The sequence below is a fragment of the Gossypium hirsutum genome, chromosome A12 (genome assembly GCF_007990345.1).
Source record: "Gossypium hirsutum isolate 1008001.06 chromosome A12, Gossypium_hirsutum_v2.1, whole genome shotgun sequence".
Classification (NCBI taxonomy): domain Eukaryota; kingdom Viridiplantae; phylum Streptophyta; class Magnoliopsida; order Malvales; family Malvaceae; genus Gossypium; species Gossypium hirsutum.
In genome coordinates, this window is record NC_053435.1 from 9,127,446 (window position 1) to 9,182,496 (window position 55,051).

Below are 55,051 nucleotides of genomic sequence, written 5' to 3' on the forward strand. Positions count from 1 at the left end.
TCTCAGATTCAAATCTTTTTGAGTCATCAAATATTTGAGGCTTTTGTGATCTAAATATATATGACACCTCTCCAAACAAGTAGTGTCGCCATATTTTCAAAGCAAATACGATGGCGGCTAATTCAAGATCATGGGTCGGATAGTTTTTCTCATGTGGCTTTAATTGCCTCGAAGCGTAAGCTGCAACTCGACCTTCTTGCATCAATACACAACCCAGCCCATGTAAGGACGCATCACTGTAAATGAAAAACTCTTTACCGGATTCGGGCTGCACTAACACTGGAGCTTCAGTCAAATAGGTTTTCAGTTGGTCGAAACTTTTACTTAACATCTTTCTGAAGTAGCTTCGTCATTGGTGTGGCTATCATTGAGAAACCCTTTACAAATCGTCTGTAATAACTGGCAAGTCCCAAAAAGCTCCGAACTTCAATAACATTTCTAGGAGGCTTCCAATCAAGTATGGCTGATATTTTACTCGGATCAACACGAATACCCGATGCGGATACCACATGCCCCAAAAAGCTAACTTCTCTCAACCAGAACTCACATTTACTGAACTTAGCATATAACTGCTTGTCCCGTAAAATCCGCAACACTAATCTCAGGTGCTCGGCATGTTCGGTTTCATCTCGCGAATAGATCAAAATGTCGTCTATAAACACAACTACAAACCGGTCCAAATACTGTCTGAAGATCCAATTCATCAAGTCCATAAATACCGTAGGGGCATTAGTGAGCCCAAACGGCATCGCTAAGAACTCATAGTGACCGTATCTTGTTCTGAAAGCAGTTTTAGGCACATCTAAGTCTCAAACTCTAAACTGATAATAACCCGATCTCAAATCTATCTTTGAAAACACTAAGGCTCCCTTCAGTTGATCAAACAAATCATTAATACGCGGTAACGGATATTTGTTCTTTATTGTCACTTTATTTAATTGACGATAGTCGATGCACATTCTCATAGTTCCATCTTTCTTTTTCATAAACAATACTGGTGCACCCCAAGGTGAGAAACTCAGTCGAGCGAAACCTCTATCCATCAACTCTTACAACTGAGCTTTCAATTCCTTCAATTCGGTTGGTGCCATACGATACGGAGCTATCGAAATTGGTGTAGTCCCAGGTACAAGTTCAATGCCAAACTCTACCTCTCGAACAGGTGGTAATTCCAGTAACTCTTCAGGAAAAACATCTGAATACTCACAAACCACTGTCACTAATTCAAGTTTCTTTTTTGACTCTTTATTATCAAATACATACGCAAGACATGCTTCACACCCTTTTTTTACATATTTCTGAGCCAACATCGAGGATATTACTACTGGTAACCCGTTCAAATAAGTAGACTCAACTCAGATTATCTCATCATTAGCACATCTCAAATCAATAGTCTTTCTTTTGCAATTCACAACTGCATCATGTACGGTCAACCAATCCATACCGAGAATAACATCAAATTCATCAAACGGTAAAAGCATCAAATCGACCGAAAAACAGGATCCTCGGATTATCAGGGGACATTTCCTGTACACTTTGTCGACTAGCACATTCGACCCAAGGGATTCGACACTCGAATCATGAACTCAGTAGACTCAACAGGTAGAGTCTTATTGGATGCTAAAGTCTAACATACATATGAATGAGTAGAACCAGGGTCAATCAATGCAATCACATCAGTATCAAAGAGAGTGAAAGTACCGGTAATAACATCAGGCGAAGAAGCATCCTCTCGTGCGCGTATAGCATAAGCTCTAGCAGTAGCACAAGCCTCGGATCTGGTCGTAGCATCTCTAGACCCTCTCTGACCGCCACTAGCATTCCCCGTATTCCTAGGTGGTCTACCTTGAGTTGTAGCAGTACTCGATTTCCCACTCTGAATCATATTTTGCTCTGACAATCTTGGGCAGTCTTTGATGAAGTGGTCAGATGATCCGCATCTATAACAGGAGTGATCATGAAATCTACAACTCCCCGAATGCCATTTCCCAAAAAACTTGCACTCGGTCCTATCATTTCCAACACTGGCAACTGAAGTGGCTCGCGTACTCATAGGAGGTCGATCACGGTCTCGTCTGGAAAAGCCCGAAGTGTTCTTAGATCGGCCCGAATCATCTCGAAATTTCTTCGATGATTGCTGAAAAGGCTTTCCCGAAGATCTTTTATGAAACTCTCCATCTCCAACATCAGCTTTCCTTTTCTCTTTACTAAGCTCCTCAGCTTTGCAAGCTCGCTCAACAAGTACTACAAACTTTCTGATTTCAAGAATGCCAACAAACATTTTAATATCTTCATTTAGCCCGTCCTCGAAGCGTTTACACATAATAGCCTCAAACGATACACATTCTCGAGCATATCTGCTAAGTTTGATGAACTTCTGTTCATAATCAGTAACTGACATGGAACCCTGTTTAAGTTCAAGAAATTCTTTCCGTTTCTGATCGATGAACCTCTGACTGATATACTTTTTCCGAAATTCAGTTTGGAAGAATTCCTACGTCACCCGCTCTCTAGGTACAACAGAAAACAATGTATTCCACCAATAATAGGCTGAATCACGTAGCAAAGATATAACACATTTCAAGCATTCATCGGGTGTGCAAGATAGTTTATCAAGTACTCGAATAGTGTTGTCCAACCAAAATGTAGCTTGCTCGACATCATCACTATATGTAGCTTTAAATTCAGTACCCGTGCTTTCGAATTCTGTCAATCGGGGGCTTATTCAACCTCATCTGATCAATTACCGGAGGTATCGTGGGTGCAGGGGGTGTATTTGTCGGAAGTGGGGGTTGTGGAGCAGCTGCATTAGTTCGAATGTATTGGTTAAACCAATCATTCATCACATTATAAAAGGCTTGTCTAGCCTCGTCATTTTGATTGCTCGCAATAGGTTGTGAGTCCATCGGCGTTGTCCCATGTGCGGGAGCATGCGCTACACTCTCTACATCATCAGCTACCGTTAGATCGAGATCGGGATCCATTACTATACGAAAACACATTTTTATCTGTTAGAATTCATCACGCTATCGTATTAACACTATATGGCATGTATAGCTAGACTCATATACGCTACGTTAGTCTTACAATCGACTAAACCGTGGCTCTGATACCAATAAAATGTAAGACCCTTAACCCAAATCTGATCGCAGGATTAAAGCTAAGAGGTATTACCGAACTAAATATTTAATTATCTCATTCACATTGTAAATAAACATAAACAGAGATCGGGCTAAAATACCTACTGATATTTAAGTTATACGCCATTTTCGTATGGCCAAAATATTTACAATTTCAAAACATCGTTATCATCAGTATAACCTATACATGTCATATCGAGTCCAAAATATAACTGTACCAAAAGATCGATAGTGTGATGAACTGTTGACGATCCCCGAGTCGGTGGCCAAAATCAACAATCTATAAAACAGAGAAATAAAGAACAGAGTAAGCTTTCAAAACTTAGTAAGTTTTAAGCATCACAAACAATTAAAGACTTATCGATAATCGAAACATCCATTTAAACAGACTTATTCTCAATTCAAATTGCTTTATGGCCGAATACACATAAACATATACATAAATTTCTCAGTACATATTTTTCTTCTACTTAAAGTTCATACGATGCTTTTAAATCAAATAATCTCATATATTAACAACATTTGATCGAATAGGTCATTGTTTTACTCGTAGATATAATAATCATTCACACTTAAGTATCATTCTTTAATACTAATAATTCACAAAATCATTGACTGAATGTACATGAATACATAAAGCAATTTTAACATATAATTCATATACAAATATACCATGACAGATTAAATCATTCTCATATTTGCAAATATAACCATCAATATATATATATATATTCTTCTTTGATGCTAATGATTCACTTCGAAATCAATTTACCGATGAGTAAGTAATACATACCTGAACATCTTAAATGTATAGTACTTACTCGACGATGATTTACTGCAAACATTCACTATCGCAATCTTATTTAACTTACTGGCATTAAGCCTGTCAGGTTTTAGAACTTGAAACCAATTACCAGCACAAGCCTACGGGAATTTAAACCCGGTATAATACCAGCTCGAAGCCTGCGGGACTTTAGCCCGAACATATTTCTAGCACGTAGCCTGCGGACCTTAAGTCCGATTATAATTCCAGCACATAGCCTGCGGACCTTAAGTCCGGATATAATTCCAGCACATAGCCTGCGGACCCTAAGTCCGAATATAATTCCAGCACATAGCCTACGGACCCTAAGTCCGGATGAACATCACTGAATGTCATGCATACTTACTCGCAAGAAAATTCAATTCACATAACATCTCATAATCATAGTTCATTTATTCCATCCGGATAATAGCATAACATGGGCACCATTCATATAACTTTTGGCTCAATAACATACATAAGAATATATGTCCATTTTACTTTCCAAGCTTAACTTCTAATGTCTATTCGGCTTTAGGCCTTAAACATAAATTATTTGTCACTCAACTATATTCAAATAGAATCAATAGATCGCAGTACAGTTATCATACACATATTAAGACATTATCAATTACGTACTAAATGTACCTATTCAAAACTTACCTCGGATATACTTGAACGGTTGCGGAAAGGCTACTCAATTACTTTCTCCTTTCCCCTATCCAACTTCGACCCACTTTGCTCTTGAGCTTAATTCAAAAAAAATTTAAACTAATCATTATTCGACTATTCAAGCATTATTTCAAAATATATTATATATACATATTCGACTTTCACATATATAGATCATAGTAAACAAAATAAAATACATTATAGGTCATCTTTAACCTTTCTATTTTCATAAATTTGAACCATTCCTTGGCCAAACATTTCATTCGGCATTAAGATACAAACAAGTTAACATTTTCTTTATACACACCCTCAAGACCACATGCATAATTCATTTATTTTAAAGTACATATCATACAACCACTTAACTAAAGTTTCATTCATTCACAACATATAAACCCTATTAAGCTCATACCCTGTACATATCAAACCGAATTCAAGTGGAGAAATTATCACAACTAAGACACATTCCAAAAACCAACTTAACCATTTAGCCACATTATGGGGTAGTTACACTCACAATTGTAACCACCTTGCACACATTCGAGACACATAGTAATATACAAATTTGAACAAATAGAAAGGTCAAGTGCGCATGTCTTAATATAAATACCATAATTCATACTAACTTAGTGACATACATAAAAATCCATATAACCGAATGTACATGTATTTATGACAAATGTATATATTATGACTGCATTCTTAATATAAGCTTAATATAAACTTTACTATTTATATTCGGCCAACTCAATATATATATGCATACATGATATACACTTACTCATATACCAAAGACATACTTAACCTTAATGAAACAAAACACATTGCTTAGTCAATTAAAACTAATCACAAACCACATACAACATTTGTCACTTAATAAACATATTTATTTAATCAATACACTTCCATTCATTATCATTTATCACTTTATATAATATTATCAAAATGGATTAATTATACTTTAATATACTATCATAGCCGAACATAATAATTTTACCTATGCATAAACATTACTCACATTCTAGCATTTTAATATAAAACATTTGTTCAAGTCATTAATCAAGTCCAAGTTCGGCTATTACACATATAAGTACTAGCAATTTAAATTTTTACTAGTTCAAACTTCTCTCATCAACAATTATTCATCAAAACATAGAGACAATAATCTAACCCCTTCATTATCTACCATAGCCGAATCCTTAATTCATCACCCAAATTCAAAATTTTGTCATGGGCTAAGTAAGGAACTTGATAATTAACTTAAAATAAGCTAAAATTTCAAAATCTAACATAATTTACTAACCTTGTCTCAAGCTTAAGATGACCGAATGGTTTGCTCCTTTTTCTTTCTTTAAAATCGGCTAAGAAGAACAAAGATGAACACTTTGTTTTCTTCACCCCCTCTTTTTTTTTTTCTATTTTTAATTATCATTATTATAAAATAGAAAGCCATTTAGTTGCCATTATACTAATAGTTAAAACATATATTTTATATTAAATAACAACATGGCCGGCCACTATCTTAAAATGGATAATTTGACATGCAAGTCCATTCTTTTTATATCATGCACTAATAGACCATTATAATTTAACCTATCACATTTTCAACATGTCTCACATAAGTCCTATAATAAAAATTTCACATACAAATGATAAAATCACAACATGAAACTTTCACACATACACTTACACATATAATAAGCCTAGAATATAACGGTTAATTATTTTTGTGACTCGGTTTTGTGGTCCCGAAACCACTTTCCGACTAGGGTCAAATTAGGGCTGTCACACTCTATAAGTCTATGTGGTGTGTTGGAGATCCATGTATCCGATGAGTGATAATAGAGCTCATTTTTATATTTCATAGCTTAAATGCCAAATTATCTTAAATTATGAATTTATATGTATTGTGATATGTGTTTATATGACATGTGACCATTGCACAATTTATTTATAAACATGTTTTTGAGTTTCGTGATATATGCTTGAATGTTATGTAATTATATGAGTATTGTATATATGCTTGAATGTTATGCAACTATATGAGTATTGTGATATATGCTTGAATTTTATGCGACTATATGAGTATTGTGATATATGTTTGAATGTTATGGGACTACATGAGTATTGTGATATATGCTTAAATGTTATGTAATTATATGAGTATTGTAATATATGCTTAAATGTTATGTGATTATATGTCTAATGAGATATATGCTTAAAAGTGAGTATGATTACCATGTAAATGAACTAGTAAATAATACACGAGTAAGTATAATATGACACTAGAATTGGAACTGTTGAAGTTGTGCTATATGGTTGTTTTGTTAATGCTTGATGAATTGTTTGCATGGTAGTTGTTCTAGGCATTCATTGAACTTGTTAAGCTCACCGACTCCCTTCTTAACCATTGCATATTAGTAGTGGGCTGGTGTAAGTGATGTGATTCCGAGAGGTGATCCAAACGAGTCCATTTTCGTGATTTTGTAAGTGTTGTAAAGCCCAAATTTTGCCCAGGCCCATACAAGAATAAAATAAAATAAAAAATAAAATTAAGGTCCAATGTCCCTTATACAAATATCAGGGCCCAAACCCAAATTAAAGTCTAAACTAACCCAATGGATTAAAACCAAATTAAACCCAACATCAGACCCAAACAAATAACCCAAATTCATCTAACCCTAACCCAAAATTCCAACCCAAAACCTAAAAACATTTCAGCAAGCCCTAGCTAGACCAGCGCCGCACGTCAGCCCGAGGCGCTGCACGTCGCGCCCCCCTCCACGTCATGCGTTGCTCCACCTTGCCACGTCCGCACCACGTCAGTGCCCATGTCCACAACGCCACCCACAACCTACAATAGTTGAAAAACAGTTGTAATTTAGGCTATATAAAGCCATCCTCAATAGTGTAAAAAGGAGTTTTTTTTTTATACTAATATATCAATAGAAAATAGTGGTTTCAGTCACAAATCAAGAATCAAAATAGCAGAATAGAATCGAACAGAAAAAGGGAAACGTAGGTTATGGTTTTTTTTTGTTTTTATTTTTTTTATTTCTATTTATTCATTTTTCTTTATTTTTCCTTAAAAAATTATATATATACAAATACATAAAAAAAACTGTACATTTTGGGCGCCGACCGCTGTGCACAGCAGTGGACAGCGGCAAACGGCGTTGGAGGACGGCCAGATTCTGGAAAAGGGGGAGAGGATTTTTTTGTGAAAAAAGAAGTCTTTTAATTTTTTTATTTTTTGTTGAAATGAAAAAATGAGATTTTTTTCAAAAAAAAATTGGTTTATATATACCCTCAAAATGACATCGTTTTAGGACTAGCCTTAAATGCCCAAAACGACGTCGTTTTACCTCAGACATGTGCACTGACCCGACCCGCTCTAGGGATCCGCGTGTTTTTTTGGTTTTTGGGATATTTACGCGCGCAGTCCTTCCGCTTTTTTATTAATTTGCAATTAAATTCCTTTTGTTTTCAATTTTCCCCAGAAATTTATTTCGGATTTCAATTTGGTCCTCTCTAATGCTGTGCGTTTTGGAGGAGAAGGGGTTATTGCCCTTTTGGTCCCTCCTTGTTATTCGCGCATGCAAATTGGTCCTTTCGCCTTATTTTTACTTCGAATTAGCCCCAAAACTTCCGTTTTAAGTTCAATTTAGTTCTTTTTCGTTATTTTTGCTATTCTATTTTTTAAACTAATTAATTTTAATATTATTATTGTTGTTATTAGTAATATTATTAATATTATTTTTATTTTTATTAGTACTATTTTCTATTTTCTATATTTTTATTATTAGTATTATTTCATTATTATTAAATTATTGAAATCTTTCAAAAAAATGAGATCTTAAAAAAAATTTTGGTTTATATAGGCCCTCAAAACGACGTTGTTTTGGGACTGGCCTTAAACGCCCAAAACTACGTCGTTTAGATCCGCGTGTTTTTTATTTTTGGGATATTTACGCGCGCAGTCCTTTCATTTTTTTATTAATTTGCAATTAAATTCCTTTTGTTTTTAATTTTGGCCCAAAAATTTATTTCAGATTTCAATTTGGTCCTTTCTGATGCTATGCGTTTTGGAGGAGAAGGAATTATTGCCCTTTTGGTCCCTCATTGTTATTCGCGCATGCAAATTGGTCCTTTCACCTTATTTTTACTTCGGATTAGCCCAAAAACTTCCGTTTTAAGTTCAATTTAGTCCTCTTTCGTTATTTTTGCTATTCTTTTTTTTAAAATTAATTAATTTTAATATTATTATTGTTATTATTAGTAATATTATTTTTATAATTTTTATTTTTATTAGTACTATTTTCTATTTTTACTGTTGTTATTAATAGCATATTATTATTCATATATTATTATTTTCTATTTTTTTATTATCATTATTGTTAACATATTATTATTATTATTATTATTATTATTATTATTATTATTATTATCTTCTATATTTTTATTATTAGTATTATTTCATTATTATTATATGTTACTATTACATTCATTATTTTTATTTTTTATTAATATTATTATTACTATTATTATTATTTTTATTTTTATTTTTTATACTATAATTATATTTTCTTTTATGTTTATCATTATTCTTATTATTATTTCTTTATATTATTGTCATTATTAGCTTATCATTATTATTATAATTATTATAATACTTTCCTTTTTACTTACTTATTTTTTTATTATCATATTAATTATTTTTGCAATATTATTGCTATTTTATTCTTTTTATATATTTATTTACCCAAAAAATTCCGTATATATATATATAAATTTTTTTATAATAAGTTTTTTATTTCATGTATATTATTTATTTAGATAGAATTATATTATTTTGTATATTATGTATTTTGAATTTCTTCTTACCTAACATTTATTTCAAAATCCATACATGTATTACTATTTAATATATTTTTTATTTTTATTTCTATTTCTTAATTTTTATCCATTTTAAACTATCACACATATTACTGGCATTTAAAATTTTTTTACATGTAATTCCTTTTTTTTCATATTATTCATTCTTTATTTATTTCAAAACTTGTTACATTTTATTAATTTGCTTGGTACTTCTTTTAAAAATTGTCTTTTAATTTATTGGCGTTCGAGTATTAATGTTAGTATTTGTATAGTGTATGATGTATTGTCATTGTATATACCCTAATTTGTTCCATTGTATTTTTATATCATTGTTATTCATTTGTATAGTATTATTGCTATGTATTATTGTTCCATGCTCGTTATTATGCTCTTGTTTCTTGTTATTGCATCGTGATTGAAATTCCAACTTTGGTTTGACATCCATCGTTTTATTTGCTCCAAACAAACCGAATAAATAATTGCTTTTATTTGAAATTTTCTCAAAACAAGGCAATATTTTGGGTTTAGAAATCTGAAAAATTGTGCCCTAACATGCTGGGTTTCGATTTTTCGTTTGACCAAATAACTAAATATCTTTTAATTGCATGTTATGGAAATCATGAGAAGATCTCGATTTTTAAGGGGCTTAAAATGTCGTATCCTAACATACTAGATATAGTATTTTATTCCTTCGGAACGAGTGAATATTAAATTCCAACTCGAGTTATTCAAATACTCTTTAAAAGGGAGTGTATTTTAAACTTTTCAAATTTTCGACATTAGGACATTAGTTAATCAATCTGGTGCCAATTTTGGACGTTACGAGAGTGCTAATCTTTCCTCGTACGTAATCGACTTTCGAACCCATTTTCTTAAATATCGTAGGCCAAATTTTTTTTTTAAAAAAACAAAATATTTTATAAAGTGATACGATCACACCTAAACCAAAAGGATTGATGATGATTCCATTTTCTTTTTAAAGTCGATCCCGTTTTTTTTAAATTAAAAATGATTTCGACAGGTGTTATTGTAATTGATTACGTTTTGAAAATAAGACAATGTAATAGACTTTTTACTGATATTTGCCATGATATTTTAAATGTTTCCATAACTTATTTGTTCTTAGAATTTTAAGATTTGAATCGTGATAGACTGATTATTATTCTCGATGTTTGAAACTGTTATCATAGTCGTTTTAATGCTTATTTGACGATGATGTGATAGCATAATGAATTGGTACAAGATGATGATATCATAGCCGTTTTGACCCTTTTTTCTTTTTATATACAATTCAATTTCAAACTCACAGAATCACATACACACACTGTACTACCACACAAGGAAACCTATGAATCAAACAACGTATCGAGCATTGATAAACCCACTTCAGCCAATGAGCATCCTACTTTGGGTTCAATTCTTACCTATTTAATCTAATTGATAATTTGAAAAATAATATCAAAACAGAATTAATATATCCACCAATATGACACATATTTGTGCTCATTTCAACTCATCAATTTTTTTAATTGTGGCCAGATGAAAGGGAAGAAAAGCATGATTGGAGGGGGAAAAGTGGATAAATTGAGTACATATGTAATTAAATTTAACATAAAATGTTAAAGTAAATCAACTGCTAGTTGCAAACAGAAGAAACGAGAGCAATGTACAAGGACAAAGCAAACAAGACAACGCACAATGTTGGCAGTTAAAGGTGTATGTTCAGCATAACAATAACTAGTTAACTTTTTAACTTCTGTTGTTTTGAAGTCTCCATATTTTGTTTATTCAACCTTAGACACACAACAGAAAAAGAGTTTGATAAGTTCTAAGTTTAACATACCAAACATAAAACGAAGTAGATTAGCAGTACTTAATAACAAAACGGCAATGCTGAAAGATAACACGCGCTTAATTGTCACACGCTTCTATTTCTTAACATTTGGGGCAGCTGCACCGAGGAAGCTTATCATAGTCATTCAGATGTCAGCTTTGCTTTCCTCCCTCTCTCTTCCTACTATTTCACTGCATGAACAAAGGGCAGAAATCTCAAACACAATGAATCTCCTGATACTAGTAGAAATGCAGTTCACTGCTCTTGCGCATATGGATCATTAACTTATATCTAAAGGGTGTTGAGTCACAAAGGGTATAATTAATTTTTGAAACAATCGTTTCAAAGGGAGTTCAAGACTTCAAGAGGGTGTCCTCAAATATATAGATATGCATGTATGTATATATTATTACCGTCTCTTTGCTCCTCTTCTAGAGGCAGTTACTTACAGAAACTGCAGTTTAATTTATACATAGCCAAGAATATATGCAACGAAGGTCAAACACTTAAACCATAACTGCAGAATCATTTGACAAAGGATTTTCTATTGGGAAATGATTGGCATCAATTATTCGCACAGGATGATGATTCAAGGCATGAGATCAAATTTTCCAAGAGATTAGGACTGAAATGATTCAAGGACAGGTTCCTGGTATTATCTATGCCATTGCTTCAACAGTTCAGGTAAGCACCAAGGAGCAAAGTAGCCGGAGTAAACTATAACATGGAAAAAAGTATTCCTCCTCCTCAACAAAAATGAACCCATTCCTTCCAATATCAGGTACAGGGGTTTTATAATTCCAGAAGAGTTAAAACTGTCTATTTACAAATTAATTAATGAATGAATGAATGAAAACATGTAGCACTTTTTTAGACTGGCTGTGAGTTAAAAAGCTCCATCAGTTCCAATATATCAAATGATAATCCCATTCATTTGGTCCCTGTAAAGTGCGGTTGGGAGCTCCTTATCATGCTTACAAGGCTTTTGTGTCTTTCTTAATACAATTTAACAAATTACCCATAAAAACATATACAGATTCAATGTCAGATTTTTAATGAATTAGTAAGTAAGATACCAACCGGAGCATTTCAGTGAGAGTGGCAGCGGTATTCAACTCGCCGGCTTCCCTTGCTTTCAGTATGCGGAACATAAGAGCAAGTTTAACCTGTCAACAACCCATCACATGGTTAAAGCTGCCCTAAGATCTAAGGAAGAGCCTTGCTAATGAAATCCTTCCCACAATTTGTAATATACTAAAGAAAAAGGAGCAAGTTTAACCTGAGTTCTGGCACTTTGCTGGATTATGAGCCTAGTTTCCCTCTTCAATTCCTCGCACTCGGATTCAATGATTCCGAATTTTTCTTTAACTTGCCTTTGCCCTTCCCTGATATTCTTTTGTTCCTCGCTTATTTCTTCCATTTCAGATTTCAATCTTGTGAAGCGTTCCGCCATGTTCTTCATCCCTTTCCTCCCCTGATCCCCATATCAATTGTAAATTAGCAAGATCTGGCAACGAAAATTTGCAAAAAGAGCAACCGAAAAAAATTATAATTACATGCTTGGCTTTGGATTTGAGACGCCTCTTGCTTAGCGCAGAAGCCTGAAGACGGCTACGTAAAGAGAATGGAGCCATAGTTTCAGAGGCAAAAGTTTTTCCTCCTGAAAACCTTAAAATTAATATATGCAAACATTTCCTCCTCTACCATATAAATCGCGCGAATCCTCAAGAAAAAAAATAAAAACCTTAAAAACTGTCGATAGCCGCAGAATATCGGTCGATAACAGCAGGCAATCGCGCGTTTTACTATTATTTGGTAGAAAAAAGGCAAGTGGCCCCACATTCTAAGGTAAGCTCGCTCGATCGCTCTTTAGTCGCGCGATTGGTGAAATTAAAGATTTTTTATATGTGCCACCCAATTTTCTTTCTTTTTGGGAAATTAAACTATGTCTTTACATTAAAAAGTAGTTATATTTTTAATGTAATAGTATGATAAAAAATCTACTTATTACTTAAAAAATAATTAATATTATTTTAGATTTTGAATTTAAAATTAGAAAGATAGGTAATTACTATTTTGGTCTTCAAACTTTATAAATCAAAAGTCATTCTAGTCCTCATTTATTTTTATTTTTTTTATATTGTTTGTCAAATCATCTACAAAATAAATAAAAAAATTAATGTCCATTAACTTTACTAATGTAGCATCTATATGTACATTATGTCATTAATTAATTAATTTTTAAAAATATAGAAAAAAATATTTTTTTATATTTTATAATTTTTAATAACGTTAGTAATTTATTTAATAATTTTTAAATTTTTAAATATTAAAAAATTAATTGTTGACTATCACGTCAATAAAGTTAACAAATATTAATTTTTCAATCCATTTTATGGGTAATTTGACAAACAATATAAGTTTAATAATTAAATGAGATGAAAATTTAAAAAAAAAAAGCTAAAATGACCTATATATATATAAAGTTGAAGAGTCAAATGAATGATTATGTCTAAAAAATAAAAATTTTCAAAATAAGAAAAAAATTCTAAAAACAAGTCATTTAAATAGCTAAAAATTAGTTTATTACTAATTTATTTATTAAAACATGGTAAAAAAATAATATTCCTACCCAATATAGCATTAAGATATGTGGATACCGGATATTGACAAAGAAGAGTTTGAGAGAAAAAGGTAATGGTCATTAGAGAATCACTTCACCTATAATAGACAAAAGTTGAAAGTTCAACTACACAATTGTACAATACTTTTACAGCGTTATTGCAAAGCTTGTATTACAGAATATTGGTATCATCAATGAAAAAAGATTCCTCAATTTCAACCTTTAATTCCAACTTTCACGTACGGTTGGGATTAATTGATAACCCAAACACAAAAACCCCCCACAGAATGATATTTTGTAAGTCTTTTAGATTACAACATCGAAACGCTACATTATAAGAGTAGTTAAATTAAAATATATTTATTATATTTTATTTAGTTATTAGTGTAATAATATAATAAAAAAGCTCATTTATTACTTATGTGCTAATAGTTAGATATAAAATAAAAAATAATTTTATAATTTTGAATTTAAAATAGGTATAATGACTTGTTTAACCTTCAAACTTTATAAAAAAAATTTATTTTAGCCCTCATTTAATTTTTTTTCCCTCTTTTTAGCCCTTGAGGTTACATTATTGATCAAATCACCTACAAAATGGATAAAAAAGTTAATGTCAATTAACTTTGCTAAGGCAACATTCATATTTATACCACGTCATCAATTAATTAATTTTTTAAAATTTAGAAAAATATTTTTTTATATTTTTATAGTTTTTATACTTTTTAATAACATTAATAATTTATTTTATAATTTTTAAATTTTTAAATTTTTTGAATTTTTAAAATATTAAAAAATTAATTGTTGACTCCATATAGCAGCCCACATGTATACAACGTCAACAAAGTTAACAAATGTTAACTTTTCAATCCATTTTACAGGTGATTTAACAAACTGTACAAGTTTAATAGCTAAATGAGGCAAAAATTTAAAGAAAAGGCTAAAATAAATTTTTTTATATATAAAATTGAAGGGTCAAATAATTCATTATGCCTAAGAAATAAAAGTTTTTCAAAATAAAAAAAATCCTTTTTTCTAAAAACAAGTCATTTGAGTAGCTAAAAATTAATTTATTACTAACTCATTTATTAAAACATGGTGAAAAATAATACTCCTACCAAATGTAGCATTAAGATATGTTGATATAGGGAATTGACCAGGAAGAGTTGGAGAGGAAAAGGTGGAGGTTATTGAAGGATCAATTCACCTATGACAAGTAGGGAATTGAAAGTCCAACTACATGGTTGTGCTGTAATTTTATGGCATTATTGCAAAGCTCGTATTAAAGAATGTCGAAATCATCAATGAGAATGCATTCTTCAATTTCAGCCTTCAATTTCAACTTTAACGTACAGTCGAGATTAATTGATAACTCGAATACGAAAACCTCGACATGATATCCTGTAAGTTTTTTTTTTTTATCCAAGTAATTTCTCCTTTGTACTCGAATGAATAGACTCGCGCTATCGCACAATATCAGTCGAAAATTGCATGCAATTGTGCATTTTATTATTATTAGGTAGGAAAATGGAAATTGGCCCCACATGCTAAAGTAAGCATGCTTGCTCTTCTGTCGTGTGATTAGTGAATTAAAATTTGGAGGATCACCCGATATACATTAATTAAAAAAAGAGTAAATTACACCAACAGTCACCCAATTTTAAGGTAGCTAACAAAATAGTCACTCAGGTTTCAATTCAATCACTCAACTTTCAAAAAATAATAAAACAGTCACCACTAACCATTTTCCGTTACATCTGTAACGGAGCTATTCTTTTCTATTATTCACTTAGCAGAAATGTCATTTTCAATCCTCTCCGATCCCTCTCCCTCTTCCCCACCATCCCTCCCCCTATCACAAGCACCTTTATTTTTTTGCAGACCTCCCCACCATTGCCCTCTCCCCCTCTTGTCTCTATTCCTTCTTCACCATCATTTTTCTCACCCTCAGCAAAGCTGCCATGTCCAAAGGAATGAGCCACTTTGTCCTTATCGCCAACTCAAATGCTCTAGCTTCTCTCATTCTTCTTCCAACAGCTTTTCTCTTAACAAGGTTCTCATCTATCTATCAATTAAATCCATGGATGAGTAATTAATGGTATTTATTTCTGTTTTTGGACCTTTTTATATGCAAGAAAAAACGGCCACCAATAACTTTATCTTTTTTGTGCAAAATTTTCTGCTTAAACATTGCTGGGTATGTAATTAAATCTAAACAGAGTTCAATAATTTATTTATTGGTGAAAAAATTAGGTTATAAAACTAGGTTTTTTGCAAGATCACTTTGATGCAGAACTGTGTAATCATTGGTGTAAGATACAGCTCTCCAACCCTTACTTCTGCTCTTGCCAACCTAATCCTAGCTTTCACTTTCTTGCTTATTGTTATCTTTAGGTTCGTCTCTATTGCTATGCCATTTGTTTTTGTAGTATAAGGTATAATTAGTTGTCTTTGGTCTTTGCTGCTATGCCAGTACTTTCTTCACCAATTCAACTGCATTTACACCCATTTCCTTCACCATGTTAACAACATCTAACAATTGGCTTATAGGTGGCCTCTTCATTGCTACATCCTCTTTTTCACTTTTAGCAAAAATCGTTGGTTAGGTAATTTAATATGTTATTTCATAATCCACGATGCTTTGGTTACTTCAAATTGATACTTTCCCTACTAAATGTGAAGGCTACAGTTTTGAAAGGGTATCCATCAGAGATAACGTTGGTTCCCTTCTATTGCCTTTTTGGGTCCATTAAATCTGCATTGGTTACTTTGATTTTGAAAGAGACCCAAAAGCTTGGATGTTGAGTCTTGATATCGAGCTCATTTTTGTGGTCTACTCAGTAAGCAAACTATAACTCCCCATGTTAGCTTTGTCATTTTGGCAAATCGAAGCTTTGTAATCGAGACCAATTTCATTTCAGGCTTTATTTGGAAATATGGTAACATTCAGCGTGCAAGCATGGTACATATGGCGTAAAGGTCCCATCTTTGTGGCCACACTATTGCTTCCTTCTTGGGGTTCATTTTCCTTGGGGATGATGGTGAAGAAGGAATAGGGGGAAGAGAGGGAGAGGGCAAGGTAGGGAGGTCTACAAAAAAGTAAAGGGGTCTGTGATAGGGGAAGGGGGAGGGGGATGGGAAAGGGATGGAAAATGGCATTTTTGTTAAGTGAATAACGGAAGAGGATAGCTCCATTACAGACGTAACAAAAAATGGTTAGTGGTGACTGTTTTGTTATTTTTTGAAAGTTGAGTGACTATTTTGTCAGCTACCTCAAAGTTGAGTGATTGTTGGTGTAATTTACCCATAAAAAAACCAAAATGCTAGGCCAACGTTGTTGAACATCCATCTGTCAAATTGTGTAAATGAAACTTACTACAATTAATTCATGAAGGTTATATGTCAATGAATCAATCGATCTATGTCGAAGTCTCTTTCAAGAACAAACGAATGAATACTGGAAATGATATTACCATGAATAGAGATAAATTGGATGAGGAAGATATAGATATACTAAATGCTAATGTAGTTACTGATCTTATTGGTGGGATTTCATCTATTAAATTCCCTGATAGTGTTCACTCTCTTGTCGAAGGAAGCATGGCGAATACAGTGGTAATCAAGTTGTTGGGATAGAAAATAAGTTTCAACACCTTGTTTAACAAGACTTATGCCATTTGGAAGCCATTGCAAACAATCGAGTTGATGGGTTTAGAAAAAGAATATTATACGATTAAGTTTAAGATGGAGGTGGATTATATGAAGATTCTTGCTGAGAAGCCTTGGATCATTTTTGGCCAATACCTTTTAGTCTAACCGTGGTCACCAGAGTTTGCAATAAGAGGGATGTTTTCAAATATGGTGATCAATCTCGATTTGGGAAGGCCATTGATCTTGAAAGTAAAATCGAAAACTTTATTCAAAGTGTGGAGTATGAAGTTCTACCAAACATTAGTTTTAACTGTGAGAGATTGGTGACTTGTAAGACTTGTGCCCTGGGCTAATTCAATATATAAGGACACTCCAGATTTAATTTCGTGATTTTTGGAGATCGGGAACACCTCGAACGAAGTTGTCAAGTTACTCCACAGTTTTTCGGGTTTTCTGTTTTCAGCAATTTTTATTGATTCTTAGCTGTAGGTTTTCATTTGTTTACCTTTATTCTTCCTTTACGTTATCTAACACCTTCTTGTTTCTTGTGTTAGTAGGATTTAAACGTGTGCACAACTTCTTCCTCGGTGCAACACGAATCAATTGGTGTCTCGTCAGTTTTTGGCATCCTAGTGCAAATTAGGATTCTTTGGTAGTTTGGTTCACACTCTCTAATTGGTTGATATAAATTCTGATAAAGAACTCACAAGATTGAATTCGACCTCATTGAGAATTTGATTTTTTCTTTTTGAGTGATTAACGGTGAGGTTTGATAACTTTTATTTTTGAGTGTTGAGTGTTTTGCAGGTTTTAAAAAAAAATGTCTACAGGTGATAATAATAGTGACATATTTAAAAAATTCCAACAACAGTTGGATGAACAGGCTGCTGCTCTTCGAGCTTTGACTGCTACCATCAATGAGGTGCGATTGAATCAAGAACCTTATCCAATCAAAGAAGATAGGGATAACCAACCCCAAAGGCGCGGCCCTCGACGTGTCACTAGAATGGATGATGATTTTCATGATCGTGGGCAACCTTCTTTGGCAAAACCGAAATTCACAATTCCCCAATTTCATGGTAAGAATGATCCTGACGCTTATTGTGAATGGGAATCTAAGATTGAACTTATGTTTCGGTATTATAAATGTCCGGATGATGAAAAGGTAGCGTTAGCAACACTGGAATTTTCTGATTATGCATTAAGTTGGTGGACTCAACTTGGGGTAAACCGCCATCGGAATTATGAAGGTGAGATTTCGACATGGGATGAGTTGAAACAGATTATGCGTAAAAGGTTTATTCCACCTCACTACTATAGAGAAATTAAAACAAAGCTGAGAAAACTTATCCAAGGTAGTAGGACGGTGGATGAATATTTTAAAGAGATGGAGATGCTCATTCAGAGAGCTAACATGGAGGAGGATGAAGAAACAACTATGGTTCGATTCATTGATGGTTTGAACAGGCCGATAGCTAATACATTGAGGCTACAAACTTATATTGATTTGGAAGAAGCAGTTCACAAAGCCATTGAGATCGAGCAACAATTAAAGGAACAAAGGTTTGGGTCATTCTCTACTTCACAATATTACCGAGGTAACAATTCCAATTCTGATTTTAAGAGTTCAAAACCACCTTTTGTTACTAACAAGTCTTCTTTGAGTAATGGAAGTAAACAATCAGATTAGAAAAAAGGGGCTCCTGCAAAAACGCAAACACCGTCTAAGCAGCCCAATTTAGGTGATTCGAGTGCGAAGAGGACTCGTGAGATTGAATGCTTTAAGTGCAAAGGGCGTGGTCATTACAGTAGAGAATGCCCTAACACGAGATTACTTCTTCTAAAAGATAACGGTGAGTACACTTCCGACTCTGATAATACAGATCCAGATATGCCAGAACTTGTGGATGACAGTGATAATGGCGACGAGTTGGTCGAACCACCAAAGGAAGGGGACTTTGCTAATTTTCAATGCCTTGTAGTTCGTCGAACCCTTAACATTCAGATGAAAGATGATGAGAGCCAAAGGACCAATATTTTCCATTCTCGGTGTTTTATTAAAGGTAACTTATGTTCACTCATTATTGATAGTGGGAGTTGCTCGAATGTAGTGAGTAGTTATTTGGTGGATTCTTTAAAGTTGCCTTGTACCAAACACCCTAAGCCATATCACCTTCAGTGGCTTAATGAATGTTCCGAAGTTAAAGTTACGAAACAGTCCTTGGTCACTTTTAAACTCGGCAATTATGAGGATGACATATGGTGTGATGTAGTCCCCATGCATGCGGCACACTTGCTCCTTGGACGACCTTGGCAATTTGATCGCGATGTTACACACCAAGGTAAACTTAATCGATACTCCCTTGTATTTAAAGGCAAGAAATTCACTTTTGCTCCTTTAAATCCTACTGATGTATATAAAGATCAATTGAGGATGATAAAATTTTGTGAGGGGGTAAGGGAGAAAGAGCAAGTACAAAAGACAGAGAGAAAAGAGGCTAATAGTAGTGGAAAAAGTCAAAATTTAAAAAGCCCAAAGGTGAGTGAATCCTCTAGTGGTAAAATGAGCGGAAAAAATCTTTTGGCAACAAAAAAAGATGTGAAGAGAGCCCTACTTAATAAACAGCCTTGTATCCTTGTGAGGTTTAGGCAAAATTATTTATCTTTATCTAACATTAACGAAAATTTGCCTAGTGTGTTTCAATCTCTTTTGCAGGATTATGAGGATGTTTTTAGTGAGGCCCCTAAAGGTTTACCACCTTTACGAGGGATAGAACATCAAATTGACTTAGTACCCGGAGCTTCAATCCCAAATCGACCAGCCTATAGATGCAATCCCGAGGAGACAAAGGAATTGCAAAGGCAAGTGGAGGAATTACTAGACAAAGGGTACATTCGTGAGAGCCTAAGTCCTTGTGCTGTTCCTGTCTTATTGGTGCCAAAGAAAGATGGTACGTTTCGTATGTGTGTTGATTGTCGCCCAATCAACAAGATAACGGTAAAGTATCGACACCCAATCCCTAGACTTGATGATATGCTTGATGAATTACATGATTCAATAATATTTACAAAAATTAATTTAAAAAGCGGTTATCATCAAATTCGAATGAGGGAAGGGGATGAATGGAAAACAGCCTTTAAAACAAAATTTGGATTGTATGAATGGTTAGTTATGCCTTTTGGCCTTACTAATGCACCTAGTACATTTATGAGATTAATGAATCATGTTTTGAGGCTACATTTGGGTAAATTTGTAGTAGTTTACTTTGATGATATTTTAATTTACTCAAAGTCATTAGATGATCATGTTTTCCATGTTCGAACCGTTTTGGATATTCTACGAACTGAAAGATTATTTGCCAACCTTGATAAATGCACATTCTGTTGTGATAAACTAATATTCTTAGGTTTCATAGTTAGTGCTCAAGGTATTCATGTCGACGAGGACAAAGTTAAGGCAATTAAAGAGTGGCCGACTCCTAAATCGGTAACTGAGGTGAGATCTTTCCATGGTTTAGCCAGTTTTTATAGACGATTTGTGAAAGATTTCTCTACTATTGCTGCCCCATTGACTGAAGTTATAAAGAAATCAGTGGGTTTCAAATGGGGTGAAACCCAAGAAAAGGCCTTTCAAACTCTAAAAGCTAAGTTATGTTCTGCTCCTTTGCTTAAATTACCTGATTTTGCTAAAACTTTTGAACTTGAGTGTGATGCTTCAGGAATTGGAATTGGCGCTGTTTTAATGCAAGATAAGCAACCTATTGCTTATTTTAGTGAGAAATTGAATGGTGCACAGTTAAACTACTCGACTTATGACAAAGAACTATTAGCATTAGTTCGTGCACTTCAAGTATGGCAACATTATTTGCTGCCTAATGAGTTTGTCATACACACAGATCACGAATCTCTTAAATGGTTAAAGGGACAAGGTAAGTTGAGTAAAAGACATGTTCGATGGGTAGAATTCATTGAAACATTCCCTTATGTGATACAATATAAAACAGGTAAAGATAATGTAGTTGCAGATGCTTTGTCTAGACGATATACTTTAATAACTACATTGAATGCTAAAGTCTTAGGGTTCGAACATATTAAGGAACTATTTGATGATGATGCTAATTTCGGCCATATCTATAAGAATTGTGGACATACTGCTTTCGATAAATTTTATCTTGTAGATGGCTTTCTTTTTCGTATGAACAGGTTATGCATACCAAAGTGTTCCATGAGAGACTTATTGATTCATGAGGCCCATAGTGGAGGTTTAATAGGACATTTTGGAGTGGCCAAAACACTGGATATCTTGCAAGAACACTTCCATTGGCCATATATGAAAAAAGATGTCGAAAAGGTATGTTCCAAGTGCATTACATGCAAACAAGCAAAATCTAAGGTAATGCCTCATGGCCTTTACACTCCTTTACCGATTCCTACTTCACCTTGGGTAGATTTATCCATGGACTTTATTCTAGGTTTGCCTCGAAATAAGAAAGGAAGAGATAGTATATTTGTTGTTGTTGACAGGTTCTCAAAGATGGCACATTTTATTTCTTGTCACAAAACAGATGATGCTACACATGTAGCAGACTTATTCTTTAAAGAGGTGGTAAGACTTCATGGCATCCCTAAAACAATTGTTTCTGACAGAGATGTCAAATTTCTTAGCCACTTTTGGAAGGTATTGTGGGGTAAGCTTGGTACTAAATTACTTTATTCCACTACATGTCACCCCCAAACTGATGGCCAAACCGAAGTAGTTAATCGGATCTTAGGGACTTTATTACGATCTGTTGTGGGAAAGAACATTAGAAATTGGGAAGAATGCCTACCGTTTGTTGAATTTGCATATAATAGATCTATTCATTCTACAACTGGTTATTCTCCATTTGAACTTGTTTATGGTTTTAACCCACTAACAGTACTTGATCTTGCGCCATTACCACTTGAACACATTGTTAATTTAGATGGTGAACAGAAAGCTGAGTTGGTGAAATCCTTACATGAGCAGGCTAGGCAACGAATAGCCAAAACATATGATGCCAACACCAACAAAGCAAACAAGGGGCGCAAACGGGTTGTCCTAGAACCCGGAGATTGGGTTTGGGTCCATATGAGGAAAGAACGATTTCCTGCAAGAAGAAAGACCAAGTTGGACCCAAGGGGCGATGGGCCTTTCCAAGTACTCGAGAGGATCAACGATAATGCCTATAAAATTGATCTACCGGGTGAGTACAATGTAAGTTCTACTTTTAATGTGGCTGACTTGTCCCCATTTGATTTTTCAGATTCGAGGTCGAATCTTTTTGAGGAATGGGGGAATGATACGAGATCAAAGGCCCGACAAATGCGTTCCAAACTAAATGGGACCATCCAGGAGTTTGTTAGTAAGGCCTTAGATGCGTACACAAAAGAAAGGGAAAATCAAGATTTCAAATATTGGGAATCTTGGTCCAAGACACCAAATCTTGCAGCCAAAGCGCATTGGATCTCCATTACGAGTATCAACGATTCAATTTCGGTAGGAGATGGATCACAAGCCCAAATTCTTGAGGGCAAGGCCCAATAAGAAGATTCCAAGCCCAATCAAGAAATCCACCCATACTTAGTTGAAAATCAGGCCAAATTGTCAAAGTGGCCCAAGTTGTAAAGTTTTATTTTTATTTATTTATTTATTTATTTTATTTAGTTTAAATTTTTATATTCAGTCCAAGAGTCCCAAATAAAAGACCCTTGGCCGAATTTCCATATTAAAATAATTAGGAGTTTTTTTTAGTTTTAGTTTTAGTGTTCTAATTAAATTAGGAAAACATTTGAAAGGCCTATTTATATGGCTTGGCCAGCCACCCTACATTACATTACAATTACATTGAAAATTTCAGATTTAATTTGAGTGAAAATTCTCTTTGAGTTCTTCAAGGATTTTCTCTTGAGTTTTCTTTAGAAGTTGTTTTAACAATCTTTTTGATTGTGGGAGCCATCTTCAACCTTCTTCTTGCCATTGATATTCTTTGGAGGGGAGATTAGAGCCGTTTGAAGGGAGTTGTGAGATCTTTCGAGATTTCAAGGCTTCTTAGGACTTATCTTTTAATTTCTTACTGTCAATTCTTTCTTTATTTCTACTTGTGCTGAATCATTATCTAATCTATTTTCTGTTCTTATTGTGTTTTCAGCCTTTTTCTATCTTAAGGAATCAGCCCAAAAATTCCCAATTTCTAGGGTTTTTCCATACTCTTTTTGGGTGAAATTAGATTGTCAAAATTTGGGGAAAACTATCTTGGTGTTCAATTGGGCAGAATCACAATCTCCTTGAGGGTTTCAAGAACCCTAACACTTATTTCTATTCTCAATTTGATTCTTTGCTGATTTGGGGATTTTATTTCAGATCTAAAAATTCAAAAATCTAATCTTTTAATTTTCTGTTTCGTTTCAGATCTAATTGTTTAGGGTTTTCGTAGGAGTTTCTCGTGACTTGGCAACTCGATCTTGGTCCGCGCGCAACCCCGTATCAAGAACCCTCGGAAGACTATGCCTTAAAATTTCCAGAAGTAGGCTAAGACTGACTATTGGAAAAAGCTAAGATTCATTCTATATATGAAGCTAGGAATGAGTTAAAAGTGCGCAAGGAAATTCAGTAGAGACGTGCAAACCCAACTAAGTGAAATTAATAAAAAGGATGTGAAAATCCAAGTCAATCTATTCCATTTTAATGGTGAAGCCCAGAAATCCTTGACTACTCTTGACAATTCAAAGCATACAATAATTCTTATGAATGAGGATATTAGTTCAAATAATAGTTGAGGATCAAAATTTACACGATGATTCAGAGGAAAATTTTTGAAATTAGAGGGTTGTCGACCTCAGCACCTCCTAACATAATTAAAAAAGAAGGAAGATCAATGAACACACCAATAACCAGTGAGGATAAGCAGCATGATGTTGAAGTTAGTAACCTAGTTCCATTTAAGGCATGAATGTTTTCTATTACAAATTCCTATTCACAAACAATGGAAATGGGTAAAGAGAAGCTCGTTCTTGACATTTTTGGGGCATAGGTAAAACAATAAAATGGGGTTTTAGGTTCTTTAAATATTAGAGGAAAAATTTTTTAAGACCCCTAAAAGTTGGTAAAAAAATTTAGGGGCCCTTAAAAGCGAAAAGAAAAAAATTTTGAGGCCTCTTAAAAGTTGCTAATTTTTATTTTTACTTTTAAAAGTTAAAAAAAACTAGACCCCTTTTAACCTTGAACCCTAAGTGGCCGCACCTCCAGACGACCCCAGGGCCAAGAGTGGGTAAAGATCAAATAAATATAAAAACTTGGGGAGCAGATACCATCTAGCCAGTGGAGGATTAATTCTCTCAATTGGGTATTGATTTCTTTTTATTACGATTATTATTTATTTTTGTAATTAAATTCAAAATTTTACTTTAAATTGAAAGGAATGTGGTCACCCATGGTTTGATAGATTTGTCAAATAATATTGTAGAGTTTAAGCTAGATGTAATCACCTTTTTTTCATACTAGAACTAGTGGCCATCCAACTGATAGATTTAGTTTTAAACTAGGCTTTAGTTTTTCCCACTGTATCAAGGCTAGAGGTTTTGCTGGTGGAATTTGGTTGTCTTGGAATAATAATATACATGTTAAGGTTATTTATAATTATAACTAGTTTGTTTATTATGTTGGAACATTTTCAAAGTATTTATAATGTTCCAATAGTTATAACTGAAAAGTTACAAATGATCCAATAATAATGTCACTCGTTAATTAAGCAAAAGTTGTCACTATTTATAGTGATCAATTATGTCTCTTGTCATCAAAAGTTATACACTTAATTAAAAACAAATGGTCATAATTATTAAAGTTGATACCTATTAAACAACTTGAATAGTTATGTTTGTGGTTAAAGATATGACTAGTCGTTTGGGTAGTTGTGTTCCTATGAAGAGACATGAGACCTCCTGTAAATAGGAGAGGAATTTCATTTATTGGACACATCTAAAAATATAGAAAAAAGTTTCTTTATGATCTCCCATCATCTTTTATATTCTTAGATTATTCTATAACGAATTACCAAATAGAAATTGATATCCTTATTATGCTCCGCTCAATGGATTGTTTTCATCAGTGCAAAACGTAGATAGTTATTAGGATTCATTGTATCCTTGAGGTTTATTTACAAGTAACTCTTTTGTACACCATATATAAGTGGGGGAGAATAGAGCCTTAAAGAAAGTAGCATTGCTACATGCCTTGAAGCCTTTGTTAATTTCTTGTAAGTTTATTTTTATCTCTACTCACTAACAATTTTAAGGTTCTATTTTCACAATCTATGAGAAATTAAAGAAGGTTTGTCTATTTACTACCCATTCACATGCTACTACATACATGGTACTATGAGGATGGATATTGACAATTGTGGTTTCATAAAGATCAATGGTCTTGTCAAATTTTAATTTAGAAGAAATCTTTCTCGCAAGAAAAGGTATATCAAACTTTTTGTTTTACTCTTATTGCATAATTAGATTTCAATTGTTATGTGTTTATTTTATTGCATTATGTAAAATATGTGGGTACTTGACCGCCTTCGGACGTATTAACATCCAAAGTGTGAATACTACAGTAAAAGACATATAAATGATGATGTATCCGCAAGTATGTGGGTCCAATTGTAATATAGTTACAACGGAGTAGGTAAGTACTCCGAAAATCATACCCAAGGGAGGCTCGTCCTATATCAATCTTAACTTAAACATCAAAAGATCTAATTAGTACTCAAAAAAGGTTATATTATGCAAATATAAATAAAAGAAGCTTTTGGAATTTTTATAAAAATAATAATAAATAAATAAATATCAAGAGATTGAAAAGTAGAATTAATTAAATTTGGTTATGGGTGATTGCTCGCTTCGGTAATCTTCATCAATTGTCGCTTCGGGTTCCTTGTCAATCAACTAGTTGATTTCCTAGCAGGATCTTCTGATACGTCCACTAAAATAACAAGTTAACAAGGACTATTTATCTTTCGACCTCACAGTCTAGACTGGCTTAGGGTGAAGGTGTTCATGAATAGACCATACCAATTTTTGGTTAATTCCTACCTTGATGACTTCATATGGTCGTCAGGTATAGTGTTTAGGTTTTTCCTTTTCCAAATAGCTAATTCATTGAGTAACCCTAATTTGTATTTAGAATGAAAGCAAATCCACAAGTTTTGATTGTATCCACAAATCAGATCCCCCGAAACAAAACCAAAAACAAACTGAAAATAAATCTAAAACTTAAGAAAAGAGAAAAGTTAAAATGGAATTAAAAGAAAAATTCTAAGCTAAGTAATTGATGTCCATAATGTGTGACAAATGAGCCTATTTATACAGGTGGCCATCGTCCTTAACCCTAGGTTAACAGACATTCTCAAGCTTTAAATTTGATTGTGTGGATCAAAATGTGCTTGGCTCATGTTAATTCTCGCTCGAAGTTGATGTCGCGGCACATTAAGACCTATGTCACGACATAGAAGTCAGTATACTCTTCTTGGGATGTCGTCAAGGGTATGTCGCGACACCCTTAGGTAGTGTCGCAACATCGAAGGCAGTCTCAGAATTTTTTCATTTTGTTCCTTATGTTACGACATCGAACCGTGCATGTTATAACATAGTGACCGGTATTAGTTTAACACACATTCTAATGATCTCCTTCAACTTACAAAGTTCATTAGTTCACCCCTAGGCCTCATTCAGCCCCTGAGGTCAATAAAAGACTCGATTTGCATATTTTATTGAATTTAGTTAAACTTGCTAAAATATAGTTAAAACCAAATAATAATGCTTGTTTTCAAGCTCCTAAAGTGCGTATGAAATAACAATGTGAATGCTATTTGGTTCATTTACATGATGGACATGATTTTGATTATAGTCAGAAAATAATTGATAATATCTATGATGAAGGGTGAATAAATGTGTGATTTTATAGTCACGTGATTGGACAACTGATAGTCCTTTAATATGACTATAATGTTACACCATTGTATATATAAGGTGTGTGGAGAAAAATAATATTATTTGACTATGAATACAAAAAAAAAGTTTTAAAGTCATCTACTGACTTTGAAAAGAAACTATGAAAAATAACAAATACGTTTTCTAGTTTCACCAAGGGATTTGAGGCCTTTTTACAACTTACTTGGTGAAAAAGACATGATGTATGGTTTTATATATTTGGTGATTGTGAATTAATTTCTTAGATATCAAGTAATAAATAAAGTAGCCAAATATGAAATTGTCATGATACAAAAAGATAAAGTGATCACTATAATTTCACAATAGTAGAAAGGATATACTTGATAGCATTCTTTTGCGAAAGAATCGATAATTAAACATGGTAGGGATGTTGGTCTTATGAATTTTCAAGACACAAATAAATATAAAGTTTCACCATATGGTATAGATAATCAACATATTGAAAATTTGGGATCAGATATGAGCCCATAATATTTGAGTCGCCCATGATGGAAACTCGACTCAACGCTTGGCATAACGTCAAGTCCTGAATTCAATGAGACAAAGTACATCATCAATAAGTGACTTCTAACACTATAAAAATACTAATATCATCCCAATATGAAAAGTGCTAGGTACCCATAATGATAAAGGGAAAAATGAGTATTCTACTCTTAATAGACCAATAACATAAATGTGTTAGAGTGTTATAATTACGGGAACACTCTCGATGGGATCTACCTATGTGAGTGGAAGTGTGGTTACTTCTAAGAGCTCAAGGGCTTGGCTTTAGTAGCACTCATGAAAAGAGTTTACAAACACATGGTCATAATAGTGTCCCTGGATATTGTGCATTGACTAGTATTGAAATAATTGTATGAGATATGTTTGGCTAATCAAATGGAATAATTGGTTCAAAGCATAGCTTACCGTGCAATTTTGATTAACTTTAACATGTTTTCACTAAGTGAAGGTTCAATCGTAAAACACATTTATTTATGCAATCTAGAAATTTTGAAAATAAGAGAGATTGTTGGAAAATTTTTAAAATATTTATAATGTTCTAATAGTTATAACTGAAAAGTTACAAGTGATTCAAAAATAATGTCACTTGGTAATTAAGCAAAGTTGTCACTATGCATAGTGATCTATTATGTCTCTTGTCATCAAAAGTTATATCACTTAATTAATAACAAAGGGTCAAAATTATTCATGTTGATACCTATTGAATAATTATGTTTGTGGTTAAAGATATGACCATTCGTTTAGGTAGTTATGTCCCTATGAAGAGAAGTGAGAGCTCCTATAAATAGGAGAAGAATTTCATTTGTTGGACACATATAGAAACATAGAAAAATGTTTTTTTATGATCTTCCACAATCTTTTATATTCTTAGATTATTCTATAAAGAATTACTAGAGAAATTCTTTATCGAAATTTATATCCTTGTTATGCTCCGCTCAGTGCTTAGTGGATTGTTTCCGTCAATGCAAAATGTAGAAAGTCATTAAGCTTCATTGTATCCTTGAGGTTTATTTGTTAGCAACTATTTTTCACATCATATGTAGATGGAGGCGAATAGAACCTTAAAGAAAGTGGCAATACTACACACCTTGAAGCCTCCGTTAACTTCTCATAAATTTATTTTATCCCCACTCATTAACACATTATACTTTAAAATTGCCTAATAATTTGCAGTGCTTTTACTTGATGTTTATTTTTTAGACAAGAAATACAAAAAGAATGCTAGAAAAAGTAGAGGTATACAAATTTTTCAATATAGTCAAGGCTTGTATGATATGGGGTTTAAAGGGTGAAAGTTTACCTGGAAGGTTTGATAGAGCTATATGTAATACAAATTGAGATGAGTTGATGCCAGAAACCACTATTTTTCATTTTCCTAAATTAAAATATGATCATCATCCACAACTATTGGAATTGGGAACAATAGTAATACAGACCCGAAAAGGCTGTTTTGTTCCTTTTTAGGATCGTTATCTCACTGCCTTTTTAAGGAGTTGGTTAAGGAAAAATGGGTGGAAAAGGACTCAATTTTGATAATGATCACTAAATTTACCAATGTTGTCAAAGTCTAGAATGTGATGTGTTTGGTTGGTAACTTGGAGAGAAAAAAAAGGAAGGTAGTTGCAAGATTGAAAGGGTTCAATCTGCCATGGAAAAATATTGTAAATAAAAAAGGTAGAAGATTTAGATAAGAAAATTTGATAAGAATGGGAGGATGCCATAAATAAAGAAGATTTACTTTAACAACAAAAGTTTAGATTAGAATGGCTTACTTACAGGGAGAGAAACACGAAGCACTTCCATAACCATGCACTTATTCATAGAAAAGACAATAAAGTGAAATCACTTCAACTAGGGATGAGATATGGTACAATGATAAGGAGAAACTAGAGACAACCACTTTACAATGCTTTAGCACCCTGAATTCAAAATAGGGGAGAGTTGAGGGTAATTTTCGATAAAATGGATGTTTATAAAAATTAGATAAAAAGATATGAAAATCCTAAATTTTGAGGTTACCAATGAAGGAACAAGAGTTGCTCTATTTGACATGACACCTTTGGAAGCATCAGGCATCGATGATCTGCAAGAGTAGTTCTATTGGTGTCAAACCAAAGAAATAAAGCAAAAAACAGATGAAAACGAGCAAGCGAGGAAGCAAGAGTAGACAACACAAACAATGCTTAGCGTTTTAAGAAGACTTCTTGGAGCACATTATTTGCAACAATTTGTTGAAGGTTATAGAACGTAAGAAATTTGTGAATTTTTTTTTATGCTGCATGAAATTATTGCCAATTGCTTGGCTTTGTCCAAGCTTATTGGTAACAATCCAAGTTCAAGTAAGGGAGCCAAGTGAAAAGTCGATAAACAAGTTGGATGGTTGCCATTAAATTGGATTGGATAAAAATTAATATTGATGGAGCAATCAAAAAGGCATTATGACTATTAGGGGTGTGCACAATTCAGGTAAAACTGAAAAAATTCAGTTAACCGACCGAATTCGATTAATCAGTCGGTTAACCGAATTTTTTCGCTCGGGGGTCGGTTAATAATTTTTTGAATTTTCAATTAACTGTTAATTCGGTTCGAAACAGGTCGGTTAACCTAATATTTTCGGCTAACCAAAAAAATAATAAATAAAATTATAATATATAAATAGCCTACTATTTAGTATTTACCCAAACCCAATCCAACATAAAATCCAATCTAATATATTTAAACCCAAGTGGCCAACCCAACCCAACCCAGTTACCTAACTTAATTACCCAACCCAATACAAATAATTTAATAAATAAAAATAAAAATCTAAAAGTAAAAGTCTAGTAAAACTAAAACACCCCTACTCACTACTCACACTCACACAGACAATAGAAAAAAAAACCCTAACTTTTCAAGTTTGAAATCCCTAATTGAAAATTTGAAATCTCTCAAAACCTTCAAAATCTCCCAAAACCTTCAAAAATATCATAGCTGCTGGAGGCTGGAGCTACGGCTGGCCACAACCCGCTGGTGTTGTCGTCGAAGCATGAAAGCAGGCAAGCAGCTCTATTACCTGTACTCGACTCCAGGTAAGAAAACTCTTTGTTTTCTTGATTTTTGAGGTATCTTATGATCTTATTTAATATTTTTATAATGATATTTAATCATATTTGTATTTAAAATTTAAAATCAGGTATCAATATACAGTTTATTAAGTATAATGATTTTTTTAAAAACCTAAAAAATATATTTTCATTATTGTATTTATAAATATAAATATGACTGTGCCTGTTGGCTATTGCATTCTTATTTTAATAAACACACTATATTTACAAACTATGGCCTATGGATATTGTTTAGGTGTTTCCTTATTTACAAACTTCTAATTAAGTTTATTTAGTTTAAGATTCATTGATTTATTGTTGTAATTTTTGCTTATTTTTATTTGTTGTCAAAGGTAAATTATCCTATTAACTGTAATTTATTGCTGTAAATTATTTTTATTACTGTAATTTATTTAGTTTAAGATTAATTGATTCATTGAGATTTGTATGTATGTGTTGTAAAAAAAAAGATTTATGTGGGCTTTATCTCAAAAGAATATAAATAATTCTTATAATATTAATTTTAGTTGTAAAATCCAAGAAATGTTGTGTTTAGGCCAAGTCAAGGATTGCATTAAATTCCCACCTGACCTGTTGACTTGGGTTCATACATGAGGACCATTAAAGAAATAGTTAGAAATTTGAAGTTCAATCAAAATTGATTATTTAATTGGTTTAAAAGCTATGTCCATATTTTTAAATTTATTTCAAACCTTTTGGACTGTAAAAAAAAGGATACAGTTATAGAAAAGAAATATTATTCATCATCACCCAACATTGGTTATAGAAGTAAAGCATACATAGAAAGGTAGAAGTAAAACGTTTCTTTTATTCTCTAAAATTCATCCTTATCTGTGCCTGCATTAATATATTTTTTTTCCTATTAACTATTTTTTTAACAAATTGGTTTCTTGTCTGCAAAAATTTATTAGACATGGATAAAAGCAGAATTTATTTCTCTAAAACTCAACATCAAAATATGTTTAATATTATAAATATATTTTAATTTATTATGTAATTTTTTTCTTGCAGAATGTCCACCGAACCAACATCTATTGAGGGTAGTGTTACACCTCTTACTTCGATAGATTCTGAAAATTCGGGAGTTGGAGCTTCAAGCCAAGCAAATGTGACTACTGGGAAAAGAAAAGTCACTCCTTAAAGGTCAGAAATTTGGTCTCACTTCACTAAGATTATTAATAGTGAAGGTGCAAGTAAGGCTAAATGTAATTATTGTCAAAAGGAATTTTGTTGTGATGTGAAAAAAAATGGTACAGGGTCATTGAAATATCATATTGGTTCATGTAAGAAAAATCCTAGCAATGTTGTTGACCCTAGTCAAGGACAACTAGTTTTACCTAGAAAGGGAGTTGAAGGGGGGCATCTTTCAACTTGGAGATTTGATCAAGAAGCATGTAAGAAAGAATTAGTAAAAATGATTGTGATTAATGAATTACCTTTCAAGTTTGTTGAAAGTGAAGGCTTTAAGAAATTTATGTTTGTGGCATGTCCTAGGTTTCATATTCCTTCACGAACTACTATGACTAGGGATGTTTATCAATTGTATTTAGATGAAAGGGTCAAGATAAAACAACTTTTGAGAAGTTCTTGTTCTAGAGTTTGCTTAACTACTGACACATGGACTTCTTTGCAAAGAGTTAATTATTTGTGTATCACTGCTCACTTTATTGATAACGATTGGAAATTGAATAAAAAGATTTTAAACTTTTGTCTAATTTCTAGTCATAAGTGTGAGTCCATTGGGATGGTGATTGAGAAATGCTTGTTGAATTGGGGGATTGATAAGTTGCTTACTGTTACTGTTGATAATGCAAGTTCAAATGATGTTGCTATTGGTTATTTGAGAAAGAAATTTAACCTCGAGGGGGTTTAGTTCAAAATGGTAAATATCTTCATATGAGATGCATGGCACACATTGTGAATTTGATTGTTGTTGAAGGCTTAAAGGAAATGAATAAATCTGTTGAACTTGTTAAGGGGGCTGTTAGATATGTGAGACAATCTTCAGCTAGATTACAAAAGTTTAAGGAGTGTGTTGTAGTGGAAAAGATAGAGTGCAAGAAGATGTTGTGTCAAGAAGATGTTGTGTCTTGATGTTTGTACTAGGTGGAACTCGACCTACTTAATGTTAGACATTGCTCAAAACTTTGAGAGAGTTTTTGAGAGATTTGAGGAGCAAGATACAAACTTTAGGGCTGAACTTGAAAGGGGAGAGGGTTGGCCTAGTGTGGATGATTGGGCTAATATTAGCAACTTGAGGGATTTCTTGGAACACTTTTATGAAGTCACTTTGCGTATATCTGGCACTTCGTATGTCACGTCTAATAATTTTTTTAACAAGCTTTCTGAAATTGATATTCTTTTACGAGATGCTTAATTAAATAGTAATGTTGATTTCAATGTTATGGCCATCAAGATGAAAGAGAAGTATGATAAGTATTGGGGTGATATTGATAAGATGAATTTGCTTATGTTTGTTGCTTGTGTTTTAGATCTTAGACAAAAACTAAAGTATCTTGAATTTGCACTTAGTGAAATGTCTAATTCTAAAAAAGCTTGTGAAATGATGCACAAATTGAAGGAATCTTTGTATGAATTGTTTGATGGATATAAGCCTCTTCATTGTACTTGTAGCCAATCGAGTGTGCCAACACATGTTTCTCTCAGTGAACCACAACAAAAAGTGAAAAGGCGAATGCAAGCTTTATATAAAAAGCGTGAGTTGGAAATTGGTGGTGAGGATAAAACATCTGAGTTGGATAAATATCTAGTTGAGGCTAATGAGGATTTTTTTTGAATATTTTGATATTTTATTGTGGTGGAAAGTGAACAGCCCTAGATTTCTGATTCTTTCAAAAATGGCAAGAGATGTGTTAGCTATACCGGTTTCTATGGTTACTTCAGAGTCTGCATTTAGCACTGGGGGACGTGTGCTTGATCAATATAAGAGTTCTTTAACTCTTAAAATTGTACAAGCTCTTGTGTGTACTCAAGATTGGATTTCGAAAATCATCTTCACAAGAAGACATCAAAAAGATTGAAGAACAAATCCAAGAGCTTGACATGATTGAAAATGGTATATTTGTTGTTTTATTTTAATGGTTTCAATTTTTTTACCATATCACTCATACTTATTTAATTGATTTCATGTTTAGACTTTTCTTGGAATGCATCAGAGCTTACCCTAAAGTCATGAGTTTTCGTGCGTTGAAAGGTATCTTACTATCTTATTCTTGTTAACTTACAATCTATTCATTTGTTAATATTATTTGATTTTTTTTAAATGCGTATATTTTTATTAAATGTTATTTTTTTACACATGTATTTTTTGTAGGTTTAATGCAAATGGAGATTTTTTGGAGAGAAGAAATGGATACAAATGGAGAATATTAAAGACTTACATTTCAATTATGTGTTAATTTCAATACTTATGTATGTAGTGATTTAATACTAATATATATTGGGTGAAAATGTGTTGAGACAAATGAGTTTCTCAATATATTTATCTTATGAATATATTAGTGCCAGGCACAAACGTAAGGGCTAGGAAAAAGATGGTAACGCTGTCAAAAAATTTCTAAGGGAGTGGGAAAAAGGGATTTGGGTTAGTTGAGCCCTTTTTCATTTTTTGCTTTTGTTTTTGTTAATTCAGTTAATTCAGTTAATTCAGTTAATTTGGTTAATTTTTATACTTATTTTAACCAAAAATAAAAAATATAAATTTCGGTTAATTCGGTTAACTGACCGAATTAGCCGAAAAAATTTCGGGTCGGTTAATTTTTTTGAAAAAATTTCGGTTCGGTTAACGGTTAAAAATTTTGAAGGGTCGGTTAATTCGGTTAATGCTATTTCGGGTATGTTAACCGAATGAACACCCCTAATGACTATTGTGCATAGAAAAAGTACTTCGCAGCTCAAATCATATTTGGATTGTTGGTTTCAATAGAAATGCGAGAATTTGTTTGATCACCCAAATAATTTGTAGGCATCTTACAATAGATTAAATCTAGCATGGGATATAATTGATTAATATTAGCATGGGAGATAAGCTTCAGGAAAATCGTGCTCAAGATGAGTAACTAATTAGTAGTAAATATGCTTAATGGAATGACGAAAAATGCTAATAGAATTTCCTTAGAAGCATCTAGGAATTGAAGAAAAGACAATGGGATGTGAAAAACCAACCATGTCTTCAAATAAGCAAATTTGATAGCTAAATACATGGCAAGGAACTTCAACGATGATTCGTAAAAAATTCATGTCTTTTCTGCCCCACTGATTACTTTTTGACATATATTACATAGTGATAGTATCGGGATTTCATATGAGAGAGAATGTTTTTAGTTTTAGTTTGTTGTAACTTACTAGGGATGACAAAAAAAAATCCAATAGGGCTTGAATCGTTAGGGTCAATTTTTATTTTTATTTTGAAAAATCAAGTTCAATGCGGGTCAGATTGGGTGAAATTAGTAAAATAATCAGGTGAGGTTTGAGGTAAACCCACCCAAGATATAAACAAAAATACCTCTAATATACACACATATATTTTATTTTTTATTTGAACAAATAAACATATAAATATATTAAGTTTTAAGTCTAAACATAAATTAATATAAGTCTAAACATAAAAATAAAATCTTATTTGCTTCAAAATAAAATAATAAAACAATTAAAAATGTATTCTTATTTGCTTTAAAATAAAAAAATAAATTAAATTTAGGCCGGGATAGGGAGGGGAGGAATCAAGCCTTCTATTAAATTTTAGGTTAGGGTTCAGACAATTTTTTCCTTAAGAGTCAGGTACAGGCAAGTTCTAATTCGAGTCAAGCAAGTTTCAAGTTGAGTCGGACAAAAATCTATCCCTTCCTGCCCTATTGCCATCCCTATAACTGGCCATAATTTTGACTTTTTTTATACAATTCAAGTTCAAACTCACACAACCACATACACACGCTACACTATACTACCACACAAAGAAACCTATGAATCAAACATTGTATCTAGCATTGATTAACCCACTTTAGCCAATGAGCCTACTACTTGGGTTCAATTCTTACATATTTAATCTAATTGATAATTTGAAAAATAATATCGAACAAAAAATAATATATCCACCAATATGACACATACTTGTGCTAATTTAAATTCTTAATTTTTTTTTATAATTGTAACCAGATGAAAGTGAAGAAAAGCATGGTTGGAAGGGGGAAAGTAGATAAACTAAGTACATATGTAACTAAATTTAACATAAAATGTTAAAAGTAAATCAATTGCTAGTTGCAAATAGAAGAATGTTTGGCAATTTCAGACTTCGAAATGGATAAAGCAATTTTTATTGCTTGCAATGCAAAGGAGATTATTCACAAATGTTAAGCTTTCTAGGAGAAAGCTATAAAATGGCCTTTCTTGCCACCTTTGCTGGTAACGTGGAGTCCATTTGCACATTCTAAGAAATTGTATAATGGCAAAAGAAACTTGGAGAGAGTTTGGTCTGGAAGTACTACTATCTAATGTCTTTGGTGCAAGTCTTAACAATTGGATTAGACAACACAAACAATGCTCAGCATTTTAAGAAGACTTCTTAGAGCACATTATTGCCACAATTTATTCGAGGTTATGGAACGTAAGAAATTTGTGAATATTTTCTATAGAGAATCATAATGTGGATGAAATTATTGCCAATTGTCTAGCTTGGTCCAAGCTTATTAGTAACAATACATGTTCAAGTAAGGGAGGTAAGTGCAAAGTCGTTAAACAAGTTGGATTGTTACTATCACAGCCGTAAATATTAAAGGATAAATGCAGCAGTAATTCGGGGTATCAAATTATAAAACTTTCTGTGTATGGGGGTCTTAGTGTAGTTACATGAATCTTGTTAATTGAGTGGTAATTAGTTAGATTTCAACTATTAGTTGTACAACTTTAGAACTAATTTATTTAGTGGGAAATATTATGATTAAGTGTATTAATAGTATTGGCTGACTTGGGATTAGGGGAACCAATAGTGAAAAGATTACATAACGGGCGAAATTTTTCATTATTAATTTTTCTTTTTTTCATCTTTTTCTCTGGTTTATTCTGTAAGAAAGAAAATTAAAGAGCAATTTGCATGAAGGAGAGAATCTAAGATGTTAGCCTAAATAATTGAGAAGCAAAATGGTAATCTTTCTAACTTTTTCATAGCTTTCGATCAAAGAAAAAAGGACAATCTGCGAATTTCAACATAATTTATTGTGAATTGTAATTGTTTAAGTAGTAGTTAACATTTATAAGTCCTCTATATGCATATAAATTAAGGTTTTATTACATATGTATGCCTTTGTTTTGATCTTTATATTGTTATCATACTTAGCTAACCAAGAAGGAGAAGGCCAAAGGCATAAAAGGAAGGCTAAGCAGGTGTAAGTTGTGTCGACTCCAAGTATTTTGCTAGTGAGTTTTCTAAACTCAATTCCTTAGTGTTGTATTATGTATATGTAACAGCCCAACTTTCAGTGGTGTCTAAAATAGTGGTTTGAAACCACCAAATCCGACAAGTGAGCTAAAAAATTTTATTATTTAATATTTATGAGTCAAAAATAATTTTAGGAGAATTTTTTAAATAGTAAATTTTGTGTTATAAGAATTTATTAAGTTATGTGGTTTAGAAAATGAGGTATCGAGACCTCGATTTTATAAGCTGAGCCATAATTATTTTTATAAATATTTACAGAGTGTCATTAAGTTAGTATTACAGTTCCATTAGAAAATTTTTAACGTTTTGGTTGTTAATTGATTAAAAATGACTAAATTGTAAAAGGTGCAAAACTTGCTAATTAAAGAAATACTTATTAAATAGCTCAAGTGATAAATAAGGAAGGACTAAAGGCAAATTTCCACACAAAGGATAGCTGAGGCAGCATAAGCAGAGAAATAACAAGTTAGTGTGAACTAAGGGTAAATTTGTAATTAAAGTAAAATTAGGAAAAATAAAACAAATAAGTGGTTGGAAGAATTTCTAGACATTTCTTCATCAATCTTCAGCCAAAAACAGCCATATGAGAGCTTCTAAAGCTAGTTTTTCATAGTTGTACTTCATGTGAATTCAATTCTTGTTTATTTCTTGTAATTTTTATGTTTTTGAGACTTTTACAATTAAGTCTAACTATCTATTTTATTAGTTTTTTATTTTATGGGTAATTTTGAAAGTTACCATTGATCAATGTTGGATGTTTGTGATGAATTAACATGGATTTAGAGATTTAATTTTATTATATGATGATTTTATCAGGTGATTTCAATAGAAATTGATTTTAGGACTAAATTGTGAAGAATTTAAGAATTAGGGTTTGCTATTAAATTTCTATGTATCAAATGCTGTAAGAGAGCCTAGAATACTTAGATAATTTATCAACTGAGAAAAATTAGTTCATTTAGTAGACTAATTAGTAAGGGATTAAATTGCAAAAAATTGTAAATGTTGGGGTAATTGTGTAATTTCAAAAATTAAGGAGTATTAATTATGAAGTGAATTGAAATTGAAATATATGCTAATTAATGAATAATTTTACATTTTAGATCAAGAGGTCGTAGATAATCGTGAAAAAGGGAAATTAGCAGAATAGTCTCTGAACTACTACAAATTCTACAATTTGACCCAAGTAAGTTCGTATGGTTGAACTTTAATGTTATTTGTTAAATTGATGAATGGTAATATGCATTTATTCATATCATTTGCTGAAAATAAAATTATTGTTAAAGCTATGAAATTAAAATGAATGTTCGAAGTGAACGGAACGTAGGATTAAGTACAGTCGTTCAGTGCAAAGAAGGGCTTGACGGTAAATTACCCAAGTAAACTAAGGTTCAGCATTTTTTGCGAACTTTTGTGTTTACTTTCCATTTAGATCTCATGAGCTTAGCTCATATGAGTTTCCGTTTAACCCTAATGGGTTTCAATTCAGCTATTTTGAGCTTTAGTTTAACCCTTACGGGTTTTCATTCAACTCTTATGAGCTTCCGTTCAACTCTTATAGGTTTTCTGTTTAGCATTTATGTGCTTCTGTGCAACCTTCGGGCTTCTGTATATGATGTACTCATATCCATAAGACATTCTCTGAATTTATAAAACTTGGTAAGTGACATATGGAATTTATGTTTGAAGATTTAAAGTTATTATTGATATCAATTTGAAATAAGTGAGTTCATTGATTGAAGTTGTGTTTAGAAGGAATAGTATATTGAATGATTTTACTTAAATGAATTGTTATAATATGTTCGATACGATTTATGTTTAAAAGCCAACGAACTTACTAAGCTTCATTAAGCTTACTTGCGTTGTTTAATATTCTTTGTAGATTATCGATAAGTTGAGAGGTCGGATCAACAAATCGAGCCAGACTATCCAAATTGTTTCGGTAGCTTTTGCAACGTATACTTCGTTTATATGCCATGTATAGGGTTGAATTGGTTTGTGTAAAAGTTTAGAGTTACATTTTGTTTATATTTCCAATTAACTTAAGTATGTATGGTTTAATCATGTTGATATATGTGTTTGGATTAGTTAGGTGATGGATAAATCATAGTTATATGGGTGAATTGATTAATGTTGTAAATTAGAATGTTAAGATATATGTGATAATATGACAATGTTAGAGCTAGGAATTGGTTGTTTTGAAGGCATTGTTATCGCCTATAGGTATGGAATTTGAGATGTTTAAGTTGAAGTCAAGAATAGGTGAGAAATGTGGCCATAAAATGGCCTATTTTCGTCCACACGGGCAAAGACATGGGCGTGTATCTCAGTCGTGGGCATGTGGTCTGGCCATGTGTCCTCTATATTTTAAAATTTCAAAATAGAATGCCTAGGTTTTTGGGTACGGCCTAGCACAAAGGCGTGTGGCTTAGTTGTGTGACCCCTGCACCTTACACTTGGCCTAACACACGAGCGTGTAATTTGGCCGTGTGACCCAAATCAAAGAGTTACACGAGTAAGGACACGGGCTGGGACACGATCATATGCCTCACATCGTATGCCTATATGGCCTAAGACACGAGCGTGTCTTCTGCTCACACAACCATGTGTCCCTTGCTTCTAAGAAAAATTTTAAAATTTTGGAAAAAAAATCCTTGAGTATCCAGTTTAGTCCTGATTCACTTCTAAAGTGTATATTGGGCCTCGAAGGCTCATACAAGGGACAATATGAGTATTTTATAATTGGTTTCTGATAAGTATATTAAATTTCGTGAAATGTTCGTATTTAATCTGTAAAGTTCGGTAACACTCTGTAACTCTATTATGACGACGGATAATGTAACAGTCCAATTTTAACTCTAGTTGAAATAGTAGTTTTAGGACCACAAATTTGAGTTATAATAATATTTTAATATTATTTTCCGTGCCTATTATAAGTGAATTAACATGTGTGAAAGTCTCATGTGAAAATTTAACTGTTTGTAGGCTTAATTTACAAAAAAGACCTAATCGTGTAAAATGTAAAAGTTGTATGCTAGAGGTTAAAAGTGCCTATTTGACTTGGATTTATAATTGTAAGGTCTTTAGGTGGTTAATTGACCAAAGCTATGATCAAATGACGTTAGTGGACATTAGTTGTTGGCATAATAATGTTTTAATGTAAGGGTAATATGGTAAAATACATATTAAAGTAAATTATATGAAAACAAATTAGAAAATGATATTATGTGTTCATCCACCGAATATTGAAGAACAAAAGAAAAGAAAAAGAGTTTTAGGGTTTAGACACATTGAAAGCTTAATTCGGGTATCTTTTGCTTCGGTTTTTGATGATTTCTACATTTTTGTAATCGTTGCTTAGTATATTATTGAACCCATGCTTCAATTTCAGATTTTGGTGATAGTTTTGAAATGTGTCATTGATGAAGCTATGAGCTTTGTGATGTTAGTTGATGAATTATGGAAGCTTGATGTTGGGTTTAAATGTTTTGTCTTTGAATTTTTGATGAAATTGAGTATTATGGGCTAAATTGTAAAAATTCTATTTTGAGGGACTAAAATGTGAAATAACTGAAATGTATGGACTTGTATGAGAGTCATGAAAATTCGACTAAGCTTGTGTACAAGCAAATTTTGTGTATTTTGTGATTTTGTGAATTAGGAACTAAAGTGTTAAAATATGAAAATGTAGGGGCTATTTTGTAAAATGCCCTAATTGTGTCTATATGGATTGTTTTGAATGATTTAGTGAATAAAAGGGTTAATTTTGAATACATATAGATCATGAAAGAAGAATTCAGACTTAGACCAAGAGAAGTCGAAGATTATGGAATAAACGGTCGAGTCGACAACTTCGAGTACGAGGTAAGTTCATACTTATAGTATGATGTTTAAGTATGTTTTGATGTTTATATTATACATAGATTGTATATATGTTTGGTTTGGATAAATATAGCGATAAATCAAAGATATTTGGCACTAAGTGTGCGATTGAAACTAGCTTTGGCTATTTGGGGCATTAAGTGTGCGATTTAAATTATCTTCGACTATATAAGGCACTAAGTGTGCGATACTAACTTAGCTTCGGCAATTGAAATGGCACTAAGTGTGCAGAATCATTCTAGCTTCAGCTAACCTTTATAGCATTAAGTGTGCGGATGTTTAAAGTACAAATAATGTACGGAAGTCTTAAAATATTCAATGAGAGGTAAGAATGAAAGTGAATAAGTACGGAAAGATTCAGGTATGTACGATACCTAAGTGGTAGATGTTATTATGTATGTGAAGTTTATTGAATTGGTATGAACATATAGATTGAAGATGTGTAAATGCTTATGGGTTGATGTTTATGCTTTATATACTGTTGATGATTTTAGTATGAGCTTACTAAGCTTTGGAAAGCTTACTTTGTGTGTGTTTACATTGTTTTATAGATATCAAAGCTACTGCAAGCTCGAGGATCGTCAAGGATCGTCACCACACTATCGAACCTCATTTTGGTACTTTTGAAAATGTATATTTTGAAGTACGGCATGTATAGGTTAGTAGTTGTGGAAGTATGTTTTGTGATGTATATACTTAGCCATGTGACTTGGCTAATTTGTGCTTGAACTCATAGTTGATAATGGTTCATGGTATGTGATGGCAATATGAAATTGTGGTATGTTTTAGTTGGTAAGTTTTGGTAAGTTTTAACTTGAGATTGAATGATGTATGGAAGGAAATGTTTTGGTATGATATTACCATATGTTTGGCACGAATTGGTAAGGTTTATGAGTATGAATATTGGTGACTATTATATGATATGAAAGGGTTATGTTTTAGTATAAATATTGGCTGAATTGGTGGTGCAAATATGCTTGATTCTTTGCTTGTAGGTTGACTCATATTTGGGTGGCAAATTGGCTACTCAAATGGCCTATTTTTGTCTACACGGACAGAGACACGGGCGTGTGTCTCAGCCGTGTGCGACACACGGCCATATTGCACGGTCGTGTGTCCCTTGGGGTACCCTACAATTGTAAGTCAGACACGACCACGGCCAATGCACACAGGCATGTCTTGTAGCCGTGTGAGCAAGTCAGTAGCTATGCACTGTTTTGCCATGGCTTAGACACACGGTCTTGTCTAGACCGTGTGAGGCACACAGCCTGTTCACACGAGCATGTGACCTTTTAAAAGTTGATAATTCTTATAAAATTTTGAAACTTTTATGTGTTGTCAATTTGGTCCCGAATGTATGTTTAAGTATTGTATATTCGCTTTTATGATCTTAATGAATGTGAATGATTGAGAATTACTGCAAACAGGTGATATTTGTTATTCGATTATTTATGAATTGTGTTATAGATTAAGTAATGCCTCTTAACCTATTCTGGCGATGGATACGGGTTAGGGATGTTATATTTTATTGGTATCAGAGCTATGGTTTAGCTGGTTTTAGGACTACCATAGCGTATGTGAGTCTAGCTATACATGTCATATTTATGAATTGTGATAGTATGACGAATCCTGACATTAAAATGTGCTTTTATATAGCAATGGATCCCGATAGAGCTATAGCAGACGATGTAAAAAGTAATGCACTTGCTCCCGCGCAAGGGACGATGCAAGATAATTCTCGACCGGCTACGAGTAGTCGTGATGGTGAGGCTAAACAAGCCTTTTATCAGATGATGAATGATTGGTTCACCCAATATATTAGAACCAATCCGGTTGTACAATAACTTCCACCTCCGGTTAATTCTCCTCAAACTCTTGTTTTGTCACCAGTGAATATGGTACAGTTGAGTAGACCACCAGTTGATAAAATTAAAAAATATAAGGCTGAAGAGTTTAGAGCTACAACAAGTGATGATGCTGAAAAAGTTGAGTTCTAGTTAGAGAACACAATAAGAGTGTTCAATGAGTTGTTCTTGAGTCCAGAAGAATGTATAAAATGTGCAATTTCACTTCTGAGAGACATGGTGTATCATTGCTGGAAAACTTTGACATCTGTGGTTCCGAGTGAACGATTTACATGGGATTTCTTCCAAGCTGAATTTCAGAAAAAAATATGTCAGTCAGAGATTCATTGATCAGAAATGAAAAGATTTTCTCGAGCTTAAACAAGGTCGTATGTCTATCACAGAATACGAGTGAGAATTTGTAAAGTTGAGTCAGTATGCCCGCGAATGTGTATCTTCGGAAGCAATAATGTGCAAGAGATTTGAAAAAATTCGTCTGTTAGTAGGGATTTTGGAAATCAAAGAATTTGTAGTGCTTGTTGAACGAGCATGTAAAGCTAAAGATCTTAGGAAAGAGAAAAGAAAGGCTAATTTTGAAGCTAGAGAGGTACGAAAGAGATCATCGAGTAAATCATTTCAATTTGGATCCAAGAAGTTTAGAGATGATAGCAGCCGTTCAAAGACTAGTGTGGGACATTCAAGCAGAGATCATGCTAGATCGCAATCAAATTTCAAATCTTCAGCTACATCTGTTGTAACACCCCTTACCCGTATCCAACACCGGAATAGGGTACGAGGCATTACCAAAACACATACACTCGTAAACGTATTTAACCGAGTTATAAAATTTCATCAAAATTAAAACTTTCAAAATAATTAACATGTTTCTATAACTTTTCACAATATATCCTCAAAATATTATAATCATAATAATTAGGGCCTGCGAGACCCGATACATACTCATGCAATTTAATGCTTCATTTCCATTTCATTCAATTCGCAATTTCTCATGCTCATAATTTAAATCATATCACTAGCAATTTCCATTTAATTCACGTACAATTCAATGACATCAAATTCAAAACTAATACGTATTTACCATTTAACTCAATGTTTATTGATTATACCATTCAATAACACATTTATGAAATTCTCAATTTAGCAATGAAAATATCACTTTAGTTTGAATAACAACATCGTCCTGATATAAATACACTACCACTTATCCATTTACTTTAATTCTTTTGGGCCCATTTGTCACTTACCATCCTTAATCAAATTACGGAACGGTCACGGAAAATTGAGTACTTCACTTTCACTTTGCCATAGTATAACTATGGTCTTACGTATGATCACTTATCACTTGTCCCTGATCAGATAAGTGTAGCCATCTATCACTTTGTTTCTTGATCAGATAAGTGTAGCCACTTATCACTTTGTCTCTTGATCAGATAAGTGTAGCTAAAGCTATCACTTATCACTTTGTCTCTTGATCAGATAAGTATAGCCGAAGCTATCACTTATCACTTTTCACTTGTCACTTGATCAGATAAGTGTAGCCGAAGCTATCACTTATCACTTTTCACTTGTCACTTGATCAGATAAGTGTAGCCGAAGCTATCACTTATCACTTTCCACTTGTCACTTGATCAGATAAGTGTAGCTAAAGCTACCACTTATCACTTTGTCACTTGATCAGAAGTACTCAAATCCGGCGTTCCGCTCAATTTGATCATTTATTCATATATCAGGCTTACCAACATGTGTTAATTCATAAACCATTCATGGTATTATTTCATGCCAAATCATATATTGAATATACCATACACACATACTATGAAACTTTATTTTCACACATGAGCTTAAACCATGACCAATAATGCACAAAAATAAGCATCATTCATATTTCATCGTTTATGAGTTATAATCAAACATATGACCATTTATACACGAATCATTCATATATTTCCCAATTTTCCTCCTCCTCCTCTCCATTCCACATCCTTAATGTGTATAACACACTTAAACAACATTAACCATAATTTCAATATTCACTAACATGTATATTCAAAGCTGTTTATCCGAGTCAGAGTCACTAAATTATTTTTATCCGGAGCTAAAGAGCTCCAAATTAAGATCCGTTAATTTTCCCTGAAACTAGACTCACATATCTTCATCCCATAAAATTTTCATAATTTTTGGTTCAGCCAAATAGTACAGTTTATTCTTTAAAGTTTCCCCTGTTTCGCTATCTGACAGTTCCGACCACTCTTCACTAAAAATTAATTATCTCATTGTACAGAATTCGGATGATGTTTTAGCTTGTTTCTTCTAAAAATAGACTCATTAAGGATTCTAACCATATAAACTATAACTCATAATCATTTTTGTACAATTTTTATTGATTTTCCAAAGTCAGAACAGGGGAACCCGAATTCATTCTGACCTTGTCTCACAAAATCTATTATATCTCATGATTTACAATTCCATTGCTTACATCATTTCTTTTATAAGAAACTAGACTCAATAAGCTTTAGTTTCATATTTTATTCATCCTCTAATTCAATCTCTACAATTTTTGGTGATTTTTCAAAGTTACACTACTGCTGCTGTCCAAAACTGCTTTAGTGCAAAATGTTGATTTCCATTTTGCCCCAAATTTCACAGTTTATACAATTCGGTCCTTTCTCAATTAACCCCTCAATTAATCTAATTTTCTCAATTAGTACTTTACTAGACATTATAAGTTGTTACACAACTATTGAAATTCAGAATTTCCACATATAACTCTATCTTCAAACTCTTTTACTATTAGGTCCCAAACATTCACTTTCTATTCAATTCTTTCAATAAAATCAGCATATGAACAATTTAAAGCTCTAATTTCATGCTAAATCATCATATACTTCCAGCACATATTCATATCAACTTTCAACTTCTTTCATAAAATCAAAAACTAATGGATTTAACAAGTGGGCCTAGTTGTAAAAGTCATAAAAATACAAAAATTTCAAGAAATAGTCAAGAATTGAACTTACTTGTAATAAAAATATGAAGAACCAGCTTGAAGAAGCCCTTCCATGGTGTTTTAGCTGATGAGAATTCAGAAAAATGAAGAGAAATCTAGATAATTCCACTTGGGTCCTAACTTTATTAAGCAAATTTTGCAATTTTCCAATTTTGCCCTTAATTCATGCCTCTGCCGTCCAGCCCAAATAGACCTTGGGTCTATTTGCCTTTTAAGCCCTCTTCCTTTTATCATTTAAGCTATTTAATCATTTCCCAAAATTTTGCATTTGTTACAATTTAGTCCTTTTTGTTCAATTAATTATCGGAACTTTAAAATTTCTTAACGAAACTTTAATACTAACTTTTTAACACTCCATAAATATTTATAAAAATATTTATGGCTCAATTTAAAATCCCCGAGGTCTTGATACCTCATTTCGATTCTAATTATTTTAATATTTATTTCTAGTGCACTATTCACTATTTCAAAAATTTTCCTAACTTCATATTTAACTTATACTTACTAAATTAATAATATTTTCTACCCATTTGTCGAATTTAGTGATCTCGAATCACCGTTCCGACACCTTTGAAAATTCAAGCCATTACATTTTTTTTTCGTCGGATTTGTGGTCCCGAAACCACTGTTCCGACTAAGCCTAAAATCGGGCTATTACATCTGTTGCCAGTGTTGATAATGTAAAGAATAAAAAGCCTGAGTGTGATCAGTGTGGAAGACGACACTTATGTGAATACTGGGAAAATGTAATAACCAAACTTTTTATAGTTGTGGTTCAATAAATCATTTTATAAAAGATTGCCCTGATTTAGTTGAAAAAGATAATATTCAAAATCCGAGGCAGAGTGGTAATGCTTCTCGTGGTAGACCTCCCAGAAATTCGAGAAATGTAAGCGGTAGTCAAAGAGGAACGAAAGACACAACTATTAGATCTGAAGTTTGTGCCCCTGCAAGAGCTTATGCTATCTGAGCTTGCGAGGAAGCTTCATAGCCAGATGTGATTACGGGTACATTTACTCTTTATGATACTTCTATGATTGCTTTGATAGATCCTGGATCGACACATTTGTATATATGCATGAACTTAATGAACAGTAAGACTTTGCTTGTAGAGTCTACTGAATTTGTAATTAAAGTTTCAAACCCCCTAGGCTGATGTGTTCTGGTGGATAAAGTATGCAAGAATTGTCTGTTAATGTTTCAAGACACTTGTTTTCCAGCTATTCTGATACTATTACCTTTTGATGAGTTTGATATAATTCTGGATATGGATTGGTTAATTGTGCATGATGCTGTGGTGAACTACAAACGGAAAACTATTGATTTGAGATGCAAAAATAATGAAACAGTCAGAATTGAATCTAGTGATTTGAATGGATTGCCTGCCATAATATCTTCGATGAAAGCTTTAAGTATTGTGAGAAAGGGTTGTAAAACATATTTTGCATATGTGATTGATTCGAGTGTGTCAGAAAAGAAAGTTGAATCTGTGCCTATTGTCTGTGAGTTCCCTGATGTATTCGAGTGTGTCAGAAAAGAAAGTTGAATCTGTGCCTATTGTCTGTGAGTTCCCTGATGTATTTCCTGAAGAACTTCCGAGATTACCTGCAGTTAGAGAGGTAAAATTTGGCATTGAATTGGTACCTGGTACTACTCCGATTTCGATAGCTCTGTACAGAATGGCTCTGATCGAGTTAAAAGAATTAAAGTCTCAGTTGCAAGAGTTGACCGATTGAGGATTTGCTAGACCGAGTTTCTCACCTTGGGGTGCTTCGATTCTATTTGTGAGAAAGAAAGACAGTACGATAAGAATGTGTATAGATTATCATCAGTTAAACAAGGTAACTGTTAAGACTAAGTATCCCCTGCCCCAAATTGATGATTTATTTGACCATTTAAAAGGAGCTGCTGTGTTTTCGAAAATAGATTTAAGATCAGGCTATTATCAGCTACGAGTTAAAGACTCATATATTCCGAAGACTGCTTTCAGAACGAGGTACGACCACTATGAATTTTTAGTTATGCCTTTCGGATTGACTAATGCACCTGCTATCTTTATGGATTTGATGAATAGAATTTTCAGACCGTATTTAGATCAATTTGTTGTGGTATTCGTTGATGACATATTAATTTATTCACGTGATGAACCGAACATGCCGAGCATCTGAGAATAGTGCTACAGACTCTGTGAGATAAACAATTGTATGCAAAGTTCAATAAATGTAAGTTCTGGTTGCGAGAAGTTAGTTTTCTGGGTCATATTGTATCAGCATTTGGTATCCGAGTTAATCCGAGCAAAATTTCAGCTATTTTGGATTGAAAACCTCCAAGGAATGTTTCTGAAGTCCGTAGTTTTCTAGGACTTGCTGGTTATTATAGAAGATTCGTAAAAGGTTTCTCTATGATTGCGACTCTGTTAACAAAACTGCTACAGAAAGATGTGAAGTTTGAATGGTCTGAGAAATGTCAGAACAACTTTGATCAGTTGAAAGCTTTGTTGACTGAAGCTCTGGTATTGGTATAACCTGAATCGGGTAAAGAAGTCGTAATTTATAGCGATGCTTCGTTGATTGGTCTTGGATGTGTTCTAATGCAAGATGGAAAAGTTATTGCTTATGCTTCAAGACAGTTGAAACCACACGAAAAGAACTATTCGACGCATGATCTTAAGTTAGCTGCGATTGTGTTTGCTCTAAAGATTTGGCACCATTACTTGTCCGGTGAGAAATGTTATGTGTATTCAGATCATAAGAGTTTGAAGTATTTGATGACTCAGAAAGACCTAAATCTACGTCAGAGAAGATGGTTAGAATTGCTAAAAGATTATGAACTTGTAATTGATTATCACCCGGGAAAAGCAAATGTTGTTACTGATGCTTTGAGTCAAAAATTGTTTGCTTTGCGTGCGATGAATGCTCATTTGGTTCTATCAGATGATGGTTCAGTTTTAGCTGAATTAAAAGCAAAACATTTGTTCTTACAACAGATTATCGAAGCTCAGAAGATTGATAATGAGATTTTAGTTAAACGAGCTCAGTGTGATGTAGAGACTGATTCAGAATTCAGAATTGATGAAGATGATTGTTTGAGGTTCCGAGATCGAATTTGTGTTCCAAGAAATACAGAGTTAACTCAAATGATTCTGAGTGAAGCTCACAGCAGTCGCTTATCAGTGTATCCGGATAGTACGAAAATGTATAATGATCTAAAACATTATTGGTGGTCTGGAATGAAAAGAGATATCTCTGATTTTGTTTCTAAATGTTTAATCTGTCAGCAAGTTAAAGCTGAACATCAGGTGTCATCGAGTTTGTTACAACCGATTATAGTTCCGGAGTGGAAATGGGATCGAGTGACCATGGATTTTGTTTTGAGTTTGCCTCTGCCTCCGAGAAAGAAAGATACAATTTGGGTTGTAGTTGATCAATTGAAGAAATCAACTCATTTTATTTCGATTTGATCTGATTACTCGCTTGATAAATTAGCTAGGTTATACATTTCTGATATCGTGAGATTACATGGTGTGCCATTGTCAATAGTGTCAGATAGAGACCCGAGATTCATATTGCAATTCTGAAAGAAGTTGCAAGATACTCTGGGTACTAAATTGCACTTTAGTACTACTTTTCATCCGCAAACAGATGGTCAGTCTAAGCGGATTATTTAGATACTCTAGGATATGTTGAGATGTTGTATTCTTGAGTTTAAAGGTACGTGGGAATAGTATTTGTCTTTGATTCAATTTGCTTATAATAATAGTTTTCAGTCGAACATTAAAATAGCACCCTACGAATCTCTATATGGCCGCAAATGTCGTACACCCTTGTATTGGACGAAGCTCAATGAAAATAAGATTCACAGGGTTGATTTAATAAAAGAGACTGAACAGAAAGTAAAAATGATCCAAGATAGTTTGAAAGCAGCTTCCGATCGTCAAAAATCATATGCGGATTTGAAAAGAAAAGACATTGAGTTTGAGATCGGCAACAAAGTGTTTCTAAAAGTGTCTTCGTGGAATAAAGTACTTAGGTTTGGTAGAAAAGGCAAATTGAGCCTGAGGTTCATTAGGTTGTATGAAATTATCGAGCGTATTGGGCCGGTTACATATAGATTGTTGTTGCCACCAGAGCTAGAAAAGATTCATAATGTATTTCACGTATCGATGCTTCGACGATACAGATCCGATCCTTCGTATGTGATTCCTCCATCTAAGATTGAAATTCAGTCTGATATGACTTACGAAGAAAAACCAATACGTATTTTAGCTCGTGTGGTTAAAGAGTTGCGAAATAAGAAATTTTCGTTAGTAAAACTAATATGGCATCGACATGGCATTGAAGAGGCTACGTGGGAGCCTGAGGATGCTATGAGGCAGCAATATCCGACTATGTTTAACGGTAAGATTTTCAGGGACGAAAATCTCTAAGAGGGGAGAATTGTAACAGTCTGATTTTGACCCTAGTCGGAATAGTAGTTTTGGGACCACAAATTCGAGTTATAAAAATATTTTAATATTATTTTTCGTGTCTATTATAAGTGAATTAACATGTGTGAAAGTATCGTGTGAAAATTTAATTGTTTGTGTGCTTAATTTGCAAAAAGGACCTAATCGTGTAAAATGTAAAAGCTATATTCTAGATGTTAAAAGTGCCTATTTGACTTGGCTTTATAATTGTAAGGTTCTTAGGTGGTTAATTGACCAAATTTATGATTGAATGACTGTAATGAACCGAAAGTTACGGTATCGGAAATTGAGTCTTGAGTACTGTTTCCGTGAAATTTATTCATGAATATTTATTAGAAATATTTATGAATTATAGTTGAATGGTTATTTAGTGTTTAATTAAGTGAAGTAGCTTGAATTTAGTTTAAAGGATTAAATTGCATAAGGAATAAAAGTTTAATTATAGATTAAAGAAGTAAAAGGGACTAATCTAGCAATTAGACCCTAAGTGCCATGTGTGTGAATGTATGATATAACATGTGTAATAGTTGGTATATATGTGTAATAGCTATAAGATATTTTATGTTATAGCTACACATGTTAATTTTATATTTATTATAGGTTAATAATAATATAATATAGTATAATGAATAAAGAATAATGAGTAAAGAAACATAGAAAGAGTTACAGAGAGAAAACGTGAGAAAGAAAGAAAGAAAGAAAGAAAGAAAGAAATAGAAAAGGGAAATTTGAGGATTAAGGCCCTAAAGCTTGATTGGTAAGTTGTTTTAGCTCATTTTCTTATGATTTTTATGTTTATGGATGCCTAATTCAAAGTTCTACATGTATGAGGTTAAAATGAGGAAAAATATAAAATTTTTAGATATTGATTTAGTTGAATAAATTGAGGTTTTATGGGTTAAATTGATAGGAATTGAAGTTAGAAGTGAAAATTGAGTGATTTATTAAAAGAATTCTAAGTTAGGTTTAAATAGGGATTAAGTTGAATAGAGCTCAAAATTTATGTTTTATAATGAATTTTATGAGTTAGAAATTGTTAATGAGTTGATTAAAAGAGAATATGAAGCTTAAGTTAAAGAAAAAAAAGATTAGTAATGGAAAAAGGACGAAATTGGAATTTTTGTAAAAGTTTGATAGAAAGTGAAAAATGTGTTTTATGAATTAGTATATTGATGATTTTTAATTGTACGATTGTTAGTAGCAAACGTAGCACCGGATACGTCATCAAAGAAGGGAAAAGAGAAAGTGAACGAAGATATCGATTAAATTCGATAAATAGTGGTTTGTATTTCTATAAACCGAGCTTAATCGTTATTGCTATATTTGATATTGATATTGTATGAAAATGTGAATGAGGTAAGTATTTTTACCATATTGAAATGAATGTGATTTTGAATACCCTATTAACAGTGTCGGGCTAGTCGGATATAGTTGACATGTCATAAGAATTGGAAGTATTGGGATATTCCGACATTGAGTCGACGAGACACTATGTGTCGACTACTGTTAAAGTTCCGGATTTGTTCCGATGAAGTACTCTGTGTACTATAATGTTAAAGTTCCGGATTTATTCCGATGAAGCACTATGTGCTTATCCCGGAGTGTGGGTTAGATCCGCATATCCGTCAATGTCCGAGTTATGTTAATAAGGGTAAATAAAGTAAAGGTTATTAAAGTACTGATTGATATTGAATAATAGCAATAATGTGTTCGAATTACCATGTTTTAAAGTTGATTAAGCTATTGTTTATAGAAATACCACTGAGAGTATTCTCAGCGTACGGTTTGTTTCCGTGCGCAGGCTAGGTACGAAAGTATAAGGACTCAGCATACAAGCCGATCCCCAAACTCAAATTGGTGAAGTTTCTATCTTTTTAGAAAATGGCATTGTACCTAGGATGTCTTTTGGTTATTTTGAAAGTATCTAAGTTGTTAAGTGATATTTTGGTATGTTTTGTAAATGTTACCAAAACCTTAAGTATGGTATGTTTTGATATGTTAGTGAAGAGTAATAAGAGGAATTGTTGGTAAATGTTGTAGAGAGAAGAAATGAAGATGTTATAAACTTAGTTATCAACATTTTATACTAAAACAGATTTGGACAGTAACAGTAGTCCAACTTTGAAAATATACCAAAAATAGTATAAAGTGAATTAGATGATGAATAAAATATGTAATTGAAGCTTAATGAATCTATTTTTATATGGAAGAAACAAAATAGGTAAAAGAGTTGTATTTTATGAGATATTTACGTTTTGGTGAAACAGGGTTAGAACAATTTCTGGATTCCCTGTTCTGACTTTAGAAATTCACCATAAATTGTGTATTAAGAATTAGGACTCAAACTTTATTTGTATGGATTCCTTATTGAGTCTATTTTTAATTGAAACAAATGTCATAGTCATTGGATTTCTGTACAGGAAGAAATTTGATTCGTAGTGCACAAGGGTCAGAGTAGCCGAACCCTGAAACAGGGGAGACTTTTTCTAATAAACTGTACTAATTGGCCTGACCAAAAATTCTAGAAAAAACTTAGTAAGTATATATATGAGTCTAGTTTCAGGGAAAATTTACGGAATTGGATTTCGAGTTTCGTAACTCGAGATATGATTTTTTTAGCGACCGTGACGCAGATAGATAGTTTACTACGAAAACTGTTTAAGTGCTAAGATAAGTTTTGTAATGTCTCCTGCTTGACTCCGGCAACGGTCTCGGGTAGGGGGACGTTACAATGACATTAGTGGATATTAGTTGTTGGCATAATAAAGTTTTAATACAAGGGTAATATGGTAAAATGCATATTAAAGTAAATTATATGAAAACAAATTAGAAAATGATGCCATATTATGTGTTCATCCATCGAATATTGAAGAATAAAATAAAATAAAAAAGATTTTTAGGGTTTCGACACATTGAAAGCTTAATTCGGGTATGTTTTGCTTCGATTTTTAATGATTTCTATATTTTTGTGATCGTTGCTTAGTATATTATCGAACCCATGCTTCAATTTTTGATTTTGGTGATAGTTTTGAAATGATTCATTGATGAAACTATGAGCTTTGTGATGTTAGTTGATGAATTATGGAAGCTTGATGTTGGGTTTAAATGTTTTGTCTTTGGATTTTTGATGAAATTGAGTATTATGGGCTAAATTATAAAAATGCTATTTTGAGGGACTAAAATGTGAAATAAATAAAATCTATGGACTTGTATGAGAGTCATGAAAATTCAGCTAAGCTTGTGTACAAGTAAATTTTGTGATTTTGTGAATTAGGGACTAAAGTGTCAAAATGTGAAAATATGGGGCTATTTTGCAAAATGCCCTAATTGTGTGTATATGGATTGCTTTGAATGATTTGGTGAATAAAAGGGTTAATTTTGAATACATATAAATCAAGAAAAGAGGAATCCAGACTTAGACTGAGGGAAGTCGAAGATTATGGAATAAACGGTTGAGTCGACAACTTCGAGTACGAGGTAAGTTTGTACTTATAATATGATGTTTAAGTATGTTTTGATGTTTAGATTATACATAGATTGTATATATGTTTGGTTTGGATAAGTATAACGATAAATCAAAGATATTTGGCACTAAGTGTGCAATTGAAACTAACTTTGGCTATTTGGGGCACTAAGTGTGTGATTTAAATTAGCTTCGACTATATGAGGCACTAAGTGTACGATACCAACTTAGCTTCGGCTAATTGAAATGGCACTAAGTGTGTGGAATCATTCTAGCTTCGGCTAACCTTTATAGCATTAAGTGTGCGGATGTTTAAAGTACGAATAATGTACGGAAGTCTTAAAATATTCAACGAGAGGTAAGAATGAAAGTGAATAAGTACGGGAAGATTTAGGTATGTATGATACTTAAGTGGTAAATGTTATTATGTATGTGAAGTTTATTGAATCGGTATGAACATATGGATTGAAGATGTGTAAATACTTATGGGTTGATGTTTATGTTTTATATACTGTTGATGATTTTAGTACGAGCTTACTAAGCTTTGGAAAGCTTACTTTGTGTGTGTTTGCATTGTTTTATAGATGTCAAAGCTATTGCAAGCTCGGGGATCGTCAAGGATCATCACCACACTATCGAACTCATTTTGGTACTTTTGAAAATGTATATTTTGAAGTATGGCATATATAG

The 55,051-nt window shown here is 32.9% G+C and overlaps 1 protein-coding gene and 2 long non-coding RNA genes across 3 annotated transcripts; 2 read left to right on the top strand and 1 right to left on the bottom strand.

Annotated features, from left to right (window-relative positions):
- Nucleotides 1–11,233: 11,233 nt before the first annotated feature.
- Nucleotides 11,234–13,177, bottom strand: LOC107928712 (uncharacterized). Its single transcript, XM_016859979.2, has 4 exons — nucleotides 12,883–13,177; nucleotides 12,606–12,800; nucleotides 12,407–12,492; nucleotides 11,234–11,517 (listed from the first exon to the last, which is right to left on the bottom strand). Exons 1-4 carry the CDS (start codon nucleotides 12,958–12,960, stop codon nucleotides 11,472–11,474), a joined length of 405 nt encoding a protein of 134 aa, XP_016715468.1. The 5' UTR covers nucleotides 12,961–13,177; the 3' UTR covers nucleotides 11,234–11,471.
- A 2,583-nt stretch (nucleotides 13,178–15,760) lies between these two features.
- On the top strand, nucleotides 15,761–17,355 carry LOC121210855 (uncharacterized). Its single transcript, XR_005906107.1, has 3 exons — nucleotides 15,761–16,002; nucleotides 16,632–16,789; nucleotides 16,871–17,355. It is a non-coding gene; the product is annotated as an uncharacterized lncRNA (long non-coding RNA).
- Nucleotides 17,356–29,854: 12,499 nt separating this feature from the next.
- Nucleotides 29,855–32,805, top strand: LOC121210856 (uncharacterized). Its single transcript, XR_005906108.1, has 2 exons — nucleotides 29,855–31,189; nucleotides 32,237–32,805. It is a non-coding gene; the product is annotated as an uncharacterized lncRNA (long non-coding RNA).
- The last annotated feature ends 22,246 nt before the right edge of the window (nucleotides 32,806–55,051 follow it).

Excerpts from the sequence above, each read along its gene's own strand:
- LOC107928712 (XM_016859979.2), bottom strand. The coding sequence starts at position 12,960 with ATGGCTCCATTCTCTTTACGTAGCCGTCTTCAGGCTTCTGCGCTAAGC. Across the intron at positions 12,493-12,605 it reads AGCAAAGTGCCAGAACTCAG|GTTAAACTTGCTCTTATGTT; the intron begins GTTAAACTTGCT and ends GGTTGTTGACAG. Across the intron at positions 11,518-12,406 it reads ACTCTCACTGAAATGCTCCG|TGAAATAGTAGGAAGAGAGA; the intron begins GTTGGTATCTTA and ends TTGTTCATGCAG.